The sequence below is a fragment of the Macaca thibetana genome, chromosome 16, assembly GCF_024542745.1.
Source record: "Macaca thibetana thibetana isolate TM-01 chromosome 16, ASM2454274v1, whole genome shotgun sequence".
NCBI classification, from domain to species: domain Eukaryota; kingdom Metazoa; phylum Chordata; class Mammalia; order Primates; family Cercopithecidae; genus Macaca; species Macaca thibetana.
In genome coordinates this window covers 68259924-68332012 of record NC_065593.1, presented here as the reverse complement: position 1 = coordinate 68332012, position 72089 = coordinate 68259924, and positions in this window count along the sequence as shown.

Genomic DNA, 72089 nt, shown 5'->3' with positions numbered 1-72089 from the left:
ACCATTCAATTCCTTAGGCTTTCTAAGCCTCAATTTCCTCATCTATGAAATGGGGAAAATAATAGTACCTAACTCAACAGGTTTAAGGAGAATTCAATAAGATAATGCACATAAACTTTAGCATCGTACATGCCCACAGAACAGACTCTCAATAAATTCGACAGTCATCATCATCACCATAAAAAAATTTAAAAACTCAAACCTGATTACCAATTTTGTCTAGTACTAGGCAATCCAAGGAGACATTCATCATCTATATCAGATCAGACATTTTGCGAACGGTCATTAAGTAGGTGCATGGGTCTGAATGATCAACTGAACTGCTTTACCATCATGTGGAAATTGCCTTTAGATAAACACAGGGATGATTGTATGCCCCAAAGTGTTTCTTAAATTTTCTACAAAATGCCAAAGAAAGACATTTTTTTTCTTAGTACAACATTATAGCCTTGGTACTTTGAGTAACTAAAGAGGTGGTTTTTGTTTTGTCCCCTCTACCTTGCTTGAATTAAAAAATTTTAAAAAACTCTAATACACTATTCTTGGGCAAACTCCAGCCAGACAGATATTTGCCATTCCATTATTGTTGTAAAGTGTTAGCCCCAGACACATAAGCATTGTTGGAATGCAATGGAAAAAAAAATGTTTTAAATCTCAAATGGGGTAATAAACTGCAGCCAGAAGCTAATTGTACTGAAACTTGAGCTTTTATGACATGTTACTACTGTAGTGGGACCACTCTGCACCACTTTGGTGGGGTTGTTGTGTAATTGGTAGTAGTTTACGTTGCAGACATATTTAAAAAAAAAAAAAGATGTCAAATCAGACATTTCTGCCTATTACTGTAGACCTCAGCATAATTCTCAAAGCAATCAATGCATTTCATCCATTAAACTATTGATGGGGGGTATTAATTCATATAATGTTTAACTACTCACTGTGGACGTTCTCTCTGCCAACTTTCTTCCACCCAAGAAGTCCTGAAATGTTGCTGCTCCTGTCAAAAGAAATGAATCATTAATAAGAACCAGCAAGGCCAGAGGCGAGCTAGAAGCTGGGCCATGATATATACAGGCTTCACATTCTTTTAATTGAGTGCTGAACTGTACGTGTAAAAGCAGCAAACAGCCCAGTAGCGTTTTACTAAGAGTCTGAAAGCAATACAAGGAAGGGTATATCCATCAAATCTATTTATTGAATATTTAGGGGATCTGAGAATACTTTTTGTTTTTAGATTATATATTTGTTAGACAGTCTAGAGTCAATAGGAACGAGGACTTGTAAGTAATACTGCAACCAAACTCTGCACCCACAGGAAGCCAGGGAAAATGACCACACTCATGTGTCTAAGTCTTAAAGAAATTAGGTCAAGTCTAGGTGAGAGGACGTCTAGTCCCGAAAAAGTGTTGTGATAAAAACGGAAGAAATGGCTTCTCTTCCAAGACCTCATCTTTGTGTTGTGTTCATTTCTTTGTATTGTTATTCTTTTCTTTCTCTCTCCTTCCGCTTTTTTTTTTTTTTTTGAGACCACCTGCCTTTATGGAACTACATATCTACTTGTGACCACAAAATGAAGAAATGTGGGTATCATAAAAGAGGCTTACATGGTCATAAAATCATGAGTGTTGAAGTTAGGTTTGAATCTAAAGTCTAGTTCTGCCACCTCTTCTTAAAAATTATTTTACCCCCTTGAGTTTTAATGTATTACATCATAAAATGAGGATAATAACACAGATGCTCTTCAACTTACGATGGGGTTCTGTCCTGATAAATCTAAGTTGAAAATATTTCAAGTCGAGAGTGCATTTAATATGCCTAAACTACCAAACACCATAGCTTAGCCCAGCCTAGCTTAAATATGCTTAGAACATTTAAATTAGCCTATAGTTGGGCAACCTCATGTAAAACAAAGCCTACTTTATAATAAAGTGTTGAATATCTCATGTAATGTATTGAATACTGTACTGAAAGTGAAAAACAGAATGTTTGTAGGGTACTGAAAGTATAGTTTCTACTGGATGCAAATGGCATTCACACCATTGTAAAGTCCAAAACTCTTAAGTCAGGGTCCACCTGTACTGACCTCACGAAGATTTTATAAAGAATAAAAAATAATATATTAAATTCTGAGTTGAGTTATTGGCACGAAGATGATAGTCAGTGTTGGGTAAGTGATGACTATGATAATGAAGAAGGAAATAAAGTTTACTTGATCAATTGGGATGGTCATTTTAGTGAACCAAAGTCCCAAGGCAGATTTGAGACCTAGATCACGATCAACATCCTTAAAACTCACTTTGTCCTATATGTGTGTACTTTAGGTACCTGCTGGGCATTTCCCAGACTAATGTTTAAAAATGATGGAAGATGGCCAGGCACAGTGGCTCATGCTGGTAATTACAGCATTTTGGGAGGCCGAGGCAGGCAGATCATTTGTGGTCAGGAGTTCAAGACCAGCCTGGCCAACATGGTGAAACCCCATCTCCACTAAGAATACAAAAAAAAAAAAAAATTAGCTGGGCGTGATGGTGCATGTCTGTAATCCAGATACTTAGGAGACTGAGGCAGGAGAATCCCTTGAACCTGGTAGACAGAGGATGCAGTGAGCCAATATCGCTCCACTGCACTCCAGCCTGGGCAAGAGTGAGACTCCATCCCAAATGAATGAGGAGGAGGGGAGTAGGCTTGATCTAACGTGTAGCTGAGAAAGCCAAGCCCATTTATGAAGCCTAGAAATAACGTTTGTAAAACCATACATTATCAACCTATTTTAACAGGGCTTAAAATATTCTGTCAAGCAGGCTAGAACAATTCCTTCCATCTAAGTTTAAATATATTCCATAGCAAAGAAATATGCTGTGGTTAGACAAATGTAGCATTCAGCTTATTACTTTGTATATGTTTTCTCTGTTTGAAAACATAGTCCTTAACCTTATCCTTATATCTGAAGAATGTTTAGAATTTTATAAAACAAGACCATAATCTCGATTGATCTTCACTGTGATCCTGTGAGGTCCTTGTTATTATTGTCGTCACCAATTTACAGCTTAAGCTCAAAGTGGATTAAGCAACTTTCCCAGTGATCACATCATTGGTATATTCCAGAAACACAGCTACAACCATGATCTGCAGCTACTAAGTCCAGAAATATTTCACTAGAGGATTAGAAGTGGGTTTATACTTTCAGTGCTGAAGGCCACAGATCAACTTGAGTCAGCACCTTTTAATCCAAACTTCTTAGGGAAGTATATATTTACTCTGAAAATGTTTCATATATAAGTGTCTCCTGGCTTTCGAGTATCTTTAGGCTCTAAACTATTTTTAAATAGACGTAATATAACTGATTTCTTAGGTAAGTGTTTTTCATCACAAGGAAGATTGTACAAGTATTCCAAACATATTGTCATTCATTCGTTCATACAAAAATACCTAAAATAAGCCTTTACTATGTCCTAAACACTATTCTAGGCTCTATACACACTCAGTTAAAAAATAAAAATGAAAATCAGATAAAAGTCGCTGCTCTTTTGCAGCTCACACTCTAACTTAGGGGAAGATGAAATATATAAATAAGTACCATATACAATTTATTTCATGGTGTAAAGTTCTATAGAAGAAAACAAAGTGAGAAATAGAATTAGGGATTGCTGGAGTGCTACTTTAAATAGCGTTATTTGGGAAGACCTCACTGATAAAACTATATATTACCAGAAACCTAGAAAAATAACTAAGTAGAGTGACCTGTTAGGAGGCTATTGCAGTATTTTGGGTGAGAGATTATGATAGCTTGGAACAAAGGAGGGATCAGTTTAGATAGTGAGAAGCGGTAGAATATAAATACATTTTGAAGACAGAGCCAACGGGATTTGTTAAAAATTAAATATGGAGTTTGAGAAAAAGGCAGAATATTTGGTCTAAACTCTGATAGGTGACTGTGAACCTATTAAGGTAACAAAGAAAGAGATAGGACCAGGTTTGGGAGGGAAAGTTAGGTGTTCAGTATCAGACATACTACATTTTAGGTGTCAACTGGATACCCTATGGAAGAGTTATATGCAGGCAGATAATTCTGGAGTTTAGAGAAGAGGTCCTGTGGGAGATTTAAAAAAACAGAGAATTGTCTGTGTATGCAACACACTTAAAGCCATGAAATTTAATGACTTCTAGGGAGTGTGAGTAGATAAAGACAGGACTCAGAGATGGACCCTGGGAGATTCATAAGGTTAGAAACTGGAAAGAAGTAGAGCAATCAGAAAAAAAGACTGAGATAAAGACCAGAAGCCCTTTGCTTGAATATGTAGAGCATATTTTTGAATCATAGATTATATGTAGAACTCTTATGCTTTACCTCTGATCCTTAATTTTATTTATTCATCTATATCATGTCCTTTAAAAACAGTGGCATAATTCCATATTCCTTTATCTTTACTTTTCTTTTTATTAATTAACTATTTATTTATTTTGAGACAGGGTCTCACTGTGTCATCAAGACTGGAATGGAGTGGTGTGATTTCAGCTCATTACAACCTCCACCTGCTGGACGCAAGCAATCCTCCCGCTTCAACCTCCCAAGTAGATGGGACCATAGGTGCACACCACCACTCCCAACCTATGTTTTGTATTTTTGGTAGACACAGGGTTTTGCCATGTTGCCCAGGCTGGTCTCCAACTCCTGAGCTCAAGTGGTCCACCTACCTTGGCCTCACAAAGTACAAGGATTACAGGCATGAGCCACCATGCCGCACCTGGCCTGTACTTTTCTTAAGTGATCTCTCTTTTTGCCTGAAATCTCTTGATACTGCAATAAGAATTCCTTGAAGGCATGGCACAGATTTCACTGAGCTCTGTCTACTCCCCCCAGGTCCTGCTCGAGATGTTTGTAAGATGCATGTGAGTGTACAGATCAACTGCTGAAATTCAGAGATTACATCTGCATTATGACTTTATGAATCCTGCTCCTAACATCAAATGTGAATGGAAAAAGTTTGCCAGTTCTTCAAAAAGGTAAAATTTTCCTAAGACCCAGAAATTTTACCGCTAGGAATATACACTAAAGAATTGAATGCTGGCTCTCAAAAAAATACTTGTACACAAATGTTTATAGTGGTACTATTCACAATAACCAAAGGTAGAAGATGCCAAAAACACATAATGAGAAAAAGAAGAGTCTCTTCAATAAATGGTGCTGGGAAATTAGATATCTACATGCAGAAGAATAAAATTAGGTTTTCATCTCACACCACACACAAAACTCAAAATGGATTAAAGCTTTAGATGTAAGATCTGAAACTATAAAACTACTAGATGAAAACAGGGGGGAAGCTTCATGACATTGGGCTAGGCAATGGTTTTTTGGATATGACCCCAAAAGCACAGGCAACAAAAGCACAAATAGACAATGGAATTACACAAAACTAAAAAGCTTCTGCACAGTCAAAGAAACAATCAATAGAATTAAGAGACAACCTATTGAAGGGAAGAAAATATTTGCAAACCATACATCTGATAAGAAGTTAATGTTCAAAACATACAAAGGAACTCGAGCAACTCAAGAAAACAATCCAATTAAAAACTGGATGAAGAACCTAAACAGACATTTTTCAAAAGAAGACAAATAACCAACAGGCACATGAAAAAAAATACTCAACATCACTAATCATTAGGGCAAGGCAAATTAAAACTGCTATGAGATATCACCTGACACGTGTTAGAATGGCTATTAAGAAAAAGACAAATAGCAAGAAGTGTTAGCGAGGCTGTGGAGAAAAGAGAGAAAAGAGAACCCTTGAGGGGTGGAGAAAATATACATAACAATTATGTCTTATGTAAAACATAAAAAATGCAAAATATGTTTTAATGATATAGCAATGGGGATAATACGCATATGTACATAAACATATAGATATAATCTGTTAGACTACCTGTATATGCATACCATATATATGCCTATGTTTATATATATGTATATCATATGCATATGCCTCATACATGCATATATACAGGTGTGCCTATATATGCACATGTATGTATATATTTATGAACACATTTATATGTTTATGCATATTTACACATACATATATTGTATGCATATTCATACATATGAATGCCTATATCCCCATAAATATGTACATTATTACTTTTTCTGAATCATGTGAAAATAAGTTACAAACATATTGCCCCTTTACTCATGTACATGGTATGCATTTCCTATAATCAGGAACATTCTATTGTAATACCACATACAATCATTAAAATCAGCATATTAGTATCAATAGTACTAAAACCTAATCTATACCTCTTTTCAAATTTTGTTACTTATACTAATATGCTTTTTAGTAAAATAAGAAACACTGAGTTATAACTTATGGAATGTAATATAATGGGTAGCTGAACATTTTTGAAGACTTTCTCTTGTATCTAGGTCATTGTATTTTTAATCACTGAGATAATATATTATGCAACATGCCTGGGGTGGATGAAGAATGGATTCAGGAATTAAATTCATTCACTTACTTAATCTCAAATGTGGGTGCTTTTACACTGTGAAACTATTAATCATTCTAAGAATAGAAGGAGGGCCAAGAAAACAATTGTAAAGTCCTGAATATCTTTCAGCCTAAAAAGTATTCCCTGTTTGCTTTTTCTTTGATCATGAAAATCTACAAGCAGTCATAAAATTTGACTGGAGTTATAATCATTTGAAACTTTCAGGGTGTCTCTAAAACACTTTATAATAGCCTCAAGTATCATAAGTTGATATTTTTTCTACTTTTCCACTTATAATAAGAATTGTGACTTTTATTCATCATTTCCACATGAAAAAACAGTAGAAAAAACTGGTGTGTTTATTCACCTTGAAAATGCCCAGCTGGGGTTTATTAACCACACTTTAGCTACTCATCTTTATGATGCTCAAATACAGATAAGATAAAATCACAAAGACCTCCCAGATGACAAGTCCAGCAAGGTCATTAGATTAGAGGGAAGCTGAGTATTCTGTGACTGTTTTATAGTCAACAACAAAGTATCTATGTTTAAGATGTAAGTTATTTGAGTATTTTAGCAAATTGAAATCTACAGCCAGTTTTATACCACCATCTATGATCTAATTGGCATATTCTCTCAACAGGGGATACCAATACTGCAAACTCATGTTCACAAAAGCCTTATATAATGAGATTTTCTACAGATGCAGACACAGACACACATGCAGATACACACACACACACACACACACACACACACACACACACACACAGGTATACATGCACCAATACATTCAATCCTTAAATAAATAAGGTTTACTCATTATCTATCTATCTATCTATCTATCTATCTATCTATCTATCTATCTATCTATCTATCGACCTACCTACCTACCTACCTACCTTCCTTTATAATCCACTCTAAGCAACAGAAATGAATCATACCCTTTGTAAAGACAGGGACCCAAACGAGTGTACTGTGTCTTTTGCCATATGGAGCTCACAGTCTAGTTGGGATCACTGGCCTGTGAAGAGAGAAACCACAAGCCAACATCAATAGTTCTTTAACACAGGTCTGAACTGAGTGGCATGGGGTCATGATGAACAGCCTGGGTGAGACTGCCTAGATTTATCTAGAAAAGTGTCACAGAGAAGGGACTGTGAAATCTGGACTGTGAAATCTTGATGGCTGAACAAGAGTATCTTAGGGAAAAAGTATTGGAAAGGACACTTATTTATAAACAGAAGAAAATATATACATACACACACAGAGATATACATACACGCATATGTATGTAAACATACAGATGTGTTGTGTGTGTATGTGTGTGTAATATATAGGTAAAGGTGATGGTATAGGTGAAAGGTGATGGTGGCTATTCCATGCAGACAAAATATATTTTAGGGGTTCAGGAAAAACTACAGGGTCCAGGGTGTAAGATAAATGAAATCAATTTCTTTCTGATGTCATAGCTTCCTCTGGGAAGCAGTAACAGCCACAATCCCTTCAAAAGAGAATTTTAAAGAATATCAGATACATCAGTTGCCATACTCTGTATCACATGCCCTCATTACACTAGCAAAAATTGATTGTAAAAGGAACGGACATCACATCCCAAAATGACTAAGCAGTAAACAGGAAGGTGGTCCATTAATTGGCCTAGCACAGCGAACTGACCCATACTAGATGGTGATGGGTGAATTATTTTGACTCTTTCAGTTTCTTTTTTATTCTGCTGTCAGTCTTTCATCCCTGTGTACAGAATCTGGTCAGAGACAAAACATAAACCAGAAGCCATGTGATGGAGAGATAAGAGTGATATCTTTTATATTTCATAGGAGACTATAAAAACAGAAAGACAGACAGACAGACAGACAGACAGATAGATAGATAGATAGATAGATAGATAGATAGATAGATAATGAGTAAGCCTTGTTTATTTAAGGAATTGAATATATTTGTGCATGTATACATGTATATGTGTGTGTGTGTGTGTGTGTGTGTGTAGAAAATCTCATTATATAAGGCTTTTGTGAACATGTGTTTGCAGTAGTGGTTTCCCCAGTTGAGAGAATATGCCAATTAGATAACAGTGATGCAAATGCTATGGAGTGAGTATTTTCCTGGCTTTGTCGCCCATGACTCCTCATTCAGTTCCCTCTACCCACACCTCACCATGCTGGGCCCGGGCTTTCTTTGGACTCCACGCTCCCTCTTCCCACTGCCTGCATGGTGCATTTCCTCCACTTCATCAGGTCTTTTTGGCAACATCACCATCTCAGGGAATCCTTTTTAGTGAAGTGAGACACCTCTAGTCACCCTGTCTAAAGTTCTACCCTCCACAGATTTTGAAGTTCCCTTTCCTGCTTCCTTAATTTTTCCTTAGCTTATATCACTATGGAACATCCCACATCTCATTCTCCATCCCTGTTTTGTTTTGCCTCTATTTTGCAATAGAAAGTAAGCTCTGTGGGTGCAAAATTTGAATCTACTGTGTTCATGGCTCTATTCTGTGTTCACTGTTCGTTGCCTAAATTAGGTCCAGGAATCTGGTTAGCACTTGGGCAAGTTATTCGTCATCCCTAACTCCCCCTGATGCATTTTTTTTTTCAGACAAATTCTCACTCTATCACTCAGGCTAGAGTGCAGTGGCATGATAACGGCTCACTGCAACCTCAAACTCCGGGGCTCAAGCAATCTTCCCGCCTCAGCTTGCCAAGTAGCTGGGACTATAGGCGTGTGCCACCATGCCATCTAATTTATTTTAATTTATTTATTTATTATTGTAGAGAAGAGGTCCTGCTATATTGCCCAGGCTGACCTCCAACTCCTGACCTCAAGTGGTCCTCCTGCTTCAGCCTCTGAAAGTGCTGGGATTACCCAGCCACAGATTCATCTTCTACTCTTCTTCTGCTTTGCTCTGTGCCCTGGGAGGTAGACTCCTTTGGACTGGATCCCTTGTCAGATGGCTTCTGGGTACTTTCAGCCAATGGGAGGTACTGTGAAGTGAGTGTAGGGAGGGAGGAGAGAGAGGTTGTGGTATTTCCTCTCTGTCGCATCATTGCTTCCATTCATCTCTAGCAGTAGCTGCATTCCTCCACAATTCCTGCCAGGTATCCTGTTCCTCTGGAGTTGCAGCTCTAACTTGGCTCAAATAAAGCAATTCTTCCTTTAATTCCTTCCACCCTGGAGGTGTGATGGCTTCCTGCTGCTCCTAATCTCTAAGCACTGCATCCTCTCTAGATTTATACTTGTAACCCTATCTACATATCATTAAGTAGACCCTTCATTAAAATCTCTTCATTTGTACCATCTGCAATGAGTTCTCTTTCCTGCCAGGACTCTGACTGATAAAAAAAAAAAATCAATAAAGACTTGTTGAAAGGCTGCTGAATGAATGAAAACTCTTGGCATCCTTCAGAAATTTGACTGATTGACTTTGGCACTGGAACAGCCATGGAAGAGACACTAAAAGAGGAAAGGCTAGAAGTCAGCACCAAGAAGATAACTCTGGTATGTCTTGCCAATCCTCGAATGTGTGTATGTAATGCAATAGCCACTGGTTAAGGAGTGATGAATTCAGTCCACCAGCAAACTACTTTTCTCCATTATGCCAATTGATTTGTCTTGTTATTTGTATTTAGGTTGAATACTTTTATTTTTTAATTGTACCTTTTTTTCTGCAGTCTCACTCTGTCACCCAGGCTGGAGTGCACTGGAGCAATCATAGCTCACTGCAGCCTCGACCTCCCAGGTTCAAGCAATCCTCCTGCCTCAGACTCCCAAGAAGCTGGGACTACAGATACATGCCACCACGCTCAGCTAATTTTTTTTTTTTTTTTTTTTTTTTTTTTTTTTTGTAGAGATGGGGTCTCACTATGTTACCCAGGCTGATCTTGAACTTCTGGGCTCAAACAACCCATCCATCTTGATCTCCCAAAATGCTGGGATTATAAGAATGAGCCACCATGCCCAGTGGTTAAATACTTTTCTGCTGGTAAAATATGGTGCTTGAAACAGACCAGATGCTGGTATGATTATGCTTAGATATGAGGTGGCAGAGTAAGGAAAGCATTTAAATCATTGTTGAATTCTAACTTCTACTGACTAACTTGCCTAGCTTTTCTGAGCTTACTCATCTAGAAAACTGACAGAAACTCCATGAAGAAGTTATGAGTATATATAAAGATATGACTTATGTAAGGTGCTTATCACTGTGCATGACATAGTATTTGCTCAATAAATGTTCATTTCTCTCCTGCTTTTCTCTCTTGTTTCGTTTTCTTTGTCTCTCTTCTTTCTTATTGAAGTTCCACAAATAAACTGGGATCAGAGTGATTTGCTTCTACTATTTTTTTAAATTTCTTCCAATATGTAAGAAGTCTATGCAATACTATTCTAGGTCAGGAAAAATAAGGGATTTATAACTTCAGGAAATTCAGACATAACAGAAGTTTACAAGAAAAAGAGGGAATCAGAGACAGACTCTGAATTGTCACTCTCCCAAGATAAGGGCTCCAGAAAGGTATGCTCCATGCTGTGCAATCAACTTGGTATGCCTGATTGCTTGGCAAGTTAAGCAATATTCCACAGGCATTAGAGTTACATACCATGGGCTCAAAATGGAGCCCATTTCAAGATATTGAACAAGAGAATCTTGGCTGCTTTTCTTTGCCATAGGGGAAAATAGAGAGGCCTTCTTGAGACATTATTGGTATGAAATTGTTACTTATAGCTTTTAAAATTTACCACTCTATGTGCATGTTAAGACATACAGACATATTTCTACTCCAACATACACCTTCCTTGTCTTCTTTTTTTCCTTTGGTAGTTTATAAAGCAAAGAACATTCTATAGAGGTAGGGGAACATTCAAGTTTTCTATTCCAAAAAATTTGACACACTACAGAATAGAATAACAGACCTGGATGCATTTTCAAAGAAAATGCTGTTTAGGAATATATAAAACCCACATGTCCTTTTACTGCAAGAGAGTGTGCAACAAGATCATGGTACGTGTGCACTGAGTTGATTTTCTTGTGCTCCTTGCGTATTTTTTGGGCTAAAGCAAAGGGAATCATCTAACACGTTATAGAGCAGAAATGATCACCATCTATATTGCTAATGATAGCTGCCAAATGAGACCGATGTGATTGTGGAGACAAAACAAGCTCTGAAATATAAAGGCCAGAGGAGCGTCAATAAGATATTTAAATCACATGCAAAGCAAAACAAAACATTAGCATGTCTCACATTACTACCTTTGCCTGGGTCTTGCAGCAATGTTTGCCATGCTAACCCCAACTTGTGTCTTTAAATCATGCCCTACACTGCCTTCATTTGTCAAATACTCATATTGCAATAGTCAGCATAGTATTATCTTCTTCATGAGCACTAATTCCTAACTCCAGGGAGAATCAATGTCTGTACAGATAAATCAGAAGCCCCCATGGCTTTTTATTGTACTCATCAATTTACATGACTCTATCATTTAACCAAACTGTAAGCCACGGGAAGGCAGGAACCATGCCAAGTTACCACGACATCTTCCAACTCTACTAATGGCTTACATATAGTAGATGTTCAGGAAACTGATCTACCATGACTGGAACAAACACTCCACAGAGTTTGGTTTTTGACTTTCATTTCTGTTTTTGTTTTTCAGTAGTAGGATGTTTGGATTTACGGAGACACTAGCTGGATTTAAGGTCGTATTCTGTGAAATTTATCTCAGGAGCATACTCGGAGGGTTCAATGCAAGCTTCAAATGAATGTTCGTCACGTTCTTTAGAGGATCTCACTTCTGTTCAAAAGTGCTGCACATGAGGGTGCCAACGAAATTAACAAATTAGTGTCTCGGATTTTTGGAGTAGCTCTTGAGCAAATATATGACCTTCAATCTTAACGGAAAAGCCCTACCTGCTGATGGGGTTAAGAAATGGTCACAATGACAACCTACTTATTGTCTTTCTTGTCACTGTAGTTATCCCTGACTGGTGGGCAATATTTACTAATGTCCTGACAGCCATATCTTCTTGTTAATATTCTGGCTGGGTGTGGTGGCTCACACCATAATCCCAGCACTTTGGGAGGCTGAGGCGGGTGGATCACTTGAGGTCAGGAGTTTGAGACCAGTCTGGCCAACATGGCAAAACCCCATCTCTACTAAAAAACACACGAATTAGCCAGATGTGGTGGTGCACGCCTGTAGTCCAAACTACTCAGGAGGCTGAGGCAGGAGGATTCCTTGAACCTGGAAAGTGGAGGTTGCAGTGAGCCAAGATCCTGTCACTGCACTCCAGCCTGGATGACAGAGCGAGATTCTGTCTAAAAATAAGTAAATAAATAAATAATTCTATAAATTCAAAAATAAATTTGAAGATATAAGCCACATTATAATAATTAAAGGTGCTGTGCTCTCACAATGCCAAATTATCAAATCTTTTGGATTTTATTCCCTAAATGACTCTTCAATCCATTACTTTCTTCTATATTGCTCCTAGGCAAGTCACCAGTGTTTGTCACCTGGACAACCAGACACCCTCAGCAGGTCTCATTTCAATCTTTATTGCCTCTTCAACCCCCTTGTCCATACTTTAGATAGAATGTTTTTTGTTTGTTTTCTTTTTTTTTTTTTTTTTTTTTTTTTTTTTTTTTTTTTTTTTTTTTGAGACAGGATTTCGCTCCTTAGCCCAGGCTGAAGTGCAGTGGCACAAGCTCGACCCACTACAGCCTCGACTTCTTGGGCTCAGGTGATCCTCCCACCTCCCAAGTAGCTAGCACATGCCACCACATCCCACTAATTTTTTTTTAGAGATGAGGTCTCACTATGTTGTTCAAGCTGTTTTCAAACTCCTGAACTCAAGCGATCCCCCTACTCCAGCCTCCCAAAGTGCTAGGATTACAGGCATGAGACCCCACACGCGGCCCAGAATGATCTTTTGAAATAAAGGTAAGTCTCATGTCACCTCATCACTGCTCCTGTACCTACTTCATTTCATTTGCTTTAAAATATTTAGTGGCTTTGTTGACCCCAATTCCTGACTCACTACAACGCTGTGGATATAACCTGCCTCCCTAGCCTTCTCTCCTGCCAGCATCCTCCTCATTTGCTGTATTCTAGGAATACCACCTAAAAACTCCTACTTAAACTTTCACAGACATCATTATCATCTGGGAAGCTTAGTAGAGCACAGATTCCTGAGCCCTAGTCCCCAGGCAGTGTCATTCAGTAAGTCTGGGATGGGATCTAAGAATTCACAAATGACAAGTCCCAGGTGATGCTGAGGCTACCCCAGAGATTGCACTTCGGGAAATACACGGCTTCAACCTCTGCTAACTCTTTTTTCCAGAGAATCCTTTAAAACCTGCCTGACCAGGATCCAGATCCCTGCTTTATCCAATCATAGCACACTATGTAAGTCTGACACAGCTTCCATGACCGCCATAATACTGCCTTTGTGTGATCATTTGGTTATTTCTACCCCCAGATGTCAGTTGCATGATGGCAAAGCCAATGTTGGAATTTGAGCATTGTTATTTTCATGAACCCTAAAAATAAATATTATATACATGAGATAATGAATACATAAATCCCCAAATGTTCTTATTATTTTAATTTTCTAGTATTATTGTTGGGAAAATTAGTTTATTGTACTAATTGTCATATCTTGATAAATTAAAAAATGCCTTCACTACCTTACTGACTTCTCTGGAAAAAACAGAGTCATTACTAAACACACACACATGCACAGCATTCTAGAATGAATAGTGGTACCATAACAAACAAGAAAAGGAAATTGGTGTTTGCCATTTCTCTACTCTGGTGGGCATGAAAACTAACTATATTGATTTAAGAAATGAGTCGTATGGGTGGCCATAATCTCTGACAGTGCTGTTGGCAAATGAAAGAGTTGAGATGGAAAAATCCACTCATTTTAACAGACAGATGTAAACATTGCTCTGAATAAAGTGTCAATTTTTTTTTTTTTTTTTTTTTTTTTTTTTTTTGAGACGGAGTCTCACTGTGTCTCTCAGGCTGGAGTGCAGTGGCATGAGCTCGACTCACTGCAAGCTCCACCTCCCAGGTTCACGCCATTCTCCTGCCTCAGCCTCCCAAGTAGCTGGAACTACAGGCACCCACCACCACACCCAACTAATTTTTTGTATTTTTAGTAGAGACGGGGTTTCATTGTGTTAGCCAGGATGGTATCGATCTCCTGACCTCATGATCTGCCCACCTCGGCCTCCCAAATTTCTGGGATTACAGGCGTGAGATGTCAATGTGTTTTACAGGCACACGCACACATACACACACACGGTTCTTTGTGCCTTCCACGATGATTAGTGTAAGATTCATAAGCCTATTGTGGAATAAAAATGATCAACTCCAGACTTAATGTAAGGGTTCTTTAGGCAAGAATTATGTAAGATTGTTATTAAAGTCGTATTCACACAACAAACATTTGGCATTCATTAGGTGCATTTTTTTACAGGACTGATAAGATGATGTCTAAGGCACATTTCTACCCTCAAGTATTTTACAGTGAGGATATATGAAAAATCAACTATTAAAGAAGTGAATATGTAATACACACATAAAAATAAGTGACTATATAATACATATAAAAAGTGAGTATGTGTTACGTTATTAAATACCATTTAACAAAGTTAAGCGAAGAGAGTCATCTCTTCTTAAAAGGGAATAAGGGAGAGTAGAATGTTTCTTGGAGGAACAAAATTTAATTAGGAATTGGAAGGTTGAGTAGCATTTTAATAGGTTAGAAGTGGAAGTAGAATGAAGGGACTGTTCTTCCAGAAAAGAGAATGTGTATTGTAATTAAACAACCTGAAGACCTTCATGAACAGTGACATACTGACATACACACTTCTCTTGCTTTAAAGGCGGGGAGTGTTGGGTCCATCACAACAGCTGCATGATCTACCTTGTCCTCACTTAGATGTTGTGAGGCTCAGATGTGAAAAGCCAGAGCCAGTGCTCTCAACTCTGAGGCTCTGTGGCCCCCATCAGGAATTCAGGGACTCCTCATGGGAGACTGAGTTCCATCCCCATTTCTTCCATCCATGTTTTCCCTTGACAGCTAGTCAATCACCCCAGTCAACAATGCTACTCCTTCAGTTCTTTTTCTGTAGTACCATAAATAGGTCGTTACGTTTAAATCAGATCCCCTTTATTGGGATCTTCTAAAGAATATTCATATGGGAAAAAATAATTTTAAATATTGGGTAATTGTGGAGAAGCCCATATACACATCTTTCCACAAGACTCTTGTCATCAATCTTTAAGATCCATTACTTGTTCATTTGGCAAAATATCATGACGTGTTTCTCTATGCCTGCATAGCAGATGCCGGTCAATGTCCTGCTCACTCACATTCCTGTGTCCTTATTATTTCAGTGAATGCTGTCAACATCAAACTGCCAAATCCTGCTTTCTCTCTCTCTGTGGGCTTTGGGCTTTTTCTTGCACCCAAAGCACATTTTGCCACCTAACTGGTAGGAGTAATTGACTTTGATTATCATTAAGAAATAACATTATACAATGGAACCAGGAGCATATATAGAACTCAGGACACTCACTGAATGTATCTTGCTGATTCCATGCCTGGCCATACTTTAGACAGAATGATTTTGTCGCATTCTTGCAATTGCAAGAATGTGCAATTGTAGCAGTTACAGCTCGACAAGGGCAAAGCAAACAAAGGTTCAGACCTTTCGATCTCCCGTGATGAAGGTCTGAGCCTTCTACTTGGCAGGCATCCTAGATCAGCAGAAATGGACAAGGATGAGGGATGTCTAGAATGGGTAGAAAGGAGAGAAGAAAAGGAATACTGATGGCAGCCTTGAAATCAACTGAAGCAGACGATGGTTTCTCTCACTATCGCTCCTGTTGTGCGTTATTTAATTGTTTAATAAACACTGTCCACCACCTTGAAAAATCAATATAGGATAGAATGAAATGAACACAGGGCACGCAGAGATCTGAGCAGGTGGATTTTAGTGGATGACTTTAGTGCCCCATCGACATCTTACCTTCCTTACCACTTCACTGCAGCTGCGGGCACCTGCATTTCTTTGAGGGTTTTTCTTGCTCTAGAGATTGCTTTGCTGCCAGCATGGCAAACTGAAGTAGAGAATTAAAAACCCCTAGAAGCAGCTCTCAGTATAAGTGACTGGAGTTTGTCTATGATTTCCCTCGGTGACCTCACCCTCCTTGGGGAGTGACTCTAAGTCATGTGGTTTTATTAATTTGATCTGAATCTCTGATTCCTAGAGTTTTCCCCATAGGATGAATCTCTGTGTACCCGCACTTGTTACTGGCTTTTGGCAGCACACTCTTTCTTGGCTGCTTTCCCTTCCTTGTCTTGCTTCCATACTCCCCCATGGATGTTTTCTTTCACTCTCCAAATAAAATAATTTTATTCAAATATTTGAGTTAGTTTCTACTTCTGGGGAACCCAAACTTATGTAGTCTGGGGCTTGTTGTCAGGTCATACTGTCGGCTGTTGCCCAGGAAATGGTGTAGATCTGAACTTTAGGTCAATGACCTTCCCAGGAAATATGGACAGAGAGACATAACACTCATAACTTTACAGGCAGAAATTCACATCTCCACTCTCTTTCAAGGTCACCTGTGAATTGGGTTGTCAGGCTTCAGCAGGTGATTTTGGGTTTCTGGCGTATTACCTAGGTCCTTATGAGAAATTAAATAGATTATAGAAAAGAGGGCCTGGCGCAGTGGCTCATGCCCGTAATCCCAGCACTTTGGGAGGCTGAGGAGGGTGGATCACCTGAAGTCAGGAGTTTGAGACCAGCCTGGCCAATGTGGTGAAACCCAGTCTCTACTTAAAAATACAAAAATTGGCTGGGTGTGGTGGCGGGCGCCTGTAGTCCTAGCTACTCAGGAGGCTGAGGCAGGAGAATTGCTTGAACGTGGGAGTTGGAGGTTGCAGCGAGCCAAAGTCATTCTACTGCTCTCCAGCCTGGGTGACAGAGTGAGACTTCATCTCAAAAAAGAAAAAAGAAAAAAAAAAGAAAAGAAAAGAAAAAAAAAAAGAAAAGAAAATAGTCATGGTCTTGTCGGGTGATTGCCTCACAATGCAGGTGGCAATGGGACAGAAAGCATAATTATTTTTTTTCCTTCTTACATTTTTTTTCAAATGCTGACTCTTTCTTAACATTTCACAACACAGTTTATGACATTCTTTAGTTGTAAATTTATTCTTTTTGTATTTTAAAGGACAATATGTATTGATACAGAAATTAGGTCAATCAGCTATAGTAATAAACTCAGTTTACATCATTTTCTTGGAGTTAAGACATATTTCAGACCTTAAATCCTATAATCAGTATTACGTGCTAAGAGCGTACACCTGACTCAAATTGCAACAATCCACTTTTCTCCTCCATAAATTCTGAGTTGGGATTTAAAAGCGTTGGTCATTGAAATGGGAAGCTCAACTGGGGCACTGAAACGGAGAGCTTGCCTGAGAAGATTCTATTTAATTCTATGCATGCTCAAGAAAAGAAAGCTAGAAATCCTGGAAAGCTGAGGAGGAGAAGAATAAACCCCAGCTGTAAGAGACACAGAAAGAAGAGAGAGTGCAAGGAGAGCTTCGAAGAAAGTAACCTTGTTTTTAATTATTTCTTGGTACCAACTTTCAGGCTTTTGTGAGGTCCTCCTGTTTTTCTTTCTTTTGGATCCGTAGCTACTCCTGTACCTTAGAACAATTTCCCCTTTTTGGTGTTAAGATTACTTGAGGGATTTTTCAATGATTTAAAACCAGAACAGCTTTGGTGAAAAGAACTGCACTCTTCTCTAAGTTCAAGAAGAATGAAGACCATCATTTTCTTGGTTTTCAGTGCACCTAACACAATACTTGGCATATAATAGACTCTCAATAAGCATTTGCCAGGAAAAAAAAAATGAATGAAAAATGTTAATTAGCTTCAGCAAAAGCACCAAGAAGCATGTGCACTTTTCATAATGCGAAAAGTCTTTCCACCAATAGAAAGCGGTTGACCTGGGTTCAGCCATGGACAGGGCTGGAATGCTCAGGCATTAGGTTTATTTTAATCAGTAATTGCCCACTCATTTAATCCATCTGAAAAACAGTCTTAACCGCCGCTCAAACTATTGGTGTGTATTTCTCTAGGATATGTAGTGAGGTATTAATTCACCTTGAAACATTTAGGCCTCTTTATCACTCTCAGATGTTTAAAGTGGCTCAGCAGAAGAAAGGGACGAAGTGGAGTTTAAAATGGGTCAACCAGAGAAATGAGCTCTCAATCTTCGGCAAATCCAGCACTTCATCAAACCCTATGGGAAGAGCTGAGTGTTGTAGGCTGTTGTTTCTTGAAATGTTCGTTAAGGAAAGACCAAACTTAGCAAATGCTGAAGTCCCTCTTGTAATGTTTTATGATTGTTATAGTATTTGGTAACTTCTGTTCCCCTCTGGCTGTGATGTGAGAGGTTCCTCCCACCACATCCCCCCCATGACAGCAATCTCTAGCTGTAAAATAGTAAGACCGTCAGCCAGCAATAATTTGCAATCCAAACAGACTTGACGCTCCCTGACATTTATTGAAACCTCAGACCCCGTGCACTGGTTTCGTTTTCCTCCCTTCGCTCTGTTTTTACAGACAGACAAGTGCTTAGATTTAGGCTTAATAATGAGGAGAAATTTCTTCTTGGCCTCCTCTTGCTTGTGTTGGCTGCAATGGGGCTTGCAACAGATGGGTGGTTGGAGTTAATTACACTAAATGGTGAGAACATTATTTGACCTCACTGGTTCAGCCCCAGAGGCTGTGTGCCTCCTCACAGACATAGGCAGATGGAATGCTTCACAGGCTGGGCAAAGGGCAGAAGCCATGGAGGGAGAGAGCTCTTCCCTTAAAAGCACACAGACACGGGTTTCACTCCTTAACACAGCTCAGAATCCTGGGCTCTTTTATATGCATAAACCAGCAAAGTGCAAAGAAACACAAGGTGGTAACGAGGATTAGGAAAATTAGGAAAACACATTTTAACTGACGGGATGACTCTCCAGGGGACCAGCCATCTTCCAAAATGATAGGTTTCATCCTTTTATCCAGGAAAGAATAATAGAAAAGCTTCAACACACATGTGACTCTGACAAGCCCAAAAGGAATTCTTATCACATGTGTCATTGCAGGAGACTTGGTGACAACCGTATTATAATTATATTTGAGAACCCAGTGATAACTATATATTATTTAACTCAGTGCATAATATGTAGTGCCCTGTGAATAGTCTCGCCCTTGCTATTTTAAATGATGATGGTGACAATAACAATAAGCCCACGGTCTTGTTATTCTAGAGATAACCTGGCATTCATGAGTCTCAGCGTAAAAAATTAACCAATACACCTAGGTACAGTGGAGATTTACTTACAAATAGTTTGTTGGTACATCACAACACAACTTCCAGTGTACTAAATTATGTCTCACTCTAGAGTATAATGAGGCCAGGGAGAGATAACATTAAGTTGTTGACTTAATACAGACAGCAAGATTTCTGTTCCTAGATTTGGGCCTCACTGTTCTATGTCAATTCCATGCAGATAATTCAGTATGTTCTGGAACTCTGCAGGCAGTAATGGCTTATATGATCTGTCTGGCAATATTGACTCCATAAAATAGCATTGTGCAGCACCATATTTTTTAAGAGCCTGCTAGAATAGTTGCTTATAGTCGCACTGTCAAATAATTTCTGCTCTGACAGTTTATGAAACACATCAAGTTAATAGGAGAGGTAAGAGGTAAGTAGCAGCCCCTAAGATGTTGCCCACTCTTGTCTAAGAGGCAATGGTCTTCGTTGTTCTTTTTTCTTATTTTAACATCTTTCTTTCTGTACTATGGTGAGTGTCATCTTACCCCTGTCTATCCAGGGTCGAAAATGATCAAAGACAAATGAAGCGATATTACACCGCAACATACCAAGAATGTCTTGATAATGTTTCAGAAAATAATGGCCAAGGATTAGGTTTTACTTGGAGTAAGAGCCTAACGGCATCCTTTTCAAAGTAATTTGATTCATTCTGTTCAATAATCACACTCTATCACTCTATTTCTTCTCAACGAATACATACTAGATTGTCATTACATTATACGAGCAACATACATTGTTAGTACAACTCACCTCCACCCATGTATAAACGACTCAAAGCATATGTACCTTGTAAATCGGTAGCATCTTTCTCACAGAGGTAGCATATGATTGCAAGTGTTATGTTCATAGCTTGAATGAGAAACGATACAGAAATTACCCTGTGGTATTTAAACCTCATAAAACAAATACTGCCGTGCATAAAAGGAATTGGTTTTGCAAAATGTTTATACAAAACAAGTGTACAATGCATATTTTCCCCAGTAAAAGATAATTAAGTGGTAGAGTGTGCTTTTACAGTGCAGAGCCAATGACATTTAAGAGTTTAAATATTATTATATTATCACCTGTATGAAAATATGGGGCACATACAGATATAAACTATACTTAAAAGGCTTAAAAACGTTTTTTAAACATACTTTAAGTTCTGGGGCACAGGTGCAGAACATGCAGGTTTGCTACAAAGGTATACACATGCCGTGGTGGTTTGCTGCACCCATCAACCCATCAACCCATCACCTATGTTAGTTATTTCTCCTAATGCTATCCCTCCCCTAGCCCCCCACCCCCCAACAGGTCCTGGTGTGTGATGTTCCCCTCCCTGTGTCCATGTGTTCTCATTGTTCAACTCCCATTTATGAGTAAGAACATGCGGTGTTTGGTTTTCTGTTCTTGTGATAGTTTGCTGAGAATGATGGTTTCCAGCTTCATCCATGTTCCTGCAAAGGACATGAACTCATCTTTTTTATGGCTGCATAGTATTCCATGGTGTATATGTGCCACATTTTTTTTATCCAGTCTATCATTGATGGACATTTGGGTTGGTTCCACATCTTTGCTATTGTGAATAGTATCGCAATAAACATATGTGTATGTATCTTTACAGTAGAATGATTTATGGTGTTTATTGACATGACCGCTTTCAGAACTAAAATGATAGTAGCTGAATTATAGACTTTATTGCAACAGAATCTGTGAGATAGAAGCAGTGCATAAGAGAAGTTCAGGACTAAACAATAAGTAAGAAGTGAAGTTAGGCAACAAGAAGAGAGGGGCAAAGATAAATTTTTAAAAATGCTATTTTAAGCCCAAGACGACGATTTCAGGGAAAAGTTGGAGACGGTTACTTTTCTCGGTATTTACTAGTTGCATGCATGCATCTTTGGAGAAAGGATCTGTAACACTGCCTAAAAACTCAGTGCTAAACCTGACTGTTCAAGGTTTTTGTTACTGTCGTCGTTGTTTGCTTCATTTTAGTTTGTGTGCTTGTTTATTTATTTATTTATTTATTTTTATTTTATTTCTTGAGAGGGAGTCTCACTCTGTCACCCAGGCTAGAAGGCAGTGCAACCTCCATCTACCAGGTTCAAGCAATTCTCCTGCCTCAGCTTCCCGAGTAGTTGGGGTTGCAGGCACATGCCACCAAGCCTGGCTAATTTTTTTTTTTTTTTTGAATAGAGACACAGTTTCACCATGTTGGCCAGGCTGATCTCAAACTCCTGACCTTAGATGATCCACCCACCTTGGCCTTCCAAAGTGCTGGGATTACAGGTGTGAAGACCACACCTGGCCACTTGTTGTTTATTTCCCACAAGAAGTTGCAGGGGAGAGTTGTTCACAGTAGAGGAAGCAGTGTGAAAAAGCCCGTAAGCATGAGAGATCTCAGTCCATTCAGGAAACATGAGTGTGACTGGAGTCTCTGGTGCAGGGCTGAGGGCTAGACGGAGCCAGATACTAGAAAGACACATGAGGACCGTGCTGAGAACTTGCCATTTATTCTGTGTGCAGCAAAGAGGCATGGAGTAGTTTATGTAAGAACACAGCATGGTCACCTGGTGTTTTAGAGAGGTCACAAGAGCAAACAGTAACATCATGAAGGATGGATTGATGGTGAAACTGGCGTCAGATGGAACAGCCGGTGAGAACACAGATCTGTTTATAATAAGTCTGTTTTATAATAACATTGCACATTTTGATTTGCTTCTCCAGGGAGATGTAGGTTATATAAGAACATAGATTAGAGTTTAGTAGAATGGAGGCTGATTCCTGGCTTTGATATTTATTAGCTGTATGGTATCTGCTCTTCAGTCTAGGTCTATAAATATAGATCAGTATAGGTCTGATCTTCAGGCTTCCACCTTAGTTTAGACCCCGCTTCAAGGCCTGACAGCATACAGGGCCTTGAAGGAGGGTGTAAACTAAGGTGGACACCGCAGAGAAACACAGCAACTGGAAAAATTGGCAAGTTTTAACTGCTGAAAAATCACAGTGGAGGGAGAAAGGAAAAACCTATCATGATTTTCAGGTTTGTGACTTGAGTCAGAGTGGCTGGCAGCTTCATAAATGGAGATAAAATATAAGAAAGAAGAAACAGATCCTAAGGAAAAACAGGTCTGTGTTAAGATTTGGATAGAATTGAGTTTGAAGTTCCCACAGTACTAAAGGTCAGTATCATCCATCTAATAAATATCAAAGCCAGGAATCAGCCTCAGCTCTACTGAACCTTAACCTATGTTTTTCTTATATAACCTACATGTCCCTAGAGAAGCAAATCAAAATGTGCAACGTTATGATAAAACATATATGAGATAGATATTTAGAGAGGCAAGAGTTAATTGGATATATTCATAGAGGCAGGCTATTATCAGTTTATGTTTTTGCTACATAAGAGCCTTTCTCTCATATTACAGAAATAGCTACCTGGGAAATAACATCTTCACTAACAATTTGTAATCAAGGCAGATGGACTTAGACTCTCAGGCAGGTGTTGAAATTCTTTCCTTCACCCAACACAGAGCTGAATGCAAGAAACAGAGATTCCTGAGGGTAACATGGATGAAAACAATGTTAATAAAAAGCAATGGAAAGAGAAGGATGCACCCACCAGATTCAAGTATTAATTCCTCTGGCAGAATGGCATTCTTAACACTGTCTCACTTTTAAGCAAATGGATTTTATCTTCTTAAAAATGATCTGTTGCAATGCAAACTTTCTTATCTTTTCAAAGATAAGATTTAATGAAGACATAGACTTCAACACTGGAAATTTAAATGAGTTTTAAATGAAGATGTAGACTTCAACAGTAGAAGAAACATATTAGTTAGAATTTTCAGAAGCAAAATAGGCTGAAAGATTTATGATAGCACTTAGAAACACGAGCCTTCAGACTGCATGCCCAAGCATGACCAAAGAGCAGGCAATAACAGATCTCATTAGACGCTGTTTATTTAATTTCACATTATCCTGTCAGGGATGGTTTCCCTGTTCGATAGAGCTCATTTTTTTTTTTTGATAGTTTAAGTAATGCTCAAATATACAAGAATATGTTCATAATAAGAGAAGGCTATGCATGCAAATTCAGAAAGTCATCAAATCATCCCCAAAATTACAGTTTTAGGTTTTCTGAATCTGTTCTTTTCTTTCCCAAGAGCTAAGAAACCAGACTTACATACTGGCTCAGAAAGAACCCTAGAAAGGGAATCTACTTGGGAGAAGATTAAATCTCCTTATTATTTTTCCTTCTTGTATTTATTTTCTTTTTTCTCTTCAAATGCTACCACAACAAAGTAATCTGTTTTTTTTTCTTGTAGTGCCTGATTAATGTTCCAAAGAATCACGTTTGCATTTGAAGTTAAAGCAGACATCTAGATAGAGCTGTAGAGAACGTGATATGCCAATATTAATAATTTCCTATAGAAACAACTATTTTTGAATATTCAGGAGACAAAAATTAAAGAGGACCTTAGAAGGGACACATTACATATATGCCCATTTAATTTTCTCCTCTACAACTCCTATCTTCATCACAACGATTGCCACATCACTTAGGTTTATATATATTTAAAACAAAACTAACAACTCACTGAGAAAATATAATTTCACCTTAGTGAAGTATGACTTTTATTAGACATTATTAAAGCTGAAATGGCCAAAACAAGGAATTAAATTTTCCTCTGTAATGTTGATATGATCTCCAGCATGAACGTGAAGGTAATAATACAAATCACTGGACTGAAAATATTGCTCTCTGATTAAAACTTCTGAGAACAAGGCTGGTAGATTGACAGTTTTCACGAACACCTTCATGTATTAAGACAATAAATTGCCATAATCTGTTTTGACATTGATAATGTGATCTAAAATCTCTTCAGAAAAGATGTCTTCAGGGAACAAAGATTCACTGTCCATTTGTTCAGGTGGCTCAAAGTAATTGCATCAGATTCAAGGCTTGGCTCGGGTATTAAGTTATCCTAAACTGGAGAACCAACGTTTCTCAAACTTGGCCAGGCGCCGAGTTCAAAAATTGTCAGTAGAGCATGGAAGATGATCAGGAAAGCCTTGAGGACATTTAGACCATACAGAAAAGGTCCATAGTTTGACCTTGTTTCAACATCATTGCTTATACATGTAGGTGTATAAATGTAGGTTTTAAAAATCTCCACTATTTTCTGGGAACTTTGAACCACGGATGCAGATGTCTGCTTACTCTTTCCAACTTCATGGTGTCCTCTGATGCCATGAGGCCTTCCAATCAAACAGCACTGAGACTTCCTGTTTATTTCTGGCTCACCTTTGTTCCCATCCTCTATGTTTTACTAAAGTTCCAGGTAGTAAATGCTTTAGGCTTGATGAACAGTACAGTGCCTGTTCCAGCACTCAACTCGGCTATTGTAGCATGGAAGTAGCCATAGACAATATGTAAACAAATGAATATCACAGGGTTCCAATAAAACCATATTTACAAAAACAGACAACAGGTAAATATGGTCCAAGGGTCTGTACTTTTACCAACTGCTGAGCTAGAGCATCAACTTTTCCCACACCTGGTGTTACACCCCATCTAACCCCTCCCTACTTCCAACCTGTATCGTTCCATTCCTTTAGCTCCTTTCAGTTTTTGAGTCTCTTCAGTCAAAGCTTCCCTGATCATGCTGTCATAGGAATCTCTTCTTTAAGTGAACTCACTCATATTGTCTCCCATTTGGAAAACCCTCCTGTGAGTTTCAATTGTCTATAAACCTAAGTTTTCCAATCCTTGCAGAATATAGTGTTAACCTTCTTTCATGTCTCAAGGCCCATACACAAGGATGATACCTGTTCTCCAAATTGTCCTGCTCCTTCTTGTAACTATTCATTTTCTTATACTTTCCTTTCTGCTTGGAATGGTCATCTCCCTATCTTCCCAGGCAAAATTCTATTTGTAGTAGAAAGCCTTCATTTCCTTATCAACTACTCACAGTTTGCCCCTTTCTACTGTTTACAGGGGAGACTTAAAGTTATAGGTGTAGAGGAGTCCACCAAAGAAATAGAGATTAAAAAAAGATTTAAGAGCAGAGTTCTGGAAATTATTTATACTTAGGGGACAAAAGACAGATCAGCGTAAGAGACAATAAAAAGCACTGGGGAAAACAGGAGAACTAAGGAAGCACTTCATGATAAATTAATTTGCAGATAAATCATAAGGTCTTATATTTAAGTATCATTTCATTGAATAAATGTATCATAATGTACTGAGTTCAAGATATTCTTTTTTTTCTTTTTTTGAGACGAAATCTCACTCTGTTGCCAGGCTGGAGTGCAGTGGCTCGACCTTGGCTCACTGCAATCTCCACCTCCCGAGTTCAAGTGATTCTCCTGCCTCAACCTCCCAAGTAGCTGGGACTACAGGCACACACTACCATGCCCAGGTAATTTTTGTATTTTTAGTAGAGACAAGGTTTCACCATGTTGGCCAGGATGGTCTCGATCTCCTGACCTCGTGACCCGCCTGCCTCAGCCTCCCAAAGTGCTGAGATTATAGGCATGAGCAGCTGTGCCTGGCTAAGTTTAAGATACTCTTAAAAAAAAAAAAAAAACTATATCTATTTTATTAAAATAAAATCCAACCAGCTGGGCACATTTTTTCTTACCTTGGACTCTTCCCTTACTAGTAAATTATAGATACCTTTACAGGTCAATGCATACAGATTTGATATGTTCTTGTAATAATTACAAAAGTCTTTACTCTAAAAAATCATAAAAATATCCAAATATTAGCAATTCAAGTCTTTTTACATTTGTTACTGTTGTAAACAAGAATGTGAATAAAAAGTCTTATATTTAGGCAGTAAATGTTTGAATAATTACTTACTGACTTCCATGTGTCAGGCACTATACAGTCATGTATATATAATTGACAGTTCTTCTTAGTAAGCTGTTACCTGGAAATAACCCCTGAAGATGGGCTTTACCTCCAATGCCTACAGTTACAGTAACAATGGGACTATTTCACCACAGGTTTGACTCATGCTTAAGAACTCAGAGGTGAAGATACCAACAGACTTATCCTGTGGGAAAGTAAGGAAAATGCAGTGTCGAGAAAAAGACCCAGGAGATTATTAACCTGATATGTTAATCTTCTGGTTTTGGATGCTCCAGGGCAGAATTAGAGGACATATATATGTTCAGCTGGTTTTCAGTTGTACTAAGTATTATTTGCAGAAAATAACAAGATAGCATCGTCTACATCAGAGAGAAAAATCTCAGCTCCAGGGCTTTTTAAGATGAAATGCTTCAGGAAATGAAACAGGACTGATTTGCAAATGGATATTATTGATTTATCTTACAGATATGTCAATGCCTTGATTATCCTGGTGTTACACATTGCGTAGTGCCAGTGATGGAGAAAAACACTGGACATGAAAATAATTCCAATAATAGTGGAAAGTTTATCCAAATTAGCGAGATAGATCTCAGGTAATGGAGGTCTAAAGTGAAAAGGCACAGAGAGAAATAAATTATGGCGAAAATGACAGCAGAAAGCTTTATAAGTAGGAGGAATTCTCTTAACTTCTCTGTGGTGGCCACATTTGCCTTTTTTCTAGATTTAAAGTTTGATTGTAAATGGATGGCACTGAGAGCCAAAGTCTTCAGCTCTCTAAAGAATTTGAATAAAAAAGGATGTGTTCATGTCCTTTGTAGGGACATGGATGAAGCTGGAAACCATCATTCTGAGCAAACTATCGCAAGGACAGAAAACCAAACAATGCATATTCTCACTCACAGGTGGGAATTGAACAATGAGAACACTTGGACACAGGGAGGGGAACGTCACACCCCGGGGCCTGTCGTGGGGTGAGGGGATGGGGGAGGGATAGCATAAGGAGATATACCTAATGTAAATGACAAGTTAATGGGTGCAGCACACCAACATGGCACAATGTATATTGTTATATATGTATATAGAGTGTTGTGCACATGTACCCTAGAACTTAAAGTATAATATTAAAGAGAAGAATTTGAATAAGTATAATAAATGTAATTGTTAACACCTTAATTCAATCCCTTCAACTGTCACTAGAAGAAAAAAATGCACAAAGACACCTGTGGAAATTCATTCTTTTAAGCTGAGATGGACCTATGTTCAGGTTGGGGACACAAATAAAAGTTGCTTTGCTGTGGTAGCAGGTACAATCCAGAAATACTTTATATCAATGAGAAGCTGATCAGCTGTAAGAGGGGTACATGATGTGATGCAGGTGATGGGTGTGAGGGCATGGCCACTTGAAGGGGCAGCATCTCTTCAGTCCTGGAAGATTGCTACCAGGGAAGCATGCGGGACCAGTGTGCCAGATCTGATACTCAGAGAAAGAAGAATTGCCAGATGATCTAAGACTTGGTAGCTACAAAAAATGCTAGTAGTCTCTCTGTTTATTTTTGCTAGAAATAAAGCTGTTTCATTAAGTCAGCTGAATTCAGGGGCTGTAACTTCTATGATAAATTATTGGTATTTAGATAACTATTTAACTTTATTTCCCCAAATCTAAGTGTGTTTGTTTGTGTGTTTGTTTGTTTTGAGACGGAGTCTTGCTCTGTCGCCTAAGCTGGAGTACAATGGCACAGTCTAATCTCATTGCAACCTCTGCCTCCCAGGTTCAAGCGATTCTCCTGTGTCAGCCTCCTGAATAGCTGGGATTACAGGCGCCCACCACCACACCCGGCTAATTTTTGTATTTTTAGTAGAGACGGGGTTTCACTATGTTGGCCAGGCTGGTCTCAAATCCCTGACCTCATGATCCACCTGCCTTGGCCTCCCAAAGTGCTGGGATTACAGACATGAGCCACTGTGCCTGGCCACCAAATCTAAGTATTTTTATTAATGAAAACAGATTTTTTTTAAAGAAGAGGATAACTTCTAAAACCTCATGGGGCTGCAACAATTAACTGAAAGAGAACGTCATGTGTATTAGTCAGCTCAGGCAATCAATAACATACCATAGGCCAGGTGGCTTAAACAACAGAAACTTACTTTTTCACAATTCTGGAAGCTGGAAGTCTGAGATGACGCTGCCTGCACAGTCAGGTTCTATGGAGGGCTCTCTCTTCCTGACTTGCAGGTGGCTACCTTCTTGCTATGTGCTCACATGGCTTTTCTTCAGTGCAGTGCAACAGAGACACAGAGAAAAATATCTCTTTGCCTCTTCCCAAAAGGACACGAATCCTATTGGATTAAGATTCTGCCCTTATTCTCACATTTAAACTTCATTGTCCTCTAAAAGCCTTGTGTCCAAATACAGTCCCATTAAATCAGGGATTGAACGTATGAATGGAGGGGGGAGCAATTTAGTCCATAGAACCGTGTGAGCATCAAAGACTCACTGGACTTGCATCCATTTGTGAGTATTTCCTGTTGTAGTGTATCTGAGTCATAGAGATGTCAGCTAAAGAACACAGATAATAGAGTATGTTGCATACAAAAAACTGCAAAATAGCTGGTTCTCCGTTTACTAATAGCTGCACGAGGTCATTCAACTTCCTTTTGCAGAAAACCAATAGAAGACTGGAAAAAATTATTAAAAATTAACCATATCAGGACACTGGAAAACACCCAAAGGACATGAAAACTGCTATTGTATTGTAGAAAAAAGAAAGGAAGGACAAAAAGAAAGAAAATAGCAAGAGAATGAAAAAAAAAGAAAGAAAGAAGGAAAGGAAGGAAGGAAAAGAAAAAAGGGAGAAAGAGAGGGAGGGAAGAAGGAAAGGAAGAAAGGAAAGAAGGAAGGAAGGAAGGTAACAGCACAATAAACTTGTGAGCTTCTTGCTTAGGGTATTTCTATGAAAATTTCACTGGCCAGAGGTGGTAAAGTTGGTTTTGGGTAGGTGTCAGAGCAAGGAAAAAACAAACAACCACATTAAAAAATGGGCAAAGGACATGGACACTTCTTTAAAGAAAGCATGCACATGGCCAACAATCATGAAAAAATGCTCATCACCACTAATCATTAGACAAATGCAGATCAAAACCACAATGAGACACCATCTCATACCAGTCAGAATGGCTATTACTAAAAAGTCAAAAGAACAACAGATGCTGATGAGGCTGCAGAGGAAAGGGAATGCTTATACACTGTCGGTGGGAATGTAAATTAGTTCAGCCTGTAAAAGTCTTTCACTGTGGAAAGCAGTTTGCAAATTTCTCAGATAACTTAAATCAGAGCTACCATTCAACTCAGCAATTCCATTCTGGGTATAAATCCAAAAGAAAACAAATTGTTCTACCAAAAAGACACATGTACTCAAATGTTCATTGGAACACTGTTCACAATAGCAAAGACACAGATTCAACCTAGGTGCCCATCAATGGTAGACTGGCTAAAGGAGCTGTGATTACATCATGGAATACTACACAGCCACACAAAGAATGAGATCATGTCTTTCGCAGCAATATGGATGGAGGTGGAGGCAACAATTCTAAGCAAATTAACACAGGAACAGAAAAGCAAATACTACATATTCTCACTTATAATTGGGAGTTAAGCATTGAGCACACAGGGACATAAACACGGGAATAGCAGACACTGCAAACTATTAGAGGGAGAAGGAAGACAGAGAGATGTGGGTTGAAAAACTATCTATTGGGTACGATGCTCACTATCTGGCTACAATATACCCATGTATCAAACTTGCCCATGTATCCCCTGTACCTAAAATAAAAGTTGGGAAAAAAGAAATTTGATGAGGAGATTTTGGAAGCAAGAGAACCATAGAAAGGCCGATATAATTCATATGCATATGCAAATTATATATGCACATGGAGACACCAGAGAACTTGGCAACATCAAAAGCCTGAGAAGCCTTGTAAAATTCTTCCACTTTTGAAGATGTTCCTCAACTCCCCAATGCAGCTTGGGTGGCAGAAAGCGAAGCATTAGTGGCTGGAGGAGTTTGAGTATAGCTTCTGCACAAAATACTGGCTGACCACTGAAGTATACAGACACAGGGAGACTTCTAGAGAACCAAGCACTTAAAAAGACAAAACCAAAAAGCTAGCATTGACTTCAGTGGTTGCACACCACAAGGAAGACTGGGTTTTTCAGTTTGTATTTATGCATGTCTATCACTGACTAAAACAAAAAAACACACCTCTCAGGAAAAAAATACAGAATCCAGAGTCATTTCAATGCCTTATCTACAGTATCCACTTTTATTTTATTTTATTTATTATTTGAGACAGGGTCTCACTCTGTCACCCAGACTGGAATGCAGTGGCACAATCTCAGTTCACTGCAATCTCTGCCTCCCAGGTTCAAGCAATTATCATGCCTCAGCCTCCAGAGCAGCTAAGATTATGAGCATGCACTACCATGCCCAGCTAATTTTTGTATATTTAGTAAGGTGGGGTTTCTTCATGTTGGCCAGGCTGGTCTCAAACCCCTGGCCTCAAGAGATCCACCCACCTCAGACTCCCAAAGTGCTAGGATTACAAGCGTGAACCACCATGCCTAGCCTAATGTCTTCTTTTAAAGCAAAAATTACTAGACCAAGGAAAAAAAGAGAATCAAAATTTGTGCCTAATAGTCCAGATATTGTACTTAGTAAAGACTTCAAAGCGGCTATTATAAATATAGCCACATAATTAAAAGATAATATCCAAAGTATGAGTAAACAAGTAGGGATTATCAAAAGAGAAGAATTATTTTTTTAAAAATGGAAATTCTAGAACGCAAAAGTACAATAACTGAAGTTGAAAAGGAACTAGATAGGCTAACCAGTGTATTTGAGATGGCAGAAGAAAGAATCTGTGAATGTGAAAAATAGACCAAGATAAAAGCTCAAGTCTGAAAAAGAAAGACAAAAAACTTGAAGAAAACTATACAAGACTTAGATATCTGTGGGGTCAATGCCAAGTGTCACAACATATGTTTAAGTGGGGGTGCCAGTAGGAGAGAAGAAGAAAGAGGGAAGAAGAGTTGTTAAAGAAATAATGACTAAAATCTTTCCAAATTCAGCGAAAATGTATTATCGTTCATGTATGTATAAGAAGTTTCACAAACCCAATGAGGAACACACAAAAGAACTATGAGTAGACACATTATAATCAAAGTTAGAAGAAAAGAGAAAGATTTTGAGAGTAGCAAGAAAAAAACCAACGTATTATATGTGGATGATCTTTTATCAGGAACGACGGATTACTGAAAACATTGCTATAAGAGTGGAAAGACAAAAAACCAAAACTCCAACAAAAATGCTGACCAATAATTTCATATCTAACCAAACAACTCATCAGAAATGAAGGTAAAATAAAGTCACGTCCAAATAAAAATTTAATGTGTTTCTAGTTGCTCTGTGCTACAACGTATACTAAAGAAAATCCTTCAGACTGAAATGAAGCAATTCTAATTATATTCTGCATCCACAAGAAATGGTAAATATGTGTGTGAATACAAAATATTGATCTATATATACACACAATATTGATCTATATATATGCTATGCTGTTTATATATACAACAATTTTTGCTTAATTCCTCTAAAAGATATATGAATATTTAAAGGAAAAATTAAAACACACTATTATTTTGTTTCTAATGTTTATAGGTGTGATATATGAAAACAATAGTATAAACATGGGTTGGGTGTGCTATTTCCGTACAGATTTCTTATGTGTTCTGGAAATACTTCAGTGTCAACTTGAAACATGTTGACATTAGTCAAGGATACATACTGCATACCATAAAGCGACCACTAAAATAACAACATGAAGCAATATAGGTAAAAATTTAACAGATGAATTGAAATCGGACACTAAAAAATTCTGTTTAACATAAAAAGTAGTAAAGGGAGAAACAGAGGTAAACCAACTGACAAAAACAGAAAACAAATAGCAAAATGGCAGACCCAATTTCAAACATATCAATAATTATATTAAACATCAATTATTTAAAGACTCCAATCAAATGAGACACTCACCCATTGCTAGGAAAAATGCAAAACAGCACAGAAGTTTTGTAAACTTTTGGTGTTTTTTTTTAAATGTTAAGCATATTGGCCAGCCATGGTGGCCCACACCTACAATGCCAGCACTTTGGGAGGCCAAGGTGGGTGGATCACCTAAAGACAAGAGTTCAAGACCAGCCTGGCCAAAATGATGAAACCCTGTCTCTACTAAAAATATACAAAATTAGCCGAGTGTGGTGGCAGGGGCCTGTAATTCCAGCTAGTTGGGAGGCTGAGTCGGGAGAATCACTTGAACCTGGGAAGTGGAGGTTGCAGTGAGCCAAGATCGCACCACTGCACTCCAGCCTGGGCAACAAGGGTGAAACTCTGTCTCAAAATATACATATATAAAGCATACCATGTAATCCAGGGATTTTACTTTCAGGTATCTTACACAATAGAAAGGAACATTTATGTTCACACAAAGATTTGTCTGTAATGGTCATCGAAGCATTATTTATAATAATAGCTCAAAACTGGAAGGATTGCAAAGATTCACCAACTGGTGAATGAATACACAAGATGTCGTATATTCATACAATGGAATAGAATTCAGTAACAAGAAACAAACTACTGATACAAGCAATACCATAGATGGAACTCAAAGGGTTTTGCTAAATAAAAGAAACTGGACAGAAAAGGCTGTCTAGTGTGTAATTCTGTTAAGATAAAATTTAAATGTGGCAATAACAATGGTGACAGAAATCAGTGATTTGTCAGGGCTAGTGCTGGTGGCAGAGACTGCAAAAAAGGCATAAGGGAAATGTTGGGATGGAAATAAATATTCTAAAACCAGATTTTGGCACTGTTTTCATGATGGTAGATTTAATAATACTGAAAGAGTTATACACTTGAAGGGGGTGAATTTCATTTTATATAAATTATATCTCAATAAAATTTCAAAGGAAGAAGCAGATTGAATTACAAAGTTATTAAGATTCCTGGTGTGTGTGTGTGTGTGTGTGTGTGCGCGCGTGCGTGTGTGAGTGAAGCAATGCTTTATTCCACTTCTGAATTACTGGACTCTTGCTTATACTGATGAAATGCTGCCTTAGCAATTATTTTCTTACCTGATTCCTAAGTAGCTTAAAATCATGCAAAGCGTTAGAGGAGAATAGACGGCTACTAGTTAGCATCCATGACTGATCGTGAACACAATGCTTGCACATCTCGTACATAGTGTGAGAGTATAGCATTGTGGCCTGTATTTAAACATTTCTGATATACAAAGATTAAAGTTCTGATATACAAAGATTGAAATATGAGGAAGGAAGTCACCATTATAGTTCCTATTTCTTCACGGAGCAACATGAATGGAACATAGCCAGGGGCCTTATCATTACTATTATTCCTGATTGCAGTGGTGGTCACGAAGGCATTTGTTGATGTTGATGGTGACACTGGTAGTGACTTGGGTGATGGCAGTAGTAGAGGTAGCAAGCCTGGGAACCATGGGATCATTTGTGTAAAAGGACAAACAAAGCAAGACAGAAATATTTTGCAGGTATATTCTCTATTCCCTTTAGACGTAGTAAGGCAGGAGTGATCTTGGCACTCTCACTGGCTTTTCTCACAACACAAATGGAAAAGGTTAGTTCATTTGGAACCTCAGTACAGCTCTCCTTTCCATCTCCTCTACTGCACAGAAGTCTATTCTAATGTACACAGCTCCTATAGTAAACTAGCTCATTGTGTGTTGACATTTTACCTTTGTGTACAACAAGAAGGTCATGTAAAGGAAACACCATTTTGGCCATGCCCCTGCTTAATCCTGAAAATTCTCACTGGAAAATACTGCATCGACATGCTTCATCGTGGGCTTGTGGCATTTTGTTGTGTTTTATTTTGTTTTGTAGCTAGAACAATGCTTTTTTTGGTTTGGGCACCGTATTGCCTGGGGAAGAAAGGGAAATGTCTGTTATTGCTTGCTAAACATCTACCATGTAACCAGCCAAACCGCAGGAGCTAATCTCAAACCAGGGAGTTGACTTCTCAAGGAAGGAGTCCTGTGGTTTACATTCCTTTGACTGTAACCTCGTGAGTCGCCACACTTTTCCACCAAATTTTTCTATATGTACTTCCATATGTAGATTTTGTGCTATTGCAATCTGTGGTGTTTTATTTGAATTTTCTTTAAGAGGAGAAACAACCAACACTTTGTATTCTTCTGTCTGTAGTGTCAAGATTAGAATCAGGTCACACAATTTCAAGGTCCATTTAATACGCTGTTTTGCCTTTTTCTCAATGTAATTTTTACTAAACTCACCTGGAAAGTAGCATTCATTCCTATATTCATTCTTCCACTATGACTTTTAAAATACCTTCTATGAACCCTTTATAATGCACTGGGGAAATAAAGGTAAGATATATAAGGTCTGATTTTTACCCCTAAAGACCCTATTGTCTGATACAGATTCTGTTCATTAGTGTACCTGAAGCAAATAGAATGTTTAAATGAGGTAACTGAGAAGAGTTTAAGGAAGACACTATTAATAATGCATTCATGAAAACCAAAAAGGGATAATAAGCACCTCATAGCTAGTCAGATCAAAGAGCCACTACCACTAGTAAATGTGAAGGAGAATAGGTCGTATATACATCACAAATAAAGAGACTTGTGGCTCTAGAAAGAAAATGCTGCAAAAGGAACCATGTCCTAAGGTTGGAAATACAGCCATTGCAAACATGTGACCAGCAGATGGGAAGATGGGGAAGTAACTATCTCACTTGTACTCTACTCCCCCATTTTTTCAGTGCCTCCAATTGATCAATCTAGCTGGAAGCAAGGGGCATGGGAGCTTGAATTATGTAATCCATAAAAGTGAGCTTCCTAACACACAGGAAAATATCAAGAAAAATGTGGAGTAGTGAGCTTCCTAACATAGGGAAATATCAAGAAAAATGTGGAGTAAATCTAAAGAAAACAAAGAGAAAACAGAATACAGACAAATTTGGAAAAGACATCTCATCAATAAATTTGCTTTGGAAAAGGATTAAAATGGTTAGTTCCATTTAATCTAATTAATTCATCCATTTAGCTATGATTTCTTCATTAGTAGAAAACAGATTCCAAGTAATAGCTACAAATTTGTAAAACCAGAGATAGAAGGAGGCATATGATTGAACCCTATTACTTTAATCATTTCCATACAACATGACACACTGCACAGTTGTTTCTCTGTTTCAAGCTCTATCTAAACTTCATCTTAATGTTATGAGACAAATACTAAACATACAGGAAAAGACTATGGAAAGAGAAAGGAGGGAAAAAGTAGAAAGGAAGTCAAAATGAGATAGTGTGAATGTGAAGAGAGACAAGAGAAGAGAAAAAGAGATAGAGAGGGAAAGATGGAAATCTAAATGAAAAGGCAATGGAAGAGAAATACGTTGTGCTGTTGTGAATAATTTTGAATAACCTTAGTCATATGAAAAAGGTCATTTTATATTGAGAAATCTCAAGTTCTGGCAAGCAGAAAATTCTTACAGCTCCTTTTGCCCCTCTGATTTTTTTACATGTTAAATTAATCTGAGTTTTCTCTTAAGCTTTTTTCTCTTCTTGCTCTACATAGTGGCATCAAAAAACGCGCTTCAAATATCACCTCAGTGCTTATAAATCCCATTTCTATACATTAGCTTTAACCTTTATTTTCTTTCAAGATTAAGGTCCATATAACCAAGGAATCATCACACATTTCCACTGGGATGTCAAATTCAATTTGTTTAAAATCAGACCTGACTTTAGTACCAAACCTTTTATCCAGGATAGAAACTCAGCAGTATCAGTGAATATCCTTTCACCCTCACCTCCAAATATAATCAGGCATCAATTCCTTCAGGTTCTTCTGGGTTCAGATTTCTCTTGCCTTCTAGCATTTGAAAATACTCTTTCCGCTTCTTCATCCTTTCTATCTTCCCTACCTCCTTCTCAACTTGTATCTTACCAAGGTAACCCCAATTCAAAACTCTGGGGTTCAACCTAAATCTTCTATACATTTTCAAGCCTGATTCAGATGCCCCTCTGATGGAATCTTAACCTAGGATCTTAACATCCTCTTTTTATAACATTTTCATAAACATTTTACTAGTCTTGTTTCTTATATGTGTCTCATTTACTAGATTAAATCTATACTAGAGACAGGGCTATATTTATTTTGTTCACTCTAGCATCCTTAGTCCCTAGCATTACATCTGTGTGAGAGCAGATCTTCAGTAAGTATTACTTGATGAATGGATGATATTTTTAATGATTTAGTTATTGTATCCAAACTTAGAATCCAGTTTCTGATATACAAAGGGTTTTCCTAATTTAAGTATCTCTACAAAATATGTTATTTCTAAGTTCCTCTTTAGATAGAAATCAGACTTTACTGAATTCTGAATTAACGTTTGGCACATTAGATTGAACGGAATCAGAAACATGTTGCTCTTCCCATTGTAAGCCACGGAGATAAATATTCATATGATAAAGTTCTGCTTATCAAAGTCAGGTCTTCCCAGATACTAGAGTGATTCATAGCTAAATCATCCAAAGGCAAGATAATATTGGTCTTTATTTTGGAACCAGCATCTCATCTTAAAATTTGATGGTGGGGCTGCTAATAGAATGGTATCCTGATTACAGAGTCTTCAGTGTGCTTGGAAGGCACTCTGGTGGACATATTTTACTTGTACTCTGGGTTATTCAGAGGTGCAAAGAAAATTAAAAATCCCTCTTGACTTCTGGAAGAGCAAAACTTGTCTTCCGAATTAATGTATTTTAGAATTGGACTGCAGTGCAGCAGTATTGGGCACTTGGACCAATAAGCTTACTCTGTACAATCACTTGGAGAATAAAGTACAGCTGAACCATACACTGTATTAACAAGCTAGAACTTGGGTTAAATTTCACTATTGATTCATTCTTTGGCATCATCGCCGTTATGAGTCTTTGCCTCTCTTTAACCTTAGCTGAAGCCACAAACATTGTCTGATCTTGCTGACACCTGGGTTGCACTCAGAATGATGAATGTGGAAGCTTTGGGGAGGCAATAAAGTCACAACACCCATAATCTAAAACTGGTTCAAGGAATCACCATGAATCAACCAAAGATCTGATGAGCATAAGGCCAGCTAGCAGCCTAACATTTAGCATCTATTGCCTTTCCTAAAGAATTGGAACCTGCCTGCTCAAATGATAGAAGAGGGTAAAAAGGACACTTAAGCTTTGAATATAAAAAGCATTTTAAAATTTTTGGTTTTTTGGTGGCAGTGGTTGGAAGAAGGTAAAATATGCTTCAGTACCTCTGATATTTACATTATTTTCAATGTCTTCCTAATGAGATATTTAATATATGTATTAGCCAATATAGATTGGGTAACTATTGGAAGAAAGGGTAGTAGGGGAAGTTTACAAAACATTATTAAATATGCCCTCAGTCTCCTGATTTCAGTCTTTGGTCATTATCTGTCCACATCTGGTCAAAATTTAGGGTTAAAACAAGACTTGAGAGTGATAAGCTAAAGCTATGGTACCAACTGCCTACTTATTCAAGGGATGTGTCAGAATCATCCGGAGACTCTTCGTAGACCTCATTCCTGAATCCTCTGCCCCTGAAGCATTGATTCAGTATATCTGGAGTAGGGTTCAGAAAACTCAGTTTAGAACTCCTTCTAGAAACCTAATTTAAGAATATGTCTAATTTTATATTCTAAATTCCATAAGCCTTTGTTTAAAATCAAAAAATTAAAAAATAAACTAATTGCTATTCTGTGTTGCTTTAGATTGTACAAAATTGTCTTGTTATATTATTTTTACTAACATATATGTTTGTATGTATACATCTGCCCACTTTGTTTTTCTGTACCATGTAGTGATTCCTACGTTCTTCATTGGTTTAGTGCTACAAAGCAGTGTCTCTCTTCTGGAGGGCTACAGGATAGGCAACTAGTAGGTGCTATTTAATGCTTCGGTTTTGTTTTATCCGACAAGGTAATAAAATTGAAGCTCAGGAGCAATAATTTCTTTATTTGGGGGATGGCCATGTTTTCCATTACTTTTCAGTAATTGGCTTTTTAATGTTAGGATTCCATTGTATACCTGTTTTAAATTGCACATCATTCGCACCTTTTTTGAATGTAGATGTGACATTAATTATAAATGTATGAAATATGGTTAATGGTGAATCAGCCAGTATAAGAGAAAGTTGGGACAGAGAGCCACTTCTGTCACTGCAATGCCAGACTAAATTGATTTGCTATTTGGATAGTATCTTGAAAACAGTAAATAATAGAAAAATTTTTAGAGCTTAACTTTCACCAAATTCTCTGCCTTCCTGGATGCCTTTAATAAGTAAACGACACAGATTTGAAGGTCCATCCTATGTAACCCTAAGGGTCTCCAGGGCCTTTCAAAAAGTTGTTGAGGGTCCCTAAAAATTGTTTATATGTAAATTGTTCCAATGAAAGCTCTATTTTCCATTGTTAAATGAAATAATTAACATCACAATAAGAAGTATGTTTTCATCACTCCAATGATTTAGTGAGTAGATGCTTGAGTATGTACACATCTGAGTGATTAGAAACCCTCTCACACTCCAGCCTGGGCAACAGAGTGAGATGCCCTATCTCAAAAAAGAACAAAAGCCTCTCCAAAGGTCTCTCCATACTGAAGGATAAGCTTCATTCAAATTCCAGTATCGATTCTTTAAGCCACTGATAGAAAACAAAAGTAAAATAAATAAATAAATAAATAAGTAACATTAGAAGAAAAGAAATAGCATTGTTTCTTTTTTCTTTCCATCAATTAAGTTGTAAAAAAACACCAGGGTCAAGTCTTAAAACACTCCATCACAACCTTAAAAGTAAATTCTGCAGACTCTTCACCTTATCCCAAGCCATGGCCATCGCTCTAACTCAGACTTGTCTAGGCGTGCACATTGGCAAAGAAAGCTCTGCTCATGGACACCCTTTGGCAAAGACTTTGATTTAACAGAAGATTTTAATCCACAATTGAGGTCTTATGAACAGGAATGCCAATTTTTAACTCCAAATATTATTTATTAACTGGTTACACTACTACATATGGAACTTTGAGTACTTTTATAGAGAGTCTGGGAGGTAATTTGAAAGAGCTCTTTTTATAAAGTCTTTGAGTAATGCAAGAAACTCAATTCAGTGCTATCGTGAAACCTGTGTGTGGAGTGATGTGGGGGTGAGCGTGGAGTCTTCTTACTTGAGGACCAAGCGATTTGCTGGTTGCACACTGGAAGACTCAGAGATTACCATTGAATTTGAGTGTGGGTGTACTGCCAGCTCGTCAGCAGTACCTTGAGCTACATGGTGGTCTCAAGCAATGATTACATGGTTGCATTGGAAAGGCTGATCAAGCAGAAGCTTCAGCACTCTTGGTAGATAGTTCCCCAGAGGTGGCTTTTGAACCTTGAACCAACTTCAGGCAAAAGTGGAGAAGGGTCCATAGTTATGGGGCCATGTATATGGGTTGGGCTGTGATGAGGCTTAGCAAGTCCCAGATGCCTGGGCTGCACACACCTCAAAGGGACTGGGCCACTGGAGGACCTCCCAGGGTGATCTAACTTGAAGTAGCTAAGATCATTCATCCTCCAAAGTCAATGAGGTCACCCCTACAGATTCCTGGAAAGAATTAAAGAGAATTGCTGGAGATTTGAATAGGGCTTTGTAGGGAACCACAGGTCGCATAGTATGTAGGAGGGCATACATGATTTCTATGTAAATGCAACTCAATCCGTATCTCTAAGCTGGTGTGGTCTGAAGAAACAAAGGTTACATAATCTGTACTGGCTCTGGCAAAGTCTTAGCCATTGTTTTTTTAGATAGCCTCATAGAAAAGGCTGCTGGAGCTGGTTAATGGGTAAATGCAGTTAACCCTAGTTGAAAAGTTATTTCTTAAGAGTACTGATTAAGAACTTTATATTATTCTGTAAGGAATTTTCTAATAATCTCTCCTGGGTCTCTGCTCCTGGTTCTGCCTTTTCGACAGCTGTATTATTAATTTGGACTAACTAAATAAATGTATTGTATGTTTATGTGTACATATACACATATATGCAAATACATATAAACACATGCACACACATGCATACGCATATATACACATACATGTATACAGACATATATACATACACACATAGATGTTTACATGTTTGCCATAATTACTTAATTTGCTGATGAGACAAATCTGGAAGGGACATTTAACATCATAACGGACCCCGAGATATTTAACAAAGTCCACTAACTTAGAATGATGAACCAAAACCTAACAAAGAAAGTTACATGGAGAGAAACGCAAAGTAGATTTTTATTTTAATCAATTACACAATTATAATATGATAGAAAGTGCACTGTGGGAAGAAGCTGGTTTCCAGCCCTCGCCTTGTCATTAAGTTAGGTCCAATTAGACAAGTTAGGCCTTGAGATAGAATGTAAAACCCTTTATCTATAAGATGACTAGGGTTTGAGCAGATCACTTCTGAAATCCCTTAAGACTCTAAATTATGAGTGTGAGGGTTTGCCTGGCTGTGTTTATTGTTAGAAAAGCACACGGCTTGGATTCGACAGATGGAAGTACAAGGTCTATTGTTTAACAGTTGTATACATTTGAGCAAGCTATTCAAAGTCTCTGAGCCTCAGTTTTCTCATCTGTTGGATAAAAATTATAACTACTTACTAGAGTTTGAGGAAGCATAAAGGGAGATAATACATATGAAGTACAAGGAGAGAGTCCAGCACATAGTAGAAATTAATATATATAATGTATTATCTTAATTCAGCCTTGTTTTAAAAAATTTTAAAGGTTTAGAAGAAATTTCCATCATTCAGAAATCTAAGTGAACAAATAATATAATATTTACTGCCAAAGTTCAAGCATCTATTATTGTTCACAGTTTATAAGAAAAGTTATTTGCTAAGAGTGATGTCTCTAAATCGGTGCTCCTATTTTAAGATAAACCATAACAAATTAGAGCTTATTAAAAAGAACATCATATGGACAGAAAGGAGAGTTTTGGGAAGTTATTTCACATAAATAATCATTGGAAAAATGCAATGTATCATGGGAAACATGCAGGTTGTAAAGGGACATTGAAAGTTTTATAAAAATTATTTTTGGCATTTGGTCATCAATGACATCAAGTAAGGGATAGTCTGGTTATATGTTGCCTCTGAGAACCAGGGAGAACCAAGTAATAGAACTGACATAGAGGCTGATTTCAATTCATTATGAAATGAACATTGCATCAACTAGACAGATCTGATATTGAAAAGATGACCTCATGACTCAGGGACATCTCCATCACTATGGGCTTCAAAAAGTTGTAGATGACCTTTAATTAACATGGTAGAAAGAATCTTACATTGGCTTAGAGGTTGAACCACATGATATTTAGATTTCCTTGTAACTTTGAGACTCTATAATTCCAAGAAGGAAGTGGGTTGACAAGGCTTACATTCTGCAAACCAGTTTCATCAGAACTGCTGTGTTGTGACCTGAAATATGAAGGCGTTTTTCACAAACAATAAGACAGCCTTCTTCCCAGCACAAGAATTTCCCCTGAGGAATTCTCTGATGTTGGCACCTTTTGAAACAGTGCTTTGGCAACATACATGAGCCTGCGGCAAACATATCTAGACTCCATCTGGTTTGCTTCCTCTTCATCACCCTGACACTTTTCCTATAGCCAACACACACTACTCGGCTTTATTAATTAGTCAGAGTTACTGTGTATTTATCCAGATTTTCAACTCCTTGATCTTCCTTCTCTCATCTATTATTTTACTCTGCTAAAGTGCTTGCCTAGTGTGGGTTCAGTCATTTAAATTTTTGGCTCTGGCTTCAACCACAGATGTTGGGTTATGTTTTATTGTCGTGTCTTTAAGAATGACAGAGGAATGTAGAGGGGGCTGAGAAACTTGGACAGTGAAACACACACCCTAAGGTCTTTGTTTCTGTTATCAAAGCTGAAGATGTAAGCCTTTGGGGAAATTTGAAAGTTTGTACTCTGGGCAGTGCTATATATTCTTTCGCTCAGAGGCTGGCCTCTATTTCCCATCCGTGTACACCTTGGGGCTTCCTACAATATGAAGTATTTGAATGCTGTCTTATTTTTAGAAATCTCAGTGTAGTGAGCAGTTTTCTGAGATAGTTCCAAATAATCCACACCTCCTAATATTCACAATCTTTCTATTCCTTTCCTTTTTAATGTGGGAGGGACCTAGTAACTTGCACCTAATGAGGAGAAAATGGCAAAAAGGATAGGAGAACATGGCAAGAAGGATAGGATGTTACAAAAGCATGTAGGCTCCCTCCCTCTCTGTCTCTCTCTCTGTCTCTCTGTCTCTCTCTCTCTCTCTCTCTCCCCCTCTCTCTCTCTCTCACTGGCTTTGATGAAACAACCTTCCAGGTTTGAGACATCCACGTGGCACAGAACTGAGGACCCTGTCCAAAAAAGCCAAAGGCCTTTAGCCCAACGACCCACAAAGAACTGAATCAACAAAATGTGACCTCAGAAGTGGATTCTTTTTGAGTTTAGCCTTGAGATGAGACCATAGCTCCAGCTGACAACTGGATTACAACCCATGACAGATCCTGAAGCACAGAACCCATTTACTTTGTGCCTGGATTCCTGACATATAAGAGCCATGGGATAATAAATGTGTGTTGTTTTAAGTGACTAAGTTTTCGAATGATGAGCTATACAGAAATAGATAACTAATATACTTGTTATAGTAGATAAAAACCCAAGGCTGCACTATAAATAATTTAGGTACCAATTATTCACATTACTACAGAATAAACTCTAGGATTCCTTTTAATCTAAGTGCCTTTAAGAAATTAAGTCTTGTGTATCTTTGACTATTGGGAGTAGAAAAATGTAGAGTTAAAAGACTCATTGTTAATTAAAAATTAACAAAAAGGTACAATAAGACATCTTTATGAGCTTTGGGTGTTATCGATCAGGGATTCATTAGAGAAATAGAACAAGTAGGAAGTACATAACAAGGGACTTATTGCAAAGAATTGGCTTACACAATTATAGACTAGCTAGACAAATCTGAAATCTGCAGAGCAGGCCAGCAAAGAAGGACAGGCTGGAGCTGTCAGCTGAAAACAGAAGCTTCAGTCCATGGGGAAAATTTCTTATTCTCCTGGGAAATCTCAGCTCTGCAGTTAAAACCATTCAACTGGTTTAATCAGGTCTACCTAGATTAATCTAAAACAATCTCCCTTACTTTAAGGCAGCTGATTATGGACTTCAATTATGTCTACAAAATACCTTCAGAGCAACAGCTAAATTACGGTTTGATTGAATAACTGGAGACTATTGTAATACTGAATAACATATCATGTAAATTGAAGTGGACATATACAACTGGCCATCAATCATTTAAATCAAAGGAAAATAAATGTGAAATGTATTTGAAATTTGAAATGCTCATAACGTTCTAGTAACCATTTGCAATGAAAATTAAAGCCAATATTTTGTTTTCATCTTCATGGAGAAACTCACACAGTTGAAAATAAATATAAGCCAGTTCTACAATTAAGTTTAAAAATGTGTTTCTTTCTCAGATCCTTATTTTATTCAGAACTTTGAGAGCCACATTTGAATCATTAACTCCAATGATATAAAACTATTCAAATATTCAACACAATATTTAATTATTTTCTCAATTTTTATTTACATGGTAAAATATTAAGTAAATGTTATAATCATGTTTTTAATGGAATTATTTTATGGAAAAAGAAGGAAAACTGTTGTTAAAACTTGTCCAATTATCAAAAACACTAATCAATTTTTCTTTGACTTGTTTACTGGATCATAAAATTTGCTTTTTAGTATCTAGCAACTGAGCCATCTCAGGGGTAAATGGCAGGATAAAGATTCTCTTCTACATGTCTAGTCACTAAAGACACTATTACCATAAATAAGTGATTGGGGCCAAAAAAAGCATAAATTGTGGGTTAATTACTTATTGTAACCAAAAATGAAGATCATTTTATATATTCTATATGCACTTATCTATTTATCAAATATTTATTAAATGCTAGGCAGGGGTATAGTTCCTGGAGATAGAATGATCCCTACCTTTATTTTAATCTAAAAACAAATGAGATTTGAATGAAAAAAATAAAAATAATGATAGAGATAATTAGTAGATGGCATTTTTATCAAGTGAAGTAAATCTGATTTGTTTGGATCCCTGTTCTTTTAAGGAAAACACCTTAAAAGATAGCATGAGGACAAATTATATCTGGCATTTACACTCCCTGAGAGTAAAAGCTACAAAAAAAGTGGCTGGAAATCTCAGAGGGGAAGTTTGGAACATCAGCAATGAAGGAAATACAGCAAGAATTTATAAATCTCTGGGTAAACATAATAGACTATTCTTTTGAGTTATTTGAAACTGTTAGACACTTGAATGCAACATCTGCCTGCAAGTTCTGGAATCTCTTGAGGTCAGTTACTTCTGAATTGTGTGGACTTTATGTTCCTGCAGAAATAGCCTTGAGAAGTCTGGGATTCTCACTGGCAACTATGTTGCACCAAGTACTAGAAGCAGCTGAGAAACATATCCAGATACATGATTTGGGGGGCATTTTGAGATACTTTTGTTATTAAAGAGACCTTGGCTCATCTCAGGATTTATAAAGAACTTATCAGAGAGATTAGAATTCCACTGAGTTCCACAGTGTGATGTGCGGCTTCCACATTGTGTAGGAGGTGGGTGTATTATACTCACATTTTTCTCCCTTCTCCTCCTTTATTTTCCAACTCAAATACCTGATAAAACAACTAGTTTATGTGACACAGTGTGACCTACTAATTTTGGGCTTCCTGCAGATTCTTCAAAATGTTTGAAGCCCAGCCATTTGGTTTACTTTAAATAAGATATTGACATAAAAATATAGATCAATAAAATATATTCTCAGTAGCAAAGAAAATTTGAAATAAAATAGAAAAAATCTATTTCCTTATAATCAAATTTGAAGCATTAAAGAAATATGTGTCCATTTCTCAGTGACCTTCAAGCATGCGTTCATTTCTCTAACATATTCCCTCCATCTCCTCCTTGAAAATGCAGGAGCCTAAACCAAGAACATTACAAAGAAGTTTACATATCAGACAAGATGTTGGACATGGTCACCTGTCCAGGATCCTTGGTGCTTTTCATCCTGAGAGTAGGAAACAAACCCATTTCCAATGTTCTCAACCATTCTCTGTGGTTTCTTTGCTGGCTCTCAGCTGCCTTTGTACCACAATCACCTGAAAATCGATCAATTTCTCTCTCTCTCTTTCTCTCTCTCTCTCTCTCTCTCTCTCTCACACACACACACACATCCTCAAGATAACTCCAGTCTTTACATGATCTTTATGCTTAGTGTTTGACTAAATATGTCAAGCTAAAGGTATAAAAACTGACTCAACCCAGCTAGACTGACACCACATTTCCTCCCAAGTATTTGGTAGCTGGCAGCTTTTGAACAAGACTCCTGAACTTGTCCTTGAAAACCAGTGTAATATGAATTACTGTGTTGATGGCAATGTGCACACAAACTCCCTCCCTTTTTGTACTGCTCTCCCTTCCCTCATCAACCTCAATAGAAACATTTCTTGTCTTTTATCCTAATGTATAATATATATGGTGTCATATATTTTTATTTTGTGTTATGTCAAGATCTTTAAAAAGATAAAAAAAGAAGCCTAAGAATTTGTTCTTTAAAATATACTAACAAAAGAAAAACGTCAGCTGAATTAACTTTAAAGAAGTTTAATTAAGCAATGAATGATTCGCAACTCAGGCAGCCTTCTGAGCCAGAGTGGGCTCAGGCACTCCAGCATAGCCACACGGCGGAAGAGGATTTATGGACAAAGAAAGTGAGGTACACGATACGGAAGTGAAGTACAGAAACAGCCAGACTGGTTACAGCTCGGCGTTTGCCTTATTTGAACATGATTCGAACAGTTGGCTACAGTTGATTGGCCAAAACTTGGTGACGGGCACAAGCATAGGCTACGGTCTTTTTACACCTCCCCTTGTTACGGTAACGACGTACAGAAAAACCTTTAGGGCAAACCTTAAAATATGTAAGGAGGCAGATTTAGGCTAAACTTGATTTAACAATACCAATACTCTCTAGTCATATCTCCTCATTTTATATCCAAACTTCAATTAGACCGGAGTCAGCTATTATATGTAGAACCAAACAATTTAGGGGTACACATACCCACTCACATACACACTTACACACACATGCTACTATGAAGAGCTTTTCTGTATTTATTTATATTTTTATTTTTATTAATTTTTTTTTGAGACAGAGTCTCATTCTGTTGCCCAGGCTGGAGTGCAGTGGTATAATCTCGGATCACCACAACCTCCGCCTCCTGGGTTCAAGCGATTCTCCTGCCTCAGCCTCTCAAGTGGCTGGGACTACAGGCACGTGCCACCTTGCCCAGCAAATTTTTGTATTTTTAGTAGAGACAAAGTCTCTCCATGTTGACCAGGCTGGTCTCGAACTCCTGACCTCAAGAGATCTGCCCACCTCAGCCTCCCAAAGTGCTCAGATTACAGGTATGAGCCACTGCCCCTGGCTGAATGAAAGGGTTTTAGAGGTAAAAGTAGCAAAAACAAATTTAGGGTATGTGATGTGATCAATAGAAATTATTGTCACTTTCCTACTTCATTCTCACCCACACAGATAGGGAGTTTCATCCCTAACTTCCAGGGGAATTTCTGCATTTAAATGTTTGATCTATCCTCTCTTGTAATGTTGGGAACCTTCTTGTAATGCTGGTTCCTCTCTATATCTAGTGTTTTTAAGCTTTTATTTTTACTTGGTTTCTTCTTCAAAAGTTGTGATCATGATTAGTTCTCCATCTATCTGGGGGGAAAAAAAAAGCATGGAGATTCCTCCAAAAATTAAAAACAGAACTACCATATAATTCAGCAATCTCACTTCTGGATATATATCTGAAGGAAATGAAATCGATAGCTTAAAGAGATATCTGTGCTCCACGTTCATTACAACATTATTTGCAGTAACCAACACATGACTAAATTGTGGCATATGTATCTATACATAGCTGTGGATAGCTATAGAGATTTGAAATATCATTCAGCCTTTAAAAAGAAGGAAACACTACAATGCACAACAACAAGGATAAACCTCAAAGACATTATGTTAAGGGAAATATATTAGCCAGAGAAAGACAAACATTGTATGACTTATATGTGGAATCTGCAAAAGTTGAACTCAGGGAAACAGGCAGTAGAATTTGAATGGTTGTTGCCAGGAGTTGGAAGGAGTCATGAGATGTTGGTCAAAGGGTATAAACTTTCAGTTATGAGATAAACAAGTTCTGGTGATCTAATGTACAGTACAGTGAATAAAGTTAACAATACTCTATTATATATTTGAAATTTGTTAAGACAGTACGTCTTAAATATTCTATGCACAAACTATATGAGGTGATGGATAGGTTAAATAACAGGTTTGTGGTAATCATTTTACAATGCATACATGTATCAAAACACCATGTCTCACATAGTAAATATGTCCACATTTTATTTGTCAATTATACCTCAATCAAGCTGGGCAAGAGAGAGGGGAGAAAAAAGAAAATATTGACTGATTCTGAGTCCTTTCTACTCAGACTTCTTTAGTCTTCTCTTTACAGCCTAAATTCCTAAGAATAGGTGACATTCACAAGCGCTTAATTCCTTAGCTCCCAGTCTTGCTGTATTTTATTTTTGTTTGGTTATTTGGTTATTTACTTTTTCTGTTTCGAGACAGAGTCTTGCTCTGTTCCCCAGGCAAGAGTGCAATGGTGCAATCTCGACTCACTGCAACCTCCGCCACCCAGGTTTGAACAATTCGCCTGTCTCAACCTCTCAAGTAGCTGGGATTACAGGTGCGCGCCACCATGCCTGGCTAATTTTTTGTATTTTTAGTAGAGACGAGTTTCAACATGCTGGCCAGGCTGGTCTCAAACTCCTGATCTCATGATCCACCTGCCTTGACCTCCCAAAGTGCTGGGATTACAGGTGTGAGCCACCATTCCCAGCCATTATTTTTTATATTCATACTTATTTTAAGCATACAGAAAAATGTAGTGGATGACAACATAGGCTCATGTACTGCCAACAGCTTGGTCACATTTCATCTGTATTCATTTATTCAATCTTTACAAAAAGAGAGAATATTGCAGATACAATTAAACACTCTTATTCCTCCCTCTTTTTAATGAGTATCTATTTTAGTTCTTGCCTTCAGAAAGTTGAACTACCAGGGATGAATACTGCTTATCTTCTTTTTGAAAGTTCTCCAGGAGATGAAAAGTTAACCTGCCACAGATTGATTACTCTGATTGGTATAATAAAAACCAAGCCTTTTCTATATGGTGTTAGAACTCATATAATGGTTTGCAGTTATATATATGCATAATGATATACATATATATACATTTGATAGTTGATATGTCTTCCTGAGTATGTATTCTTCAGGCTCAGGAATAGCACTCCGTAACAGCTTAAGAGGTCCATACGGTGTTACCCCTTCTCTGTCCTGCTCCTGGGATAGACCAGGTAGCCCCTGGAGTTCCAAAGCTAGTGGTAAAATCACCCAGTTTGTGCCTCTTTGTTAGTGGTCCTGGGAAGCTAATAATACCAATCCTAAAAATCTGTATTTTCTGTCTATGCCTAAAATTTCCCCCACTATAGAGGCTGTCATGTTTTTCAGCATAACAGTAGCTAAGAGCTGACCAATCAGGATGCATAACCTTTGCAGAGGAGAAAGGGGCAGAAGTCATGTCTTAGAGTCACAGATTGTTAGACTTGGAAGAACTTTGTAACTAATAAATGAATATTTTTAAATGCATCCCTAAGAGCTAGTCATTACCTTTCTACTTCAATAGCTCTGAACTGGAAATTGAGTCTCAGTCCTACTGCTAGCTTCTGTATCTTAAGATAAGTCTAGACTGCCATTTCTTCACCTGTTAATTAGGAATGTGAACTCGATTTTTTTGTAGCTCCAGATCTTGCTGGCCACAAAGACCTCTGGAATAGAGTAGCAGTCATGAAAAAGGAATACCAAATGGAATTTAACTCACTTTGAAGTGTTGTCTAGAGGTTGACCATATAGGCCTACTCCAGACTTAGTTTGCATTTCAAGAACACGTTACTTTTGAATGATAAAGTCAGATTGTTTTTCAATAAACAAAAACAATTTTTGTATAAACATCAAAGGCGGCTAATCCACACAGTAGATAAAACACACCCGGGTCAGTAAGGGAGTCAAGCCATTGACAAAGAAAAACAAAAATTTAAGGACCCACTTTCTTCTCTTGTCCAAGGTGAAAATGAAGATTAAAATGGAATAAAAACATCCTGGAAATAGCCATCACCATCTAGAAATACACTCAGGGTTTTGAGTTTATTTGGCATTTGCTACTGTTTTCCATACAATCACCACCCAAGAGGGTGGTGTCTCTAAATAATGGAATGCTGAGTGATCAAAAATAATGGAAATTCTAATAAAATCCAGAAGCAAAATTCTCCCAGTCCTGTTCCTCCAGCTAATCCCTCATAGTCATCCTTTTGTTTCTAGAAATGGCATTAAAGCCACCCAGTGAGGGAGAGGGGAAAACTATACAGACCGCTTTTCACTGTGGGCCCTAAAACCTCATCCCCAAATGTAGGTTTTGACTCTCTGCCCAGCACAGCTTTGAAAGTTTTGCCATGAAGTCTTAATTGCTAAGTAAACGTGTGCTCACTATTACTCCATAAAGGGAAGAAAGAAGAAAAAAGAAGTGAAAGAAGAGAAAGTAAAAGACAGCATATATCATTTTTGTCAGAGAAATGACATATTCTAGGTGCATTTCTAGGCTGAAGATGATTACTCCTGAGTATAAATTGATCATTTCTTCCTTAAGAAGTATGTAACACTCTTGGTGTCTCAAGGACATTCTGTTAAAACATTATCCCCTTCCCACCTTATAGCCTACCATCACCTAGGTAAGTAAGAGGCTGTATTAGCCCGTTTCCATGCTGCTGATAAAGACATACCTGAGACTGAAAAAGAAAAAGAGGTTTAATTGACTCGCACTTCCACAATCATGATGGAAGGTGAAAGGCACATCTTACATGGCGGCAGACAAGACAGAATGAGAACCAAGCAAAAGGGGATGTCCTTTATAAAACCGTCAGATCTTGTGAGATTTATTCACTACCACACCATAACGGGAAACCCTCCCCATGATTCAATTATCTCCCCTCAGGTCCCTCCCACAACACATGGGAATTATGGGAGCTACAATTCAAAATGAGATTTGAATGGGAACACAGCCAAACCATATCAGATGTCTTGTTACTGCTCAAGGGTATTTGCCAAAGGCACAGTTTTCAAAATCCCCTTGACATTTCACGTGACATGGCTGCTTCACCTCTGCTTACAAATAAGTTTTGTTTCTAATCAGAAGTACTGATTCTAGATCAAGATTCTGTTAAATTTATGGTGAGCACAAACAAATAGAATGTTGGGGTCCTTCCCTGAAGAGTTAATGGTATCTCTTGGAAAGCAAAACTAACTAACGGATATGTTGGGATCAAGCTATACATAGAATTAAAAAAACACACACACATAAAATAAGCTTTATATTCGTGATGGATCTAGTATACTAAGTAGCATAATAAATAATTTACTTTAAACCTGAATTGTTTTCTAGGTAATACGCCTTAAATAGCACGTATTATTTTCACTTATACCAAGGTTTCAAAATCTCATCACTGCCGACATTTGTACCAGATGATTCTTTGTTGTGGGAGCTGCTCCGTGCATTGCAGAATGTTTAACAGCAGATATGGCCTCTATCTGGTAGATGCCAGTTGCACTGTTGCTGCATTTATAATAACCAAAAATGCCTCCAGACGTTGCCAGATGTCCGCTGAGATGGGGGTACAGTCTCACCTCCAGTAGAGAATCATTGATTATAGAGTGATTATAAAGAGTGTGATATTTTTTCTCCTGTAGTGGATGGGGGAATCTAACCAATGAGGTTCTTTCTAAGTGTCTCACCTCTGGATGAAAATGAAATTATATGCCATCAACTCAAACAGGAGATGGGAGGGAGGTAGGATAGGAGGTAGAAGTATTCACCTTCTACCACTTTCTAACTGTGTTTTTGGGGGGCAAGCTATTTAATACCTCTAAGCTCCTGTTCCTGTGGAACAGCTGTGAAATAAAAATAATAGAAATCAAATCCAAAGGTTGCTGTATGTAAAACACTTAGCAAATGCCTAATACTCTGCAAGCACTTAGCAAATGATAATCATTACTATTGTGATCTTTCTTAAGCCAAATAGCCACCCTCACCCGCATCCTGTACTTAGGAGTCTGGAGAACTATTTTAGCATGCTTTACTCAACATGGGTTTGTCTCTATGGGAATAAACCTTTTAATGTATCCATTTATTCTGTTTCAAAGAATAACTTCCAGACTAGTTACAAATGTTTGCTAATATGGTAAGATTAAAAGCGTAAGAATGGTGGGGAGTGTTGGCTCATGCCTGTCACCCCAGCACTTTGGGAGGATGAGGTGGGTGGATCCCTTGAGGCCAGGAGTTTGAGACCAGCCTTGGCAATATGGCAAAACCAAATTTCTATACAAAATAGAACAAAATTAGCCAGGTGTGATGGTGCATGCCTATAGTCCCAGCTATTCTTGAGGCTAAGGCTGGAAGATCGCCTGAGCCCAGGAAGTCAAGGCTATGGTGGGTTGAGATTGCACTGTTGCACTACAGCCTGGGTGACAGAGTGGGACCCTGTCTCAAAAGATAAATAAATAACTTAAACGTGTAAGAACTATCATGTGTAATTTTCCTAGGGGAAAATGCAATTTTTAAACCCCACTGGAGGATCTAGGATGTCCTCATCACTTTGGCAAAGAAATAATTGCTCCTGCTGCAATTAGGTCTATTTCCATTCACCAAGCTACATCAATTCCTCTGTTGGAAACAAAGAACCTGAAAGAGAGGGGAAGAGGGTGCTTTACCTAAGGACTGGTGGAGAAGTAGAGATAGGATCTCTGGGAGAGCAGAGGGGGTGGTGGTGGGTTACACACGACCTATTCCCTGTAGGCGTACAGGTGGGGACAATGAAGCAGGTGGGCAGTTTCTGGGGGTGGTTGTGATGCCACTGCTACTGCGCTGGGATCGTTCTCCTGGAGGTAGAAACTTCGTCTCTGAAACTCAGTCTGTGTGAGAGGTATAGCCTTTAAAGAGGCCTTCATAAGGCAAGCAGTGATGCTATCAGCACCTGTGGACGATCACAGTTCCAGTTCTTGTAGACGCCCCTAAGGTCTCCTCATACTGTAGCAGTCCTGAGATAGGGTATAGGGCAGGGAAGGCAGCAATTTCCCTGGGTGACCCCAAGGGTTGGGAGCCCCCAGGCCAAGTGGCTGGTAGATTGTAATGACTTGCTTGGAATCATCTTGCCTACACCATCTGGTGGGCCCACTGTACCAGCAAGAAAGTGAAAGTGGTGATAACTACTGACTTGACAAATACAGCTTGACTTAGGCGAGAGTCCTTCTGTTCTTATTCAGAAACTCCATAAAAGAGAGACTGGGTCGGATAGCAGACTGGACAGCTAAAAATATATAGAGGTAGACAAGCAGTTCTATAGATCCTGGGTGGGGAGTGGGGAGAAAGTCCCCTGATCATTTGTGACTTAACCCTTGGACCTTCCTGAAATGTAGGAAACAGCAGTTCATGTAAATTCTATAAATAGTTGTATAAGCAAAGTTTTTCTTCAGATGAAGAAAAAAATTAAAACATTCTCTGGAGAAAACATGATCTTTTCTCCATGTTTTAGTTGTCAGTTTTGACAAGAACGATACAAGCTAATTAAATTTTTGTTAATTTATTTTGTCTGATTCAGTGACTGCCTGTCACACAAATCCCTCAATAAGTAAGATTTCTCTCTGCTATAAACTTTCTACTCTTTCTCTGAAATGCCATTAGGTAAACGCACGAAAAGTGGACCTATTTTACTCAAATAAACATTAAAAGCACTTAAACTCAATCCGCCCTCAATACTTCAACTCCTCGTGTCTGCTTTGGAAGGAACCTAACTCTTTCCAACTTATAAATCTCCAATTGAGACCATTACCCTTTATGAAAGAAAAGCCTTTATGTAGATAAAACACAAAGATGAAGTTGAGAATTGATGGCAGAGGAAACAGAGGAATATGTTGCATTCCTGTTTGCCTTGACATTCCCAAGGAGTATTTTCTCATATTATTCCTCTTTGAAATAAAATTTGAGATTGACACTGTGTCATCTCTTCAATCTTAGTTATCTAGAGTGATTGAAGTCTTTATCTACTTGTCAAGAGTGATAAGATGAAGCTGCATTTTCATACATCAACAGAGTTTGATGTTTGAATAGATATCAACTTACTTGACAATGGTGGTTGTCTATTTAAATTCTCTTTTCTGCACCGTTTTCATCAAAGACTCAATCCTTCCTCATTTTTGAGACTTAGCCCAAACATCACCTCTACTACAAATTCTGCTCTGTCTTCACCCTACTCCCATTGTCATGATCACTCTAGACGAACATTTTCTGTTAGGCCATTTGTGTATCTCTATAAAGAAGTACCTGAGGATGGGTAATTTATAAAGAAGAGAGATTTAATTGACTCATGATTCTGCAGGCTGTACCAGTATGGTTCCAGCATCTCCTTCTGGTGAAGACTTCAGGAACCTTACAATCATGGCGGAAGGTGATGGGGGAGCAGGCAGATTACATGGTGAGAGCAGGGGCGAGAGAGAAGAGGGAAAGGTGCCATACATTTCCCTCTCGCAATATACAGATCTCACAATAATTCCTTGACAATTGTGAAGACAACACCAGGTCATTCATGAGAGCTCTGCACCCACGAGCAAAACACCTCCCACCAAGTCCCATCTCCAACACTGGGGATTTCATTTCAACATGAGATCTGGAAGGGACAAACATCCCAACTGTATCAACATTGTACTTAGCTTTTATCAGTCTGCGTGGTATTTTGTTTTTTGTTTGAATGTCTGCTAGCTTACTATAACCTCTTGGATGCATGTCCTGAAATCCCTCACTGAGAGGATAAGGAGAACAAAAGAAGGCGCAGCGAGTAGAACAAAGAGAGGAGACACGTAGGAAGCAAGACGGAAGGGAGAGAAGAGATCTTTTTCCTAACGCAGCTGCTGGTCTATCGTTTACACAAGAGCAAATCTAACATTGATGTGCTCTTGGCTTCCTGGGGCTCATACATCATTTTGTTCGTATTCATTATCACTAAGCAGAACACTCATATTTTATCTGTATGTATTCACAAGACCTTACTCAGAGTAGACAATATTCAGAATCAACCATTAGAATCTCAACAAAGTGTTATATTGTTGATATATTTTATATTGTTGATATATTTTATATTGTTTGGTTCTTGTTGCTGTTCTTTTGTATATTCAAAGCAAAAATGATTGATTATACATATGTTGACATGCTAATATTGATAATGATATCTAATACACTGAACACTTGTTTGTTCCGAGTAATTTGCATCTACAAACTGGCTTAATCGTCAGAACAACCTTGTGGATAGGTACTGTTGTCATCCCCATTTTAGGGTTGAGAAAACTGAAGAAGAAAGACCTAAAATCAATAGTCTGTGGTCATAAAACTAGTAAGTGACAAAGCCCAGATTTAAACCAGAGCAACAAGAGCCCATGCTCTGATCTGAACAGCCTAGTGACCAGTTGCATGACTGTTAGAAGTGCCTTCAATAGAGTCAGTCAACAAGCATTTTATTTGCTGACATTTGATAAATCAGTTTTGTGTTGAATGTATGGACATGGCTCAAAGTAAAATGTCAACAATTGATCCTCTAAGCACTCTCCTTTCTGTGCTCTCACAGTAGAAATATTCTTTTGTCAACCTTATGGTTTCTGGCGGACATCTGTGCCTTTTTCTTTAGACTCTAAGCTTCATGGGAATTTATTCATGATCACATACTTCACAACTGTTTTTGCTGAATAAAATAAAATGGCTTTAGAGTTAAATGCTCCTTTCTCCCTACTGCTCATCACAAATACAACCATTAACTTCTATATGCATTTGTCTGATTCTATCCCATATTCGGGGATTTAATACAAACTTTAACTTTTGTCATTACTACAGACCTCTTTTTGAATTTCATATAGGGTTGAAAACTTTGTGATGAGTTTTCTTGGTTTTTGAAAATGCCTTTAAAAAAACTGGATTGAGAATTTTAATCAAGGGAGGCAAGCAGGGGCCATGATGCTCTGACTACCAATTGAATTCCTTAGAAACAGTTAAGAATTTCCTTTGTTTGGCATTAGTCATTTTGAAGGAACTTCACATTCAAAGAACCTTTTAATACGAGCACAGGAGTTTTGTTATGTTGTCTTGCATAATGTGGTCACTTCTGCATAAAAGCATCTGTATTTTTTAATTCTTCTTGTCAGCAGAACATTCAAGTACGTGACTTTACACTCATAGATGCTCTGGCTCATTAGCTGTTCCCTCCCCTTTGCCCCCCACTTCTTTTCTCCCTTCTCTGTAACTGGAATCCACTCACAGAACATGCTGCACTCTTCCTCAACTCAAACTGAATATCCAGGGGCAAGAAATTAAAGAGCAGTCCGTTACTAAAGAGATGGTGCCACAGATTTGCTGAGTCATCTTGTGATATTAATTAATTTTCTAGTGCTCCAGTAAGTTCAATCTCAAGTACATATCAAGTGAAAATCATGACTATTAGGTGATGTTCCCTTCAAGTTTCTCTTGTTTTATATCACTTTAAGTCTAGAGTGGTTAGTGGATATTTTCCGGTTCAACATTGGTATTGCAAAGAGTTTTGCAATGGATAAAAAGCGGCTATGTGCATAAACATTGAATGAGCATACCTACCTCTCTAAAATTAGATCTGGGTTACTGCATAGCTGCCATGTGACCAGAAATAGCACCAGAGAAGAGAACAAGTTGGCACGTGGAAGAGGATAGCAAATGTATAGTAGATTGCCAGCCCTGCATTACTACTTGATACATGAGAAGATGGAGGTGACATCCACACCTCGCCAGAAAGGCAGTCAGTCATCTGCTCCGCTCTTCCAAAGAGGGTCAGGCCCATTACTTTATGCCATAAACTTCCAGAGGAACACGAATGTTAATAGCTTTCCCTATAACGAAGCTCCTTTCCAGCAGCAGAAAGTACGCAGAGGGAGGTGAGCTCTGAAATATGAGGAGGCTTCGTATAGAGTTTAGAACTAAGGTCTCTCTGATTTAAGTCAGTAGGTTATCCAAATTCGTGGAAAATGACTATTACATTACACTTATAATCTTCATTTCCTCTCTGACCTTGAATATACCTTCGCGTTTTCTAAACCTGCCCAGGGAGAAGTTAATGTCCATTCCAGACCAGAAAGACCAGGGCTTTTACATGTTTTAGCCGAAAGCTAGTACTACGGTAGCTTTGCCCAATCAGGCAGTGATTTCTGTAGTTTGATGGGAGAGGAAAAATGGCCCCGTCTCCTTGGAGAGGATGCAAGGATGAGTTCTCGGTCTGGGGACATAATGGATCATATCCCAGGTTCACAGTCTTCTAATCCCCCCACCTGAATGGCCTTAAATGTTCAGTAAATTAGGCTCCAATATGATTAGTCACTTCATAAGTGGCCTTTTTGGGGGAAATTTGCCAGGACAACTGTTGAGTGATGTCTCAATTTATGGCTCAAGGGGGACAAGGCATCTCTGGTAATGCCATTAAGTGGAGAAAGATGAATGTAAATGTACCGTTTTCTCCTTTCAGTGGTAACTTTAAAATGTTTTTAAATATTTCTGGCCCCATCATCGTGGCATTACTGCTGCCCATGGAGGAAGAGATGGGGGCTCCAAAGGAAAAGAGGAAAACACTTAAATGGAGCTCCTCAGATTTCTCCACTTTTACAACACAAAATGTTTTTTCTCCTTACTATTGCATGAGGAAAAAAAAGTAATAATGTTCTGCTCTCAAACCTTGGATTCTTCAGTTCAGGCTGTTAAAGATTTAATACACTTTCTGCAGTGAGGAACAGGAGTGAATGTCTGTACAAGTGGCAAGGCACAACCCATGATGACATTGATAAAGCAACATCTTTGCCCTCATGTCTCCGTTTGCTGCAACAGCGCTGAGGTCTGTAGGTGCTCAAGGACACAGATCAGGGAGGGCTGCTGAGTCCTCAAGCAAGATTAAATTGTTAAGAATACCTAATGTGGGCCTGTTTTAATATCTTTCCTTTCATCTGGGCACTTTAGTTCCTCACCTAGGATACAAATAAGAACTGAGCCACACGGTGTGAGGTGGGATCTAAAAATAGACTAGACCTACTCATTCAATAATGCCCTAAAGGTTATGGATTTTTGTCACAGAGAAAAACAAACTTCTTATGTCTTTACAGTGATGGGGAAAGAAGGAAGGAAGGAAGGGAAGGAAGGAAGGGAGGGAAGGGAAGGGGAGGGGAAGGGAGGGGAATGGAGGGGAGGGGAGGGGAGGGGAAGGAAGGGGAGGGGAGGGGAAGGAAGGGGAGGGGAGGGGAAGGAAGGGGAGGGGAAGGGGAAGGGGAGGGGAGGGGGGGGGGGAGGGGAAGGGAGGGGGGGGGAGGGGAGGGGAGGGGAGGGGAGGGGAAAGGAGAGGAGAGGAAATTTGCCAAGCATACTCAGATTAATTAGAGGAGGGCAATGGCTTCCTTGGACACATTCTGTCTAGACGTGAAATCGCAGAATTCTTCTGATCACTTCCATGCTTGCCTTGTGTATCACAAAAATCACTCCCAATAGAGGCAGTTTTCACCTTGGTAATGTAAGGGCCTTGGTTTGCGGGGGTTCCCAACGCCTCAGCTCCAATAAAAGTGGATGGAGCCTCTTCCTTGGGTCAGGTTAGCTCCTCTTCACTGAGCGAAAGCACATCAGGTCTGCCACTGTACCCTACCACGTCTAACATGGTGATGATGTGCAGAATAATGGTTATGAAGGGTTCTATGTTCAAGACATGCGTGTAAATCATTGCCATTCCTATTTAATAATGACTATCATTTATGGTTTTATTTTAAAAATGCATTGAGTAACACCCATTTTAAAGACAGAGAGAGGAGCATTTTGTTGTTGTAGGAAGTCATAAAACAATGGTCGTTAATAAAAGGTCCCTGTGTGATGGAAACAGCAGCTTTGTGTTTGTGAACCAGCTCTATACTTATGAGCAGTAACTTGAAGCAGGAATAAAAAGTATCTGCTGCCTTACGTAGTTCAAGAAGATCCACTTTATTTCATTGTGTGTATTTGTTTGCATAGGTCAGGAGGGAGGGGATAGAAGATTTACAATTGCTACACCTAACACCAACATTTGTCCTTTATAAATAATCAGTTGTTAATGTTTAACCTAATCATCTCACCATTAACAAACCTTTCATGATTTTGAGCTTCAAAAGGTCTCTTGTTAGTGCAATTTCATAGTAACAGATTCAGGATACCTACAATAAAGATGGAAGAAACTGGCAAAGAGGATCCAAAGCTTGGCACAGGCACAGGAAGCTGACCTGGCTAGAAGGAAACAGGAGACCAGCATTCAGTGCTGGACCCGAGGAAGACGGGATGCGGCAAGTGTAAGAAACGCATGCCATGGGCTGGGCACAGAGGCTCACGCCTGTAATCCCAGCACTTTGGGAGGCCGAGGCGGGCAGATCACCTGAGGTCAGGAGTTTGAGACCAACCTGACCAACATGGTGAAACCCCATCTCTTCTAAAAATACAAAAATTAGCTGGGTATGGTGGTGGGCACCTGTAATCCCATCTACTTGGGAGGCTAGAGCAGGAGGATTGCTTGAACCCAGGAGGTGGAGGTTGCAGTGAGCCAAGATCGTGCCATTGCCCTCCAGCCTGAGTGATAAAGCAAGACTCCATCTCAAAAAGGGGAGGGAAGGGGAGGGAAGGGGAGGGAAGGGGAGGGGAGGGGAGGGGAGGGGAGAGAAAAAGAAATGCATGCCATGAATAAACTTCACACATGAATTAACTCAGATTTTGCCTCCTGTTATTCAGATCTTGGTCTTTCCAGATTATACAGAAAATTTCATATATTTCTCATTTGCTCCTCACATTCTTTAAGATGGGCAGTGAAGATATTATTATCCCATTATTCCATTTACACCAAGGAAACTGATGCAAAGTGATAGGCCCAAAGTCTCTCAGCTTGTAAGTGATAACACCAGGACATAGACCCAGGGTCTGGACAGTTCAGAGATGAGTGTTTTTTTGTTTTTTTGATTTTGATTTAAAAAACAAAAAACACACACAAAAAAACAGTCCATTCTTAGAAACTTCTAGTTGATACTGCCCAAGCTACCCAAAATAGCCACATAGAACTGAAATTCTTCGTTCAGAGTCCATGGTCCTTTTGGTGATTTATGCATAAGTTTCTCAAGGGACTCATGACTCCTCCTCAAAATGTCACATGAAAGTTTGTGGTAGGAGCACATTTGCCTCCATCTGCAGGATAAGTCTTCACCTTTCACTGAACAGATTGGAATCCCACTGTATTCAGATGCTGCTATAAAGAACTGTCTGAGACTGGGAAAGAAAAGAGGTTTAATTGACTCACAGTTCGGCATGGCTGACGAGGCCTTGGGAAACTTACAATCATGGCAGAAGGTGAAGCAGGCACCTTCTTCACAAGGCAGCAGGAAGGAATGAGTGCAGGGGAAATGCCAGATGCTTATAAAACCATTAGATCTCATGGGGCTCACTCACTATCACGAGAACAACATGGTGAAAACTGCCCCCATGATCCAATCACCTCCTACTAGGTCCTTTCATCAACATGTGGGGATTATGGAGATTACAGTTCAAGATGAGATTTGGGTGGGGACACAGCCAAACCATATCACCCACTGATGTTTTAGAATATGCTGAAAATGTGGGAGGATGTCACTACTCTCAATCCCTGTCATTTTTTCACCCAAAAATTCCTAAAGAAGACTCATACGACCGGAAGAAAACAGGGCAGCACTTACGTTTGTTCTTTATCTACATCAAAACAATCTCAGACATGCCTCGGGAACTCAGAATTGACAATGACGCTTTCCTTTCTTTCACGTATGGAAGAGCATGTCCACGAATAGATGAGGAGGAAAGTGGTGGCTTTGGTTTTTGACATAATAAGAAGTCTGCAGGGAGATGTTTTTCTCACTTAAATATAGAATTCTTGGGCAAAATGGGTATTGGACTTCACAAGAGTTTTAGAGTTTGAGACAGGTTGAGGAGGGGCAGGGAGGTGAACTGAGGCAGTGGGCAAAGAGATCGCTCATCGACAGGATGCAGACAATGTTTATCTTTCAACCACCAAGGGCACACAGTGGCCAGGTCTGGCAGGGGTTGGCGAGTTGCAGTTCCCCTTGTGTGCCTCTGCCAAACCACCTTAATCCTGATGTGTAGAACATTTGCTGCCTTAGCCCGGGCCTCCCTGGAGCTCAGCTGCTGGGCAAGAATGCTTCCTCTCCTAGGTCAGGCTGTCCAGACAGAGTCCTTCAGGGGCCTGGTCTGTCTGTCAGACTCCTTTCCATCCTCAGTCACCAGGGTACAGAGTCACGAACAAAAATACTCCACTAGTGCTTTGGTTTTCCTGTGACCCTGCAGTCCAGGAAAAAGGATGTCTAGCACGAATTTTTTCTGTGTTCAAGACGCAATGTGGTCTAGTGGGAAGCCTTCAGGGCTGAAAATTTGGAGCCTTGTCTCCAAAAATCAAACTTTAGCACTAGTTCTCTGACCTTGGGCACATAATAGGAACTAGTAATTAAAGAGCTCAACTGATCTAGCTGCCTGATCTGGTGAAATCTTCATATACAGAGAGAAAATAGAGAGATGAAATCATAAGTGAATAGAAAACTAAGAGCTAAATTTGTAGCTAGCTCTGGCACATGTATTGGATGGTCTAGAATGTATTTTGTGTCCTGACCTTACCTCTGGCTTCATCTTATCTTCCAAGCTTTATATTCCATTTCAATATTATTCTTTCCACATTTTTATATTGCTAGGCTGTGTATATTTTTTAAGCCATCTTAAATAACTTTTGAAAACATGCACAGCAGAAAGGAAGAAAAAAAAAAGGAAGACAGAAAAGCTAGATGCCATTCAGCAACAACTGCCATCATTTCATTACTATCTCACTGAAATCCCAGCCAATACCTTCCTTTTCTAAATATTTGTTACCTAATTCATGGCTTCTACTGTACCCCAAATCCTACCATCATCATGAATGGCAAGGACAACCCCTTTTACGTTCTGGCTTCTCAAATGCTTGGTCTTTTTATCTCCATTGACCCACAACTCCCCGAATTTTTGCATCTCTGAAATTGTAAATTCAGACAGATCCTTTCTATGGACTAAACCTCTGTATATTACAGGCAAGAAAAGGTGACTCAAGCTGGTTTAAACTATAAAGGGATTTATTGGTTTATGAAATAGGAAAGCCCATAAATATGATGGGCTTAAGGTTGGATTGATTCAGTGACTAGATACGGTCTCCTCGGACTGAGTTTCTTTCCCTGTCTGCTCCCTGCTTTCCACAGAAGCATCTTCTGGGTGTCAAATCCCATCTTTCTCTGGGATTCACACAGTGTGCCATGACACCAGGGAGGAGAGTGCAAAGCCCATTCCCAAAACACTCCAGAAAACGCTGCCTTCATCAATACCAGTGCAAACTGGGTCACATTTCTACCCCAGAACTAGGAATGTTGTATCATGATTGGACTACTATGCATTGATTAGCAGAGGTCTAAGACACACATCTAAAGCCCTGGATCCAGGAATAGAATTCAAGCTACCTACCATGTACAGGCTGTGTAAGGGAGGTGTAGATACCAAAATAAAGGCTAAGATAGTTAAAAAGAAGAGGGGAACAAATGCTGGACAGGTTACAACGATTCCTATGCATCAGTTTCTCAACACAGTCTCTGATCCTTTTACCTCCCTCATGAAGTAACTCTAATATACTAGTTATGTGTCTTCATCAGTATCTTTAGTCTTAAGATGTTCAATATGGTAACCACCAGCTACATGTGCCTATTAAGGTTTAAATCAATTAAAAATAAGTAGAATTTAAAATTCCATTTCTCAATCTCACTAGCCACATTTTGAGTGCTCAGTAGTAACCTGTGGATAATAGCACCATATTCAGCAACACAGAATGACAGCATTTCTCTCATTAAAGAACATTCCATTGGACACTAGTGCTCTTCCATCTACTCACCCAAGCCTGGAATCTAGGTATATCTTGATATCTTCTCACAAAATTCTGGCAATTTTATGTCTAAAAAGCTCCTGAATATTCTCAGTCTCTGCTATAAAAAGCTCCTGAATATTCTCAGTCTCTGCTAGTATTCATTTAGTCGAGTTTCAAACAATCTGTAACCCAGATTACTATATTAATCTAATTTTCTCAAAACATAGCCACAATGCCCTTTTTAAAATGACTGTTTCCTAAGTAAAGCCATTTGCTCACTCCTCTTAGGACAAATTCTAAGATGGAGAATGACTTACAGTGCTCTTCATTATCTAGACATTTCTCAGTTTTGTAACCTCCATTTGTTCCCACTTTTCCCATGTCCCAGTTTCAATTATAGGAAGAAGCACATAGTATGGAAGTTAAGAGTGTGGATTCTGGTACCCATGACTTGGGTTCAAATCCCAGTTCCCTTTTTATTGTTTTTTCCTCTGTAAAATGCAGATAATAATAGTTTCTATTCTAGGAGTTCATTTGAAGATGAAGTACTAGTATAATGAATGGCATACATTGGATGTTTGATAAGCATTTTGCAGATTAAGAAATGGACTATAACCAGGCATGGTGGCTCACTGAAATCCTAGCATGTTGGGAGGCTGAGGTGGGCAGGCCACTTGAGCCCAGGAGTTTCAAACCAACCTGGGCAACATGGCAAAACCCCATCTCTACCAAAAAAAACAAACCACTAGCCGGACATGATGGTGTGACTGTGGTTCCAGATACTTGGGAGGCTGAGGTAGAAGGATCACCTGAGCCTGAGAGGTTGAGGCTGCAGTAAGCTGTGATCACACCACTGCACCCCAGCCTGGGCAACAGAGTGAGACCCTGTCTAAAAAAAAAGAAAACAAAAAAAGGAAAAATAGAAATGAACTACAGTTTTTTAAATGCAATATCCTAATAACAATGCTGTATAAGCTAAATCTCTTATGCATTTAGTGTAATAAAGTATAGTACTAATATATGAAAAGAGCATATATTGGCCATGTTTTAGAAGGTGGTATTTTTGTGCAACAGAATATTCTAGCTCTTACTAAAATGAATACTGTTTATTAAAGTGTATTACTTCATTTTCACACCACTGATAAAGACATACCCAAGACTGGACACTTCAGAAAAGAATGAGGCTTATCGGACTTACAGTTCCACGTGGCTGGGGAGGCCTCACAATCATGGCAGAAGGTGAAAGGCACATCTCACATGGAGGCAGACAAGAGAAGAGAGCTTGTGCACGAAAACTCCCATTTTTAAAACCATCAGATCCCATGAGACTCACTATCATGAGAAAGCACAGGAAAGACCTGTACCCATACTTCCAGCACCTCCCACTGGGTTCCTCCTACAACACTTGGGAATTGTGGGAGTTATAATTCAAGACGAGATTTGGGTGGGGATACAGCCAAACCATATCATGAAGTAAACAATACATGTACAGAAAGCCCATTTACTAAAACGGAAGTAAATCTACTATAAATGTAATACAGTACAAATAATACCATGAACAAAACATGACTCCTTCCTTTTGCCTTCTTCTTAGTGGGGGAACAAAGAAAATAAAATATGCAAATCAAGATGTAATAAATGTCAGAAAATAATAAGTTCCATGAAAAACAGTTTAAGACATAACAAATTGGGGACACAAGGAGTAGTGGGTGATCAGGGTGCTGTTGTGGATAGGCAGCTGAGGAGGAAAGCGTATTTGAGAAGGTGACACCTGAACTGAGGACCAAACAGAGCGAGGGAGCAAGCCCTGCAAATGTGTGAGAGCAGAGCATTCCAGGAAGAAGGCAGAGAGTGTGCAAACCCCAGAGTTAGAATGGGTTTTGTTTAGGAAATCGATGCAGCTCTACAGAAATGAGCACGGGGAACTGTGAAAGAAGTGGGGTCAGAGGAGTCATCAGGACCCAGATTATATAGGACTTTTTAAGTTATGGAAAAGACTGCATTTTATTCCAATTACTATAGAAAGTCATAGAGCTCGCTAACCATGCCTCGGGGGAAAACAATCACAACAACAGTCAACTGTTGTTTTCTGTTGCTTTTATTACTTGTTAATCAATGTTTAGCAATCCACTCAACAGTAAAGCAATTTCAGCTGAAGTGACTGATCACTTCCATGACTATTTAAACTGGTTTGTATGTGAACAACCAGAGACTACACTTGAACTAGCTACCACAGAATGTGGATTCCAAATCAATCCACTCAGTGGAATGTACTCAGAGCATAGCATTACAATCATGCTATCTTCCTCTGAAGTTGTATGAATATTTTTTCCATGGAGAAACATTGAGTGGATTTGTCATAGGGTCATTTCCCCCAGAAAAGCCACAGTGGTTTCATGAGCTGGTAAAAGGGAGGAGGAATTCACATCTTTCTTGTGAATCTCAGTTTTTGTTCAGTATCTTTGTTTTGTGTCAGTTAACATCATATTTTCTTCTTTGAACATATGATGTCAACAAGGTTAACATATAAAGATGTTAAGAAATGCAAATTAAGTTTAGTACAAAAATTGTGAATGTCAGCTGCGGGATTTTTCCTGTAAACATAAAATAAAATATCCTAATGAGCAGCAGTGTTTGAACTCTGAATTTTTGGTAAAACTATCTTGCTTGTCATCAATGAGGAAATATACTTTTGAATAAAGATAAAAAGAACATCAGTGATATCACCTCTACAGACTTTTTTTTGTAACCCGCTTTAAGAAACTGCACAGCTCTGCACTCCTCTCTATCTTCATCATATTCCAGGTAGCCTGTGCTATAGCACTAGCTATCAAGGTAGAGAGACTTAATAAAATAAAAGCAGAGCTCAACTGGTATTTAAAATTACTGATTGAATGCCCTATTAACTTGCAGGGATTACATTATGTTTTCAAAAAGTTGTTTTATACCTTGAGAGAAAAAAAAATGCATACTAGTTTTCATGTCAATTACAGGGACTTAATTGGTTTGAAGTAAAGCATGTAATTTACCAAGACACGTTGAAAGAATCACAAAGCCAACCTCAAAAGTGAGGCGGCAACTGGTACCCAGCCAACCTGGCCTTTCCTCGGCCTCTAAAAAAGAAAGAGAATTGTACTTGTAAATGTTTTTATGTATAATATTTACATTTAGATCAGAAAGGAACAAATGGACAACTCAGCCCCAAATGTGTACAACATGTGGGCAGATGTCAGCTTATGGGGTCACTTGAATGGCATTTTATGGCCGAGGACACACGATGCAGCTTGTTTCAGTCCGTTTGAGCAGCATGTCAGTTCCATCACTCTTTGCTCTTGGGCATATGGTGAGACGTCATTAACCTGGGAGACCGACAGAACCATGAAAGTGGAACCATATGTGTTGGAGCAAGGAAAAATTTATTTTGCTCACCATTCTACTGCAAATATAAATGTATAATCTCTGCCAATGATTCCTTTACATATTAAATATTACGTTAACATGCTGGTACATGTACTTCCATTAATACAGTATTTAGGTATCCAAAGTGAGCACTGGTCAGAGATAGACCCCCTGAGTTTGAACCAGGGGACTCAGAGATGAAATAATGAAGCAGATGGACCAAGGAGCCCCAGGTGCATCTTTCATCAGCATGTTTAACTAATGCAAAGCAATGAAGGCAAAGTTCTTGGTCTGTCATCACAGGGGTCATATGGACCAGGACCTTTGATACTTGACACCATCTGGAGCCACTCTTAGCTACTATTAAACAGGGCTATTTAATGAGTAGAGTTCGAATACGCTAGCTGAACTTTACAAGTTATTCTTTTCTCATTTAATTTCATACAGGCTTCTATTTCCACATGCGTTTATGAAAGTTATCATGGTATAACGAATTCTTCTGTTGTGACTCTTGAATTTCTTTCTTTCTCCTGAGTTTAAGGTTTTATCTGACTGAGGTATATTTGCAGAAACCATTTAAATGCTTAAGTGTTTCTTAGAAAACATGTTGTACTTTGTAAGGTTCCTGAACCTTACAAATTATATCTGTGAAGATATTTTGGGATTCTCTAGAAAAGTGGGTACTTATTTTAGGGCAGTCAGACTTTTAAGGCTGTAAGCTTTGTTGTCTGAGTGTTTGGTAATCAGGTCAGATTGACATGACATAAGACCAGAGATGGCTCATTGTTTCAAATGATTCAAATGGCATCTTTTAAGGTGAAGTTATTTAATTCCATCTGTATTTGTTGATTGAATTCTTGTCTAGAAACTTTTTCCACAGGTTTTCCCATGTATTCATAATTGCAAATACCATGCACCTCTTCTCCAAACAAAAGCTATATGAGACGCAAAGGCTAAATTCAGAATGAGTTTGGAAGAAACTACCAGGGTGTTTTTGTACAAACATCATTTTTGTGTTTTTAGATTATTTTTTATTCTAAAGGCCATGTTTTCTCCATCGCACAGGAGCCACAAATTGGCCCTCCATATAAAGATTATTTAGCAAACATATGAGCTGTGTCTCAGTATAACTCTATACAACGCGTGTTTGTATATATTGATGTTTTATATTGTTTGTGTGATAGATCACTCAGTGGGTTATCAATAAGGCAACAGAGCCCTCATCCATGCTACATTTTTCTAACAACCATGAGTTCATCTTCTTTTGAAAATGACAATTTCCATGCATAATCCTAAATAGCTTTTGCTAAATTTCAAAAAATCAAATAGCTGTATATTGTTAGGATTTCATTTTCTACCCCTATAAAAAGAAGAAGACTAGACACAGGAGAATGTGTATTTTATGATTCTGTTTATGTGAAATATCCAAAGTAGCAAATGGCTAGAGACAGAAAGCAGATTTGTAGTTGCCTGGAGCTAAGAGTAGGGACAGAGAGTGTCTATAAACAAGCATAAGGTTTCTTTTTAGGATGTTGAATATGTTCTAAAATTAGATTGGGGTAATGGTTATATGTTAATATACTAAAATTTATTAAATGGTGCAGATAAAACAGGTGAATTTATTGTATTAAAATTATATCACAATAAAGTTGTTAAAAATTTTTAAAGACAAGGGCTAAAAGCCAGAGAATAGTTTTGAAACTTTTCTCTCCCCTCTCAAAATATCACATTTGTAGATATATATTTTTCTGATTGACTATTTTAACACACAATCTATTATAATAATATTTGAAGACACTATATTCTCTGCAGTGATGTACCTTGTTTACTTTGTCTATATAAATAATAATTCATTTAAGAATACATTGCTTTGCTATTGCCATGAAACAAATTACCAGCCCAGTGGCTTAAAATAAGATTAAGTTTTGATGCCTTGTACATCTATGGATTATTTAGGGTCAGTTGATGAAAGCTGTGCTCAACTGCAGTGAATCTTCTGCCCCTGAAGCAAGTGGCAGCCAAGGCAGTTCTTCCCTGGGTATTGTAAGAGCTGGAAGAGACTGGATAAAAACAGGCAAGGTAATTAAGGCTCCACTCGGATGAGGTGCCCTGTCATGTCACCTCTTTCTATTTGCCAGTGCAAGGAACATGACTGGATCCACTCTCAAGGAATGTAGAAATACACTCCACCACCCTTTTTGTGGGAGGAAGTGAAAAGTCAAATATTGAGTGGCATGGATACTAGATAAATTGTGGGCATTCGTGGAGTATTTCATAAGGGAAAAGGATGCAGCATAATCTAATAGTCATTAGAGTCAATGTGAAGGCTTGGTTCACTTGATTCACTCTAAGACTCCAATGGACTTTTCTTTTGTTAGAGAAAAAAAAAATCCCATTTATAAAATGGGAATAAATGTCTTCAGTTTTCAGTTTTCATTGCCCGGGAAGAAATCAGCAAACGTGTTACTCTACAGAGGAGTCACTGTGCTTCCTGGCAGGGAGGAAAAACATGTCAGCAAAATAATAAAATAAAGAAAAAGTGTTTGTGCTTGTGGTTCGCATCTTCCTTCTTGGCTAGTCATAATGCTGTTACTAACCTGCTAGGTGATAGAAACTTGGATTCTTTGAGTACGAGTGCTCACAGAAGTTAGAAGCCTCATTTTCCTCTTTGAAGAATTAAAGTGTCCTGGTAAATATATCTTTTAGTCCTTTACTGTTTTCAAAAACATTGCGGTATTTCCCCCGAGTGCAAGGGAACACCAGTCCGAAAGAAACATATCAGTTAGGGTCTGCCCATTATGCAGGAGCCTAGGGACAAGAGAGGAGGCCAGCTTATATTTTAATGTTTTTATTTTCTTAATATTGTGGTGATTCATGCTTCCCAGGGTGCTTGGTGCTTCCCAAGGATACAGCAGCCTTGGGCTTGAAATGGGTCATTTTCACATTACAGATCCATTTTTTCCTGATTTCTACCTTTGTTTCCTACACTGTCCCTGTGGCATTTTCTTAATTATTTCTAGGAGTTTGATCTTCAAAAATCAGATGGCATCCATCATGATCATCCTTTCCACATCCCTGTTCCTGATCCAATGACGCGGGTGAAGGATCTGATGCTGGTCCGTAGTGGGGCCCCTCTCTCTGCCATGTGCTGCTACCTTTCCTGTGGACTGCTGCTGCACTTCCGCTGTAAGTAGTGTATTGCAGCTCCTGAGGGACTGGAGCAGTCCACTGCTCTCTATAGCCACATCTTGCTTTATGTAAAAATGAAAGGAGGTTTTTCATCCCCTTGTAAGTAAGTGTGTTACCTGGAAACCAAAACTGCTACTTCCACTTCAATGATGTGACCTATTTTCAGTGAATGATCCCTTTTGATTTTTTGCACTTCAGTTCTCTCCTTAGGACGTAAACATGTCTTGGGCTCAAGATATTTTCAGTTTTAACAAATGCCAGCAAGTTATTCTTCAACATGCCTTATCAATCCCTACCCTACCAGCACTGATGAAAAAAAAACACTAGCACGAATGTGCCTTGACATCTAGGGTCTTAAACAACCTGATTTGGTGAAGGAGCCTCTGAGCCCAAGAGCACAAGAAGTGGGAAAAGAGAGGGTCTTAGCTCTTAGCCCTTGGAGTTTCTCTTAGCCAGTTGTCTTAGGATTCTCCAGAGGAACAGAACCAATGGGATGTGTATACATATAGAAAGAGATTTTCTAAAAGAGATTGGCTCATGTGATTATGGCAGCTGGCATAGCCCAAATATGGCAGCTGGCACAGATATAAGGAACAATTGCATGCTACAGGCCCAGAGCAGAGCTGAGGTTTCACTTCAAGTCCTAAAGCTGTCTGCTGGCAGAATTCCCTCTTGCTTGTAGGAGGTCAGTTTTTGCTCTATTTAGGCCTTCAGCTGATTGAATGAGTCCCCCTCACATTATGAAAGTCAATCTGTTTTACTCAAAGTCCACCAAGTCAAATGTTAATTTCATCTCAAAAACACCCTCAGAGAAACACCTGATATGGACACTATGATGCACTCAAGTTGACATACAAAATTAACCTTCATACCAGGTAAGGCTTAAATGAATTTCTTATGCCCATGAGGAGCAGAAGAGGAGCAGAAAAAACACCACAACTGAAGGGGACTCACGACCTGGAGGTTGATACTCAGCAGTGACTTGAGTAGATGATCAACAGAGGACTAACTAAAATGACCTTGATCTGCACAGATGCCAGCATGGATTAAGGACAGCCCCCAATATTCCTCATCATCTTGGCAATATGGAAGCCCATCCATGGTTTACTATAATTTAAGGGCAAAGCTTGTTAGAGAAACCCTGACTTTATTGAGACGATGTTTCTCCCACTGGAAGTAAATATGAATCAACATAGAATTACTAAACTTGGCACTAAATCAGAACTTTTTAAAAAAAAGTGATCCAAGTTAAGTTGGAATCATGGGAAGACAGTGGCTTTTCCTGCCCTGATTTTAGTGATAACTTCATGGTCTAACCAGGTCAAGTTATTCTGTCTAGGTAATATTTGACTGCTCCTTTTGTACACGTGCCAGAATGCCAGTTGCAGTTTTACCAGCTTTATGTGAATGGTGATATCACCTACCCAACAGCAGAGCCGGTCTAATAATACTGAACATGTATTCTTCACAGAATCTCTTATTACATGTCTGGCTGTTGTTTTTGCTATTTGATCATGGCCCAAATTGGTCAGAGATTTATTAAGACTTCCAAAGCAGCTGTCCAGGGGCCCCAAAGGAAGGTGTGAAGATTAACAGCCTTGAGTTGGGGTTGTTAGAGGATGTACTTAATTAATAGTGACAAGGGACTACTGGCCCCATCACCATTCTAGGTGTTGTTGAACCACACAAACTGACACTGGTTTATTTTTGTTTGCATTATTGAGTAAATTCTCAAAACTCAATAGAATTAAGTCTTTCCTTCCTTAATTCATTAGAACTTAAAAGCCTCAGTTCTCTTACATTTGCCACTGGGTTATCTGGAAGCAAATTGCTTCTGGGGTTGTGGGTGGTGGGGGACCTGTCTTGTTCATTCTAAGTATTCCTTAATCTTTGTTCCTTATGATAGTGTTCTCTGCCCTACTTTTGCCCTTGTTCTCTTCTTTATATCTTAATCTTAACAGTAGCACCTTCTGGGCCTAAGTGTGACATTAAAGTTAAGCCGCTTTTAAGTTTCTGCCTTAGAATCTACTTTCATATCAGCAATGGCACCACACATAAGGTGTTCCTTGTCATGGTCTCCTTTTGGGAATCCTGAAGGTGTTACAATAAGACGTGAACTAATAAAGAATTATCAACCCCAAATCAAATATTCGTTAAAAACAAACAACTAAAATCTCTCTTGATATAGCTTTGCCATGAATTCCCAGCTACTTTCTGTCTTTCATTAGCCTATGGCATATTTTGAAATATATATATGGCTTATCCATTTATTATATATGTATTTATTCCTT